Raw genomic sequence first — 72,089 nt, 5'->3', positions numbered from 1 at the left:
AAGGCATGACCATTGGACAGTGAAATGCTCAGTGAGTCAGCAGGGTCAGACAAAAACAGGTGATGAAGAAAAGACATGTTAACTGTAAAAGAATTAAGGTGAAGAATTAAGTGTAATACCATCAGAAACCCTTTAGTCTCCAGTGCCACCATTTTCCAGAACTGCAACCTACCTGGAGTCTCCAGAAGTGCACAGTGTCAGGATCTCAGAGACTTATTTTAGCTAAAGAATCCTAAAAAAGAACCACAAGCTGAAATGCAGGTGTTGTGAATACAGACAATTTTTTTTTTTTGCTTTATAGACAGAGGTTGGAGTGACTCTTGAAGGACCAGCACCACATCCTCTTGTACCACGGAATTGGAAGAATTCATCTTCCAGAATCTGGCGGTGAGTTTTGGGAGATTATTTTTAGTCCTTCAGGATAGGAGATGGACTAAAAATTAACTTTAATCACTTATAAATGATTAAATACTAATTGAATTGTAGATATTAAGATGAATGGGGTTTAGGTAAAATATGCCTGGGAAAAAAATAGGATCAGAAAATCAATGTATTCTGCATGCACTGTACCTTTGATGCCATTCTTCTTATGATTTAAGGAATAAATCAGGTGTTGTGGGAAGTGTTCAGTCTTAACAATCATTTTACATGATTTGAAGGATAGAAATACAGCCAAACATGCAATGAATTACATAACTTGTGTGTACGAGTTTGTATTCGTGACAGAGAGTGCAAATCTGTGTTTCTGCCCTGGTACTTTGTTTTTGTTTGCATGTGAACACTATTTATGTACAGTCACTGCACATCAACATTGTAATCTGTATTCAAACTTGGGGTCAAAGTGATGCTTGTGCTTCGGGGCAACAGCTCTTTCAAACTGCTGAGTTATAGTCCTGCTCCATTAGCAGAATCTGGCTAATGCAGTCTTGAAATAATACAGCGAGTCTCCTCTGGGGCAAAATCATTTTTCCTGCTCTCTCTTTTGCGCACACGTGCACAAAAGAGAGAGGTGTACGATTTTCAGTGGGCAAACGGAAACTGTAGCGAGTGCCACTGTCCCACATACTTAGTCAGACGCTAACGTGTTCACCTGGCAAAAAATTTACAGAATCACCTCCATGGCTTCACACATTCTGACACAGATTCACACGCTATCTGATGGGGTTAAAAACCTGGAACGGAGAGGATCTCACAGCCACATTGTCAAATCTGTCATGAAGGAACAGGGTTGAAATAAACCATCAGGACCTGAGGCAAACACACCGCACTGTAATTTATGGCTGCTGAGGCGAATGCTGACTGCCTAGTCAAAGTATAGCGGGAAGGCAAAACACAAGCTGTGAAAAGCATTTATTAACTTTCACTCCCTAGACGCTTGGAGCCTGCACTTGTGACAGTGAAATGTTTTGTTAACCCCTTTTTGAAAACGACACAGTCTGAAACGATTTTTGCGACTTATAATTATATATTTTTACAGATATACACCAGCCATTTTTCCCTGACATGTTGAGAATGTCCCCCATACAAAATATACATTCTGTGCGATTAAATTGGAACCTTCTGGACTATGAAACGGTCCCCTCACGGCAGGCCTGGAAATCCATTTACGTACACAGCTCACTATGTACAATTGCCACACAAGTGGAAAAAAGGTATTTAAGTGCAAGTGCAATGCACGGGGAGACTTTAGGGAAGAAAGAGAGAGAAAGTGAAGAAAAATTAGACAAAACTGACAAAACTAAAGGCATTTCGGAATGCAAACCTAGAGTGCTTCTCACTGCATACTGCCCAGTGGAGGTACTGTATCCTATACTATTTATTTTTAAACACTGTATAAAATATGTAACATTAATGGTTTCAGGCAGAAGTATGCTACATTACTGCCACATCTCATTATGGTTTAATATAACGAGTGGCATCTAGTGCAGTCAAAAAATGTTTTTTGCATTTTTAATCCAGTTTTATGTTAAAATGTCTTTCCTGATTAAAAATGAATTAAAACATGTTTCTCAAAATTATAAGCAAACATTCTTCAAGAAACATTAATATAATGCTTATTCAGAGTTATCTGTTCTTTAATAATGTTCCTAAAATGTTATTTATACATCATTTATCTTTCTGAAACATTGGATGTTAATCTTAAAAAAATGTGTGTGTAATCATGTTAACTTTTTTTTTTTTTTACAGGGAATGTTCTCTTTAGTTTGAAAAAAAAAAAAAAAAAAAAAAAAGAACTTGCAGGGAACATTCCCAGAACATTCTTATTTGGATCCCAAAAAATCAACCAAGTGGGAACAAAATGGGAGCCATATGGGAACGTTCTGTGTTTGCTGGGTTACTACTTGTTTGAGAACGTTCAGAGAACATTAAAAATAAATGTTCTTGTAATGTTTGCAAATTCATCAACTTTTATGTTCCCTGAATGTTCCCATAAAAAAAAAAAAAAAATGAACAAAAAACTAAAATGGGAGTATGGGACCCACTTTATTAGGTGGCCTAACTAAAATATTCTAACGTTTAAATTAATAATTATACAATGCACAATTATTGTACATATATGTTTTTATATTGTACTTACATTTTAAAAATGAACTGCATGTAATCTGTAATTCATTTCGGTAGTTAGGGGCCAAGCACCGAAGGTGCGGAGGCACCTATTGAAATCGTTAGTGTTCCTATTATTATTCTGCTTCTTCTTCTTCTTCTTCCGCCATAGGAGTCTCTGGCAGCCCATAGAACCGTATGGTAAAAAGTTGTGAAATTTGGCACACTCATAGAGGCCAGTCTGAGCTGTCACTATAGCAAATTTGGTGCCTCTAACTCAATCCCTCTAGCGCCACCACCTGTCCAAAGTTTCACTCATATTTATGCTTATAACTTTTGACCCCTAAGGGCTAGAAACAAAATTCTTTTTTCATCGGATTCCTTGGCTCAAGCCGATTCGATTTCACCCTATGATGTCATTTTCCGGTATGCAAATTTTCCCGCCATTTTGAATTTTCTGAAAAACCTACTTTTTCGAACTCCTCCTAGGCCGTTGCTCCGATTTTCACGAAAATTGAAACAGATCATCTTCAGAGCATGTTGACAAAAAGTTATGGAATTCAAGTTGATTCGTCCAATCGTTTCCAATAAACGCACAAACAAATTTTACGTGGAGGTTGCAAAAACACACTAAAGGCTATATCTCCGCAACGCTTTATCGTATTCAAACCAACCTTGGTACATGTCATCACAAGCATGACTTGAAGCAACATGCAGCGTTTCGGCGCAGCGCCACCTACCTGTCCGGAGATACGAAAAATGCCTATTTTGGCTTATAACTTCTGAACCGTTTATCCAAACATCATAAAATTGGTCTCATTAGATTCAGGGCGTCATGCCGAGTCGACTGATATCCAATTTTACCATGTCGGCCATTTTGGATGTCGGCCATTTTGAATTATGTGCAAAAATGCTGTATTTTATGAACGCATGAACAGATTGTTATGAAACTTGGTATGGGTCATCACCACGATGCCCTGAAGTAGCCTGAGAAGTTTCGAAACAGCGCCACCTAGTGGAGAATTTTTTTTTTCAAACGCTTATAACTTTGGGTGTGGTTGACATATTTTGATGGGAGTGTGTTTTTTGGTCTCCTGAATCCTTGCCGACTCCAACGATACCAGACTTGCCAGGTTTCGGCATATGGTTTGCGCAGAGTTGTAATTTAGTGCTTAAAAAACATTTGCTGATATCTTCGAAACCGCTAGTCCGATCGAGACGAAACCAGCCTCAGAAGTTCGGAAACATAGGTCGATAGCTATACGCTAATGCCCAAATCTCAAAATATTGATAGTAAGGGGTAGTAAAATCCAATCAAAGTCAGGTGTCAGTCCTTTTTTACGTGTTTTTTCATATAAATGTCTATAACTCCAAAACAAAATGAAATATTTTCACCAAACTTGACACACATATGTATGGGCTCACTACGAGGACACATAAAAAAATTGGTGGGATTGTGCCTCTTGGTGGCGCTATAATAAAACAAAACATGAAATTCCCATTGACTTCAATGCAGTATTACGGTTTAAAATGCTAATGCTATAATTTAAGAATGCACTAGTGTATCATTACAAAACTCGGTATGTGTCTTCCGCTCTATGTCCCGAAGATATTCAAAAAGTTTCGGGGCAGCGCCACCTTGTGGTCAAAAGTTGTAATAAAATGTACAAAAATGCTAATAACTTTTGATTAAATTAGCCTATTGTAATGAGACTGGTCATAATACATTCATTGGCTCATGCCGAGAAGATAGATACCAATTTTGCCATATTTTGCAAACATATCTGTGCTCCATCTTGTTATTTGTTAAAAATCTACTTTTTCAAACTCATCCTAGACCGTTTGTCCGATTTTCACCAAAATTGATCCGTATCGTCTTCAGACCATGCTGACAAATACTTATGGATTTCGGATTGATAGACAAAACAGTTTTCATATACCACTGCAACAGAGTTGAGCCATGATGCAAAAATTACTCTTGAGGCTGTATCTCTGCAATGCTTTGACATATTGACACCAAACTTTGCATGTGTCATTGTCATCTCAATCTGACTAAACCACATCAGTTTCGTAACAGTGACACCTATTGGTCGAAAGTGATAAACCATTAAACCATTATTATTGACTGTATTTAAAATTTGACTGCTATTTTGCCTAAAATCAACTTAATAGGTCCTTAATGGCTCATTGTTGCAGTTGGCTTGAGACTTCCAGCCATGCTGGCATGTCTTGTCTTCTTCTTTGCGCTTGGCCCCGATAATGGCTGCTTGCAGCTATATTTACATTTATAATTGCACTGTTGATAGTTCCCTTACACCAACCCTTAAATTGTATTTATTTTTTGATGCAAGTATATAGTTAAGGCCATCTAATATAAAATATCACCTTTTTTTTAATCCTTATGTTTTAAGCTTTTAAAGAACATTCATAAATGCGTATAAATAGTACGAGTGTGCAATGTCGTGGAATGTATACGGCAAAACTCATTTTGGCGTGCATATGATACGCTGTTTTTCGCGTGCATATGATACGCACTTTATGGCGTATATATGACACGCGCTTGGGTAGGTTTAGGGTAGTGGGGTGGGGGGTTCGTATGTATAATACGCCATAAAATTCGTATCATATGCACGCGAAAAACAGCGTGCCATAGACACGCCAAAATTTTGACGTATACATTCCACGACATTGCACACTCGTACTATTTATACGCATTTTTGTGAGAATACCCTGGTTTGAATACAATGTTTGAACTTAAAGCTGCTGTCCAAACTTTTTTTGTGTTCAAAATTTACAAAAATTATATAATGAGAATGTACAGCATGAATCCTTTTTCCGAGCCATTTTTTGTCTTACCCTGAATCATTATGGTACACTTAATAAGTGTTTATTGGGACTATTTCAGAGCGGGTAGGAACCGCTGCGGAGGAGCACAGTCCCTGTGTGACTTGCCATGGAGAGAAGTAGCTTCGGCTGCAATGTTCTTCCGCAAGACGCATGTAAAAAGTACTGCAAGCTTTAATGGTAATGTAGTAAAACGTTCTTTAGAACATATTTTTTTGTTGGGCCTCCCTAATGGAGATCCCTATTTTTTATACCAGATAGTCAGACAGACATCATATTTTTCAGCGTTTTTGTTGTTGATATGAATATGGTAATGGTATCGCTTTCAAAACCTTTCCCTTTGAAACCCGTTTTCAAAAGCTTGCATTTTCAGGCCCCCAAAACGCTGTTGTTGTGTAAATGAGTTGCCAAAATGCATAAAGGTTTCCATTTTTAGTTGAAAATGCTATCATGTAAATACACCCTTAAAGTAACTTCTCAACACTGACGTGTATGCATTAGTGAGTTGTATAGTAAGAGTACCTCTGCCGTGACATGATGTCAGCCTTGGTACAATGACTCTTCCCTTCCCCCGCATTGGAAAAGCCAGTCACAGGAAATTGTTTTTTTAAACAGAATATTTTCCAGGCTCTTTCTCTTTGTTTCTTTTTCCTTCTATGTCTTTTTCCCTCTCTGATTTTCTCTTTACTTCTCTAATTTCACTCTCACTTTCATTCACACATGACTTGTCTTTTGCAGTGACCGCGTGTTTGCTGGTATTCGCAGGGTGCATGGGTTGCACCATATAGTAGACGCTATAGGCTGTGACTCGTTTAGTAGATATATTTTAGCGTTATGCTGTTAGATAGTTTAGCCAGCTCTGTTATTTTAAAGCCTCTCCAGTACAAGCGCTACTGCTGGGTCTCCACATATTAGCTGTGTGTTTTCCAGCCTCAGACAGGGGATCTTGGAGCAGCAGTGGGCCCCAGAAATGAGCCCATGCAGGTCCACTGTTGCGTGGACACACCCTGCCAGCAATCGACCTTTGCCCCACTGCCTTCTGGGTAAGTATAGGCGAACAAAGGCTATGGGAGCACACACACATACTGAAAAAAATTTTTTTTTGGGTGATCCAGTATTGTGGATGGCCTCAGTTTGGAGAATCGTAAGATTTGGTGGATAAAGCATGGAAAAAAGGCCAAAAGAAGCAGGAAGCATTATTGATTTGATGGTCAAAGATGGATGGAAAAAAACCATGTCATAGTTTATTTATGGATTTGTGGTAGTAAACTTAATGTTTAATGAACATATCCATGATACTTGAGTAGATATCAGATACATACCTGAGCCTGTATCGCAGTAACTGGTGCAGGATGTTCATGTAAAGTGCGCTATATGTGGCATGACTGTGGTTTTCTGTGATTTATGGGTTCCTTAGAAACAACAGTAGTGGTCTCTTTTTCAAAACAAACACAGAAGTTAAACAAAGTAAAGATGGTGGTTGTGGCTCAGTTGGAAAAATACTGTGGCTTTAAATGTTTGCCCAAGCTTGGCCAGCAAGGTGATGGATCGAAAGAGAAGAGGAATATTGACAAACAAAACAAACAAACAAACAAAAAATTCTTATTTGAATTTTTTTTTTCAGTAATGACTTTTGAATTAATAATCATGAAAGACACAAACTTAAACATAAAAAGTGTCTGAAAATAATAATAATAATGCTTTTTATAATGCTTAACGGTTTGTTTGATTTACTGTGGCCAACATATTTGAATTACTTTTTCTACATTAAATCAAATTTGACTCTATTTACTTTCTTAGTACACATTACTGGTCTTATTGTGAATGATTAATCAGCACAAGTTATTCCAGAGAGAAAAAAATGTTTGTCTTTGTAATCCTTCATCCTCCAACCACCTGTCATACAGAGTCAACTTTTCACCATTTAATCAATCTGCTAGAAGAAGAAAAAATATCCAAATTCTGTCCTACTTTCTTTTTTCTTTATCTTAGAAGTATGTCATGTTATCATAAAATGGGCTGCTGATGCCATTTCACGGTGATTACCTTGATATTTAAATGCGACTAATGTAGCAATATAGTTCACAGCACAATTACTTCATGTTTACTTATGACTGATTTTAAAAGCTTGCAGATCTACATTAGTGTATTATTGAGATGAACAGATTAACTTGTTTTTCATTTCACATTTTTAGCAGGTTGTTTGGTTGAAAGAAATATAGGTACATTAAATTGACCAAATGTGAAAAATTCTCACAGTTAATTAACATTTTTATAATCTGTTTATTGAAAAAGATGAACATTTAGGACACACTGACTGACTGGATTTTACAAAGGTACACCCATATTTGGGAATAAACTAATTCACTAATGAGAATATGAGTAAGAGAGGACTGTTTTAAGATGAGACGAAAGAATAGAATGAGTCAGCGCTATGAGAGAGAGCCGGCAGTGTGGTTGTTTACGTGTAAGGCAATAAAAATGTAACAATAAAAACTGCTGGTGCTCTAATACACCACTAATTGTTGAGTTTTTCCTCAAAGCTACTTAAGTTATATTTGTGGTCGGAGTGTCACCGGCGTCATAGTGGTGCGTCTAAGATGGTAAAAAGTACCCCACATGCTGTTTCTTTTACGTTGGCTTAAAGTTAGCATGAAACGGCTGTTGCGATAGTCTTTTCTTCCCTATTGGGATGTAGTTCCAAGTGAAGCAGCTTCTTGAACAAAGAAAAAAATGTTGGGTGGGACTTCATTTTGTCAATCTGCAATTGATTGGATGGTTGTTGTATCCTATTGGCTGACCTCATGTGAGTGACAGGTTGTCCTGCCCTCACACCAGTAAACACACCAGAGAAGAGATGAGAGGGAGGGGAAGTTATTTTGATTATGAGGGCACATGACATACAAAAAGCAGATCAATCCTAATAAATACAAAATTCCATACAAAACAAGATTTGTTCATGTTAATTTTGAATGGTGACTAATTTATTTGAGACCATCTGTAGAAACTGAAGACTATGTGGTTGTTACTGTGTAGGAAAATGAATCACTTTGAAAGTGAGAACAGAACACAAGAAAATATAATTATCTGCTTGTATAATGTTGCATACAAATACTAGTTGCAAATTATGCAGATGTGTTTACACATGCATGATGTTGCATTATATGAATTTTCAATAATGCACTTTACAAATTATGTATACACAACAGATATGATTAGTTGGAAGTTTCATTTTGTTTCCAGACCATTAGCAGGCCTTATTCTTGCTAGTGACCAGAAGACGTATTGATAATTGTTCATAATTTATCTAACCCCTGGATGTGACGCTCATTAAACACTCTTCATACAATTTGAGGCAACATGTAATGAAAAAAAAAAAAGACGTAATAATGGAAGTAATAATTGGGAAAATTGTCATAAGAATATCTGATATTTCATAAAAAATATAGATTTAGACATTTATTTCCCTATTCATTTGTTGTCTCTAAAATCCCTGACATGCCATGATTTAAGTCCTGGTGTTCTCTACAGAGGTCATGTATGAAATCAATTCCCTATTTCATAACATATTCTCATTTAAACCCCCATAACATTTTCCTGATACGTTTATTTCTGTCAAACAATTTGAGTCATATTTAAATGATAATTACAAAAGATCAACATATTTCCATAAGAGGTGCTAAATTTGATTATTCAGTCCCTTTAAAGACCAAGGAGAAGTGAAACCTCCAAACATTTGGTATCTCTTAGTGTTGGTTGTGATATTTACAGTACATCCAGAATTGTCAGAGAAATTTGCTAAAATAATGTCCTCTACAGAGGCAAAACACCTATTCCTTGGTCTCAGGAGGTTATGCCTCGGACAATCTTACTCATCATTGTTCTTTATATGCAGAATATCAAAAGGTCCTCTCCAGAGATCCTCATTCCAGCTATAACAACCTACAATAGATTGTCTCCGTTTGAATGCCAAAGCTGCTTTTATTTATATATTTTTTTTATCATGACTATAAAGCTAAATATTAAAAATGTAATCCAGACTAGCTAAATCCTGCAGCAGTCCAAATCCATCATGTTCCGCTGAAACCTTGTAATCCCTCTGTGCAGTCCATCCTCACCTACTCAGGATGGATTTCGTCGTTTGTTTAAATTATTCATCGTCGTGTCTTGCCGTGCTGAATCTCTGGAGATGGCAGGAGCTGGAATGATCACTCTGGTGTCAAGCAAATGTGGAACGGATGCTCTGATGTTTCCTGGAAGCCGTGTGTGTGTGTACCGTAGCGTTAACGCGCTCTCCTCTCTTCTCTAGCCCGCTTCCCAGGGTGCACACAGAGACTTCGTCAGACTGTAGCGTGTGGCAGATTGGGTGGACTAATTCAGGATTAATTGCATGCTTGTTACAACAGGGCGCCCATATGGCCTCAAGCTCACTGGAGTGGCACTTTTGTGTCAAATCACACATTTGCTTGAGGAACGGGAGGATGGGGAGGTTGCTGGTGGACTGAGTCGTGTTTCACAATTCTGTCGAATCGGCAGAAACATCCAAAATCCTGCTGGCATGTTGCACAGATCTTCCTGAATTGCCAGCGGCAGTTCCGCAAGATTGAAAAGGACGTGATTGAACATTATTCTCGGGCAAAGAATTGCTCACAATGGAGAGTGATAGGTTATATTGTGCATTCAATCAGAAATCGAAGACGTTCGAGATGAGGGAATTCATGTGTATGTGAAAGGCCCGGTGGAAGGCATTTAAGCCTGTTTAGAGTCAATGTCACACAGATGTTCGGATCCGTTCCTCAGCAGTAGAAAGCCATTAGAATCAAAAGCTCCCTAAATTCTTGTTAACTCCGCAGTCGTAAATCCATGATCCAATTCAAATTTTAAGGAACAATGCCGTTGTGATCTATATTTCACTCAAAAGGCCACTTTTGTATCAAAATGCCACAATGATGTTAGGCTTTGGCTTTAAGCAAGAGAACAAACTAAGAAAATCGTTCTCGTGACTGCTATGCAGTTCTTTTGCTCAATGCAACCTGTTCAGCATTTTGTAATTGCCTGCAAATGATCCGAGTTTCATTTTACTCATTGTTTTGACAATTCTTTACTTGCATGGTGATATTTTGGTCATTGAATATTGGATGTGACATTCAGCCATGTTGGCTGAAGGTGCATGCAACAGAGACAATAAAGTCATTACTTAGCAGTGACATATAAGAGGAAGCATGCTCCAGATGAAAACCTTTCCATTCCTTCCACTTTTACCTGTCACAACAATCTCAACTCAGAATGGAAACTGGTAAAATACTCACTTGTAAAAATGGTGATCATTTGCAACAGATGTTTGTATAGCAGATTCCATCTGCTAGTTTTTTTTCATTAAACGTACAAGACAACCTTAGCAGGCTCTCTGATTCAATTACAAAGTGGCCAACAAAAGGTTTGCAGTGTTGTAAGAACAAATGTTCAAAGGTGTTATCTTCCTTTGTGGTCCACACATTACCAATTAGAGCTGCTTCTATCCGGGTGTGAAATCTACTAGCAAGAGCGATTTACCGAGCAAGTGACAGCAGACAAACCAGTTGGCTGCGAGGACAGAAATGAAGGTGGCAGGCGGGCTGTTTGTGGTGTGCCGTAAGGCTCTCACAGCAGGTTTGGCTCTCACCTGTTTCCCTGCAAACATTTCACACTTCTCTACAAAACTAGTCCCTCTACTGAGGTTTGATCTAGAGGCTTTGTTCCTTCTGTCTCAGCTGTTTATATTTAATCAATGTTTTTTTTTATTTTTATGAAGAGTTCTTTTTTGCGCAAAACTCACCTACCACACAGTTGAATTTGGTCTGACACATTTCTAATTTTATTTAGCTGCAAAGGTGTTCTGAATAGTTTCTAGGGCATTCTGGTGGTTTCTAGGGTTTTCTGAGGGTGTCTCCCTCGCTTAAAAAAATGGTACATGGTTCCTTTTTCAGTATCCTGGCTCCGGCCTCCTAAGTACTTTTGCTCAGTTTTTTTTATTTTCCTTCAGTACTCTGTCTGGGAATGCGATATTCTTTGTTTTTCTCCTATCAAATTGTAATCCCTTACGAAACAAAAATATATTGCAATATACTAGAATTTATATTGCAATACATTAGAAAATATATTTCAATGTATCAGAAACTTCCTCATATAAATATATAGCAATATATGGATGGACAACCTATTGCTATATATTGATTCATATATTAAAATACATTGATATACAAACAAAACTGAATTATTTCATGTATGTTTATTGAAACAAAGTATTTTTTGTGAGTTAAGCAAGCTACTGCATATGTTTACAGAGGTTGATTAACAATAGCCCAAATCAGATGGTGCATGACATTCAATATATTTTCTATATTTAGAAAATATGATGGTGCATGACATTCAATATATTTTCTATATTTAGAAAATATTTCTATTAGGGCCGGGACTTTAACGTTAATTACGTGACTTTAACGCGTTAATTAATTACGCAATAAAAAATTTTTTTTTACCACACTTATTTTTGCACCGCGGAACGTTTTTCAATGAATGAGTTTCGACGGACCAATTATACTGGAACACCAACTAGCGCTCCGGAGTCACGACAACAACGAACCATGTGAACATGAACGAAGCTATGGAACGAAGAAGCTGATGAGACCGCTTTGCTTGGCCCCGTGGATGGGAAATTTTGTTTTAAAAAAACGAAAGGATGGAAGCGTCGTCAAGAGCATGGTTGTGTGCAAGCTATACAACAAGGAATTCGCGTATCACCGCAGCACATTGAGCCTCAAATATCACAAAAATGCTTTTGCTAAACTGGCAAACATGCACTGGTCTGCTGGACTGAAATAAATAAACAATATTTTGTTGATTAAGCTTATGTATTCAGTCATTATTCAATGGTATACTAAAAATACATGTGAAAAATTACTTCTCATTGTTCTCAGGTCAAATATTTATATGCAATTAAAATGCGATTAATTAATTACAAAGCCTTTAATTAATTAGATTAATTTTTTAATCGAGTCACGGCCCTAATTTCTATATTATATTTTAATCTGTTATATTTTAAAATATATGACAGACAGTGTACATTAGATTATTTCATATTTACCATGTATACAATATATATGATAATTATATACTATGTAATATAAATCAATATATTTAAGACATATGTTCCCATATAAATCTGATTATATTATCCAGTACATTGAGGTATATTATCTCATATAATTTTACATATATATTTACATATATATACAATGACTCTTCCAATATATAATTTCATATATTGTAGGATATATTTCAATATACATAGCAATATATTGAATAGTATAATGATATGTATTTAGTCAATATATGAAAACGGCAATAATTGCAGTATTGTCCCATATATTGCAATATATAACTTGCATATATAATATATTATTATATAATATATTATATGATATATTACCATGTAAATTTCACAATATATGGAGACACATGAAATATATTGTCAACTAATATATTGAGAAATATATTGTCAACTAATATATTGAGAAATATATTTTTGTTGCGTAAGGGATGGGTCTAATCAGCGAACAGATGGAGTGGCTGAGAAGGATGACGTTGATGTTGTGCGCTACAGTCTATGGTTTGAGATGGCATACGTCACGACCAAACGTTAGCGATTGGTTATGGCAGATCCAGAGTGGCTCTGGGCAGATCCAATAGTTTTAACCTTCAACAGAGTACCCGTCTTCAAGGAAGTTAACACTTGTCAATGGAGACAGGCAGGACTTTCTGTACAAATGAAATATACGAGAGTCAGGTAGGACCAGGCTACTTTTGCAGTGCATGTATAAGAACATTTTTCAACCTAAGTTCCTGTGGTAAAATTTCCACAAAATGATGTTACATTGATTCTTGTACATTTCCGACTCTTTCAAAGGCTTCGTTCAGACTGCAGGTAAATGTGGCCCATTACTCATATGTGACCAAAGACTTTATTTATAAGAAGGAGGGTGCACTCGGATTACTTATGAATGGGAGAAACTGCAATGCCTAATATGGCGAATAAGCCCTGCCTTCTAAATGAAAGAGCCAATCGTAGATTAGTAAAGTCATCATCTGCGGTGCCATTAGAAGCTCCAGTTGCTATAGAAACAGACGCACATTTAGGATTGCGCATACACATTAGCTTTGTCCAGGCTGAAAAATGCAGTTTTTTTTTTTGTCATGAGTCAAGCATTTAGAGACCAAATTTATGAATTTATGTTGTCAGATTTCCTTGGTGAGTTCTAATATTAAATTTAATTGTAAGCTTGGTGAACAGCTTTGGAAAATTTGAGGTTTCCTCATTCAAAGAGATAAGAGCTGCACTTGCATGCCCGAGATGCGTTTCAAAGATGGCCGCCAAGTGAAATGACTTGTCTTAAAGGGATTTTATGTGGTCCTAAATCCGGTCTATATAGGTCTCGTTTCGGAATGCGACCTCACTCTAAAGAGTAAAATTAATGCAACTTTTATGTCACTCTAGATCAACATTCGTCACAATTCTGCGCTCATGGGAGTCACTTCAAAGATTTTATATTACCAAAGTTGTCAAGAGAGTTACGAAAGGTAGTCAGTGAAGGAGAGCGATATGTCAGAGCTCCCAAGTTTTACACGTTTACACGTTTTACAAGTTTTTAAAACATCATAAATGTTATCTTTATTGCATCCATGTCTTTATTTTTAATATTGCCTGTGCATAAATTAATTGGATTCTGCGGAAGATCAGACTATAAATAAACACAGTCACTTAGTTTAATGTCCTCTGTGTTTACTTCCATATGACGGCGTGCTGCGTGGCTCCTTTTAATCGTTCTTTTCCCCATGCGGATCGGTTCACGCCCATGATCTGTTCGCACTGGAATCTGATACTGACCATATTTACAGTGAGTGGCGCTAAAAGGGAGTTCAGTTTTATCCATAAACGCATATCTCACAATGTTTTGGTACGTTACTTATTTGAACTAAAAATGTTACACTTTTAATTTGTGCTTGATGTTTATTTACATGACACCGTCGTTTTGGGGGACTAAAAGTGCAAACTTCGAAAATGGGATTCTAAGTACAGGTTCCATGTGAATGCAAATTTGTGAAAACTCTGATGTTATGTTTAGACGTATTATTCTCTTTAGTCACGTGTTTCTTTTCAACGGTACATCGCCAGCTACTGGCATGTCACTATAATACAGCGTTTTTCTCATGAATCTGTGTGAATGCGGATCATTTTGACAATGTTTTTGTCTGTACGAAAGAAGAAAAAAAATGCAAAGGAGAACATTTTCAGTGCATCGCTGCTTAATCATACCCTTATTGAACATATCATGACAGTTCGGAAATAAAATATCCGGTGAGTGGCATTACATTTCATGTTTTAAATAATATACCACTTACACTAAATACTACATTAAACCTAACCCTTAACTAAACCAAACGCAAAGAGGAAAACGCATTTACCGAAGCAGCATGGCCTTTTTAGCTTGCTTACCCAAGCCAGATGAACTACCAAGTTCCCTTATCGAGTCGGTTCCTCGACATTACGTATGGGGAAACCCTTTTCCTCGAAATGCTGAAGCCTGATTGAATCACTCTATTGCTTTGCAATAGCCAATGGCGTCCTGGCAATCGCCTGATTGGCTGGCCCAGCCACTATAAAAGCGATGTCAGGCGCCAAAAAACCTCAGAATCTTTCTTCTTCACCTGGAGCCTGGTTTCGTCGTTGATTTACGCTACGAGAGTGGACCACGCGGATTGCGAATCCCCTCTTGCGTTCCGGCGGATTACTAACTTCAAGATGTCTCTTTGTCGCGAGTGTGGCGGGCCCGTCGATTTTCCGGACGCACACGAGGATTGTGTGCTGTGTCTGGGCCTAGCCCATGCTGAGGCGGCATTGGAAGGATCAGATTGCCGAGCCTGTGAGGAATTGCCAATCAGGATCCTTCGTGCGCGGCTAGCCGTCGTTCGCGGCGACGACCCGCTGCCTCCTGCATCTCCTCAGCCCGCCGCCGTCGAGCCGCGGGCCGGAAGATCGCAGGTAACCCCTTCAAGGGGCTCTGCGGGGGGTTTGACGTCGGCCCATCCCCCACGTTGCCCTCGCGTGTCAGAACCCCCACTCACCTATGTTGAGGATAGTTCCCGCCCTCCGGCCGAAGCGCGGGAAATGGTCTCATTCGGATACGGAGAGGACGACGCCATGTCCACGAGTGCTTCCGATCCGGGTGCCTGGTCGGAAGTTCCTTCAGAGGCTGGCTGTACCTCAACCTCTCTGGATACGGAACTGATGAATATTCTTTCAGAGGCAGTGGCGGTTATGGAGCTGGACTGGGCGGCACCTGAACAGCCGTCCAAACGCTGGATGGACGGGTCCTTCCTCGGCGCTAGCCACCAGGCGGACGTCGCGCAGAGGCCCGCCCCCTTCTTTCCCGAGCTCCACGAGGAGCTCACTCGTTCATGGCGCTCCCCTCACTCAGCTCGGGCCCATGCTCAAGGGACTCAACTGCTCACGACAGTTGAAGGGGCGGAGAAAAAAGGATACGCCAGACCGCCTCCCGTCGAGGACGCCGTCGCGGCTCACTTATGCCCGTCCCGCGGTTGGAAAGCCGCCTCACTGCCTTCTAAGCCATGCCGAGCCACTGCTCACATCGCTGAAAAGGCATATATTTCAGCAGGACATGCAGCATCTGCCCTCCACACGATGGCAATCCTGCAGGTCTTCCAAACGCGACTCCTGCGGTCCCTGGACGAGGAAGGCCCGGACCCAGAATCAGTCCGTAAGCTGCGCATAGCAGCGGACCTCGGATTGGCCGCTTCTAAGAAGGTGGCCCAGGGAATCGGCCGCAACATGGGCAGTCTCGTTGTCCTGCATCGACATCTGTGGCTGACACTCACGGAGATGCGGGACGCGGAGAAGAAGCAACTCCTCGACGCGCCGGTAAGCCCACAGGGCCTCTTTGGCGTCGCGGTGGAGGCGTTTTCAGAGAAGTACACGGAGGCATTGAAGCAATCTAAGATGCTGCCGCATCTTCTCCCCAAACGATCGAATGCGCCTCCCAGAGCGAGGTCCAGATCGTCATCGGCTCAACGTCAGGCAGGTTACGCTGGGCGCGCGCCTGTCCAGGGCGGGAATCCGCGCCGCGAGCCGGAACCGCCACTCCGTCAGAGGCAGTTCAGGAAACCCCGTTTCGGGGCGAAGTCGGCCCCTCATCATCAGGGTCGGCAGGCGGAGAAAAAGGAGCAGCGCTCCTGATGTTCCTGTGAGGAGGAAAAGAGCGCGGCCCGCGCACGACAGCGGACCGGCGGCCAAAAGAGCGCGTTCCCGCTCAGAGTTCTTTCAGCAGCCAACAAAGAATCCCTATGTGCATTCAAATGTTGTGCCAAATACAATGTATTGTGTTGCAATAAAACGTTACATGACTCACCAAAAGAGCTCTTTTCCTCCATTAACTACTGTCCGCGACATAAGCGAAACCTCTCCCTCGGGAGATGTTTGGCGGAGCGGAAGCTCGGCGCAACCCGAGTTTTTAAATGTCTCCGTGGGTCAGACCACAGACACACCACCTGCCGTCATTGTAAGCAGCGATGCTCTGCCGGCGACTGGCACGACGCCCTCGCCGCAGCGAACACCGCCGTCACTATTGTCGAACCACCTAAGCGCGTGGGCACAGCTACCGGCGGCGTCAGAGTGGGTGATCAACACTGTAAAGCGCGGCTACACGCTACAGTTCACTCGCAGACCACCCCGCTTCAACGGTGTGATTATGACAGAAGTGTCGGAAGAGAGCGCCCCACTGTTACGGGCAGAAATCTCCTCCCTCATAGCGAAGCAAGCGATAGAGATGGTACCCGAGGAACAGAGGGAGTGCGGGCTGTACAGCCGCTACTTCCTTGTTCCGAAAAAGGACGGGGGCATGCGCCCCATTTTAGATCTAAGACCGCTGAACAAAGCGCTCGCGAAACGATCGTTCAAAATGATTACAGTGAAGCAGATCCTGGCGCACATTCAGCCCGGGGATCATTTCATTGCGGTGGATCTGAAAGACGCTTATTTTCACATCCAGGTAGCCCCTCATCACAGGCGTTTTCTGCGATTTGCGTTCGAAGGTGTTGCATTCCAGTTCAAAGTGTTACCCTTCGGCCTAGCACTGGCCCCCCGTACATTTACGATGTGCATGAATGCGGCGCTTTCTCCCCTGAGACTCAGTGGAATGCGCGTGCTAAACTATCTCGACGACTGGCTGATCCTTGCTCAATCGAAAAGTGTGCTCGAGGAACACAAACAGATGCTCCTCGCTCATTTAGCGCGCCTAGGTTTGTCTGTGAACATGCAGAAGAGCACGCTTCAGCCCTGCCAATCCATTACCTTTCTGGGTATGGTTTTGGACTCGCGCACGATGATCGCGCGCTTATCGACACAGAGAATCCAGTCCATTCACAATACACTGGCCTCGTTTGTGCGAGACAGGGCAGTCACTTTAAAAACGTTCCAGAGACTACTGGGTCTAATGGCGGCTGCAGCCTCCGTCTGTCGGCTGGGCTTACTGCATATGAGACCGCTGCAGCTCTGGCTACAGAACAGAGCCCCATCACACGCGTGGAGGGCAGGGACAGAACGCCTTGTCATAACGCGAGCATGTCTCGAGACCTTGACGCCCTGGTTCGGCACAGCTATGTTCGAACAGGGTGCTGCTATGGGCAGGGTGGTCAGGAGGATAGTGGTGACCACAGACGCATCGCTGTCAGGCTGGGGAGCCCTCTGCGATGGCAGACCAGCGTTCGGTACGTGGACGGGAGACCAAAAGCGCTGGCATATAAACTGCTTGGAGATGGAGGCTGTTCGTCTGGCGCTGCAGGTTTTTCTTCCGTTTCTGAAGGACCGTCATGTTCTGATCAGAACAGACAACACGGCGGTGATCGCGTATATCAATCGCCAGGGAGGAATGCGCTCCCGCGCCCTACACGGCTTGGCGAGACGCCTGCTGTTGTGGACGGATCGGGCACTTCTCTCGATCCGGGCAGTACATATACCGGGCAGCTTGAACCGCGGAGCCGACATGCTGTCCAGGGAGGGCATTGTTCATGGGGAGTGGAGACTGCATCCCCAAACAGTAAAGATGATCTGGAGCATCTTTGGCGAAGCGGAAATAGACCTCTTTGCGTCGGAAGAGAACACTCACTGCCCTCTATACTTCTCGCTGACGACCGCTCCCCTGAAAGGGGACGCGCTGTCGAGCCGTTGGCCCACGGGTCAGAAATACGCGTTCCCCCCAGTCAAAATAATGCCGCTAGTGCTGCAAAAGATCAGGGAGGAGAGGGACGCTCTGCTTTTGGTAGCGCCAAAGTGGCCCAACCAACCGTGGTTCCCGGAGTTGATGAACATGTCGTCAACTCCTCCGTGGCGAATTCCACTGAGGAGGGATCTGTTGTCCCAGGCGAGGGGCTCCATATGGCACCCCAGGCCGGAATTGTGGGACCTACACGTGTGGAAAATCAGTGTGGAGTGAACCAGTTGGATGCTTCACACCGAGTCTGGCTCACGCTAGCAGAGTCCAGAGCACCGTCAACGAGGCGCTTATACGCACTGAAATGGGGAGTGTTTGCGCACTGGTGTGATAGCAAAAATGAAGACCCTGTGGTTTGTGCTATTCCCGTAGTTTTAACCTTCCTACAGGAACGTCTGGATAATGGCAGCTCTCCCTCTACGTTGAAGGTCTATGTGGCCGCTATCGCAGCCTCTCATAGTATACTGGATGGCCGTTCAGTGGGTAAACACCCCTTAATAACGAGCTTTCTTCGGGGAGCGAGGCGACTGAATCCCCCCCGCCCTCGCCAAATGCCAGTATGGGACCTAGCCTTAGTGCTCAGAGCGCTATCTGACACACCGTTCGAACCAGCTGAGTCTATCGAACTGAAAGTGCTCTCATTTAAGACGGCGCTGTTGCTCGCGCTGGCGTGTGGGAAGCGGGTAGGTGATCTACATGCCCTCTCAGTTAGTAATGCTTGTATGCAGTTTGGTCCAGACGATTGTATGGTCAGACTCACGCCCAGACACGGCTACACGCCTAAAGTGCTCTCAACCCCGTTCAGGGCCCAGGTTGTCACGATACAAGCTTTTTGTTCCACAGAGCCAACCTCAGATTCAGCGTCACAGAAGTGCGCCTTGTGCCCCGTGCGTGCGCTGCGTGCTTATGTAGACAGAACTAGTCAGATTCGAAGTTCAGAACAGCTCTTCGTCTGCTACGCTGGCGCCAGGAAAGGTGGCCCGCTGTCGAAGCAGAGACTGTCGCACTGGATTGTGGAGGCTGTGCGCCTAGCTTATCATTCCCAGGGACTTGACTGCCCGATAGGAGTGCGTGCCCACTCTACTAGGAGTCTGGCATCTTCATGGGCCTGGGCTAAAGGTATGTCTATTCAAGACATTTGCCTTGCGGCAGGCTGGTCATCTCACAACACTTTTGCGAAATTTTATAACTTAGATATTCCCTCCTTTGCACCACACGTTCTGTCAGTGCAGGAGGAGAAGGCTGAACAGCCATTGGACGACTGAGTCACCTGAAGACACGCCCCAACCCAGCGCGTGTTTCAGACGTGGTTTCAACTAGGTCGTCTAAGCAGCACGGGACAATACAGAGTCAAGTTAACTCTATAGCGCCTTTAAGTCATAACCACATTTTCAGTGTTATCCCCATTATCTATGCCCGCTTATCCACGCCGGCTATATATTCGAGCACCAACATCTTGTTGCCTTATTCACCCCCTGTAATTCACTAGTCCAACGTAGTTCGACTGTATACAAGGGAGACGCTGACAGTGTCAACGCAGAGTTGGCTCTCTGCCAGGGTTTTCAACCAGGTCCGATACCTGACCTGAAGGGGGAGGGGCGAACGCGCTGATACCAGTGGTTACAGCCGAAAGCGCCATTGGCTCTGTTGTACCGGGCCGACTCTATTTTCTTTTCACACGGCGGGGTTTTATACGTTCCCCATACGTAATGTCGAGGAACCGACTCGATAAGGGAACGTCTCTGGTTACTCAACGTAACCTTAGTTCCCTGAGAGGAGGGAACGAGACATTACGTAAACTGCCGTGTGAAACGCCTCCTCATTGCCTCAATAGCTCTCGTTCAGTCGAAAGATTCTGAGGTTTTTTGGCGCCTGACATCGCTTTTATAGTGGCTGGGCCAGCCAATCAGGCGATTGCCAGGACGCCATTGGCTATTGCAAAGCAATAGAGTGATTCAATCAGGCTTCAGCATTTCGAGGAAAAGGGTTTCCCCATACGTAATGTCTCGTTCCCTCCTCTCAGGGAACTAAGGTTACGTTGAGTAACCAGAGACGTTAGTCTATGTAAGAAAAGTAATACAGAGCTGGGTTTCTGATAAAAAACCTTAAAATGTTTACAATGTTAAAACAATTTTGGCATCATAGTAAACTGCATTGAAATAAGTATACTAATCAGAATCATCATTTTTGTAAAAAAGAATAAAGGTTGTTGTTGTTTTACTGCCATTAGAGTTCATTTCAGTTGGAAACTGCTGTGAATTGTATGTGTGGGGTATGTTTTGAAACAAAAATGTGGGTAGATTCTGTTTTTTAATGAACTTATGTTGGTTTGCGAGAAAAATAGAGAAAAAGCAGATAGAGAGACTGGTAGATAGATACATAGAATATACATAGATTGTTTCCCTGGCGGTCTGATTAAATATTCATCCCCTTCTGCCTCTCATTCTCCAATAATGATCTGTAACAAAATGCAATCAGATGGCTTTCTAATCCCTGTTTTCTGAAAGGCCTGTGCGGGTTAAGAGGTCAAGGTTCAGCTACGAGGGGTGGAACTCAACTAATTGTTTCCCTAGAATGAGGTCTACATCTCTTTCAAACTGCTTTCATTGAGTCACGTTTTGAATTCGGTGCTTTGACTAACTTTACAAAGACTAAATTACAGACACCGTGAATGAAAGCGCCAGATACTTAAAATGTAAAAAAAGGCCTCCAGACAGGGATGTCACATCACAGATTGAACAGAAGGGGAACTCCACACCCTTGGGCCAAAGTCTTTCTAGTGCCAAATAAACGACAGACAGCACATCTGGCTGTCAACGTGCGTTCCTTTCAGCTGAATGTGGGTTTGCTTTTACTGGGTGGTGGAACAAATGTAGAAGCATTTGCAATTTTAACACTGGTTGCGGTGCTGCATTATAACCTGCATACGTAAGGCTCCTTGAAAGAAGACCAATTTTTTGACCTTGAATCCACTGGCGTGACATGCCGGAAAGGCAACCAGGTTTAATCGAGCTATTAACCCCGTGCCCTGTGCATTAAGTGTAGCTGAGGTAGAAAATGGACGTGTTTTTTAAATGTTTTCACACAGTTTATTAAAACTCAGTGTTGCGGGATGCACCGAGCCATGGCAGCAATGACACTAGGCACTAGAAAGTGAGAAATGAGATGAAGGCACAATCAAAAAGGTGACGCTGGGGCTCGGTGGGACTGTTAGTCATCTGCTTGGGTGAGGATGGTGGGGGCGACAGACAGAGGAGGCGTTCCGCTTTTTTCTTCTCCATTACTTTAATTGTTTCCAAACCATTTGGCCTTGAACGTGCGCTAGTCTATACTCAGCACACATGCTTCAACCACACTTAACATTCCTCGGTGTGCAAGCCCTTAATCTTTCCTCCACTTTCCCTGTCAATTGAACGTAAGGAGGGTGATATATGGCGCTGAGAGACACACTGAAATTTCGGGTAACTTTGAAGGCTTCATCCGCAGGCAGTTTGTCTGCAGGTCTGAGTGATTGCTTTTTGTCTTTCGTGTTCGCCATTTATTCACAGCTTATTGCTTCCAATGTAATAGTGGAATATTGCATCTTGCGTGGCACTTCATAAAGAGTCTGGACATTTTTCAGCGTATGTCATGCAGAAAAAATAGATATATGGCCATGAATTAAGAATGTGTTTTTATGATTCGTGACCATGTTTTATTAATTAGTTCTCTTGGTTAAGGTCAGTTGTGGCAACTTTGTACGAATTCATCGCCTTTTACTTTTTTTTACTAGTATTACAACCTGGCTATAATTTACCTAAAACAAATTAATAAGTTGTGGGAGCCAAACTGTCTTCGGACACTGCAACGGTCATGATGTTACACTCTGCAGAGCCTTTTTTATAAACATGAATTCAGCACATAAGAAATAGTAATACACTCAAAATGTTAATAAAAAAAAATTAAGTATACTCAATTTTACTGCACAAATATAGTTTATTTAATTCAGCCAAAAGATCACGCCATGATAAATCCATCTTCTACTGGTCAAACATTGTCACGTGATCTCAAAGTTGGAACCACCAAACTTGGAACACAGCTAAATGCAACACTTTTTGAATAAGCTTGTGTTTCCGGTTTGATGCATTCGCATGCATTTGAATGGAAGTCAATAGAACGAAAATTGCAGTGTGACCGCCTCTCTTTTTGAATATCCAAAAACTCTACTAATGCTACAGGAAGTAGAAAAATCAGTTATTAAACACTGTGTTTATATTGTGGCATTAAATGTGGTTAGGCACTTGCATATGCCATTAAATTAGTAACATTTTTACCAAAATCAGCCTCAATTGGACATTCTTTTTGAGGAGCAGAATTTTGGAGAAACTCATCATTAGAATGGGCTCATCTCAGTAAGTGCATTGCATTACGTTTTCACTAACTCACATGTTATAAAGTTATATTGCTACAATAAATGCTAGCCTAAGACACTCTTTACCACTCCTTAAATACATAAAACATTAGCATATATATGCTAACAAACATTCAGATCTTTATTTACCCTTGCAATGCAAACAAGGAGCGGCAAGCCAAACTGTGTGCAACACTTCACAGGCGGGTGGAGTTATGAGGTTTGACCAACCTGATTTCACGGCAATTCGTACATATTTTACGAGGTGGCTAATTCGTATGACCTCATTCATATGAATTTGTCCGGATTTTGCTTAATTGAGTTGTCAAATTCGTATGAATTCGTACGAATGACCTACTTCAAACCCCACCCCTAAACCTACCCATCACTGGGGTTTATACAAAACATACACAATGGAGTAACCAAACTTAGTCTGAAACTTAAAGTTGTTTTAATCGATTTCATTGGTTATATATTTGCAAACCCCACAGACCCGATATAAAGGGTGACCAATAGTAAGGGCGTATGAAAAGAAAATAAACTAAATATGGATAGTCTGCTAGAGAGCATTGAATTGATTTGCCCAGCAAAATGGTTACCTTGGACATGATGTGCACTGAATCAATATGAACCAGCTCAAGTTAAAGTTTGCTTTCTGTCTTTCGTGTTTGCCATTTATTCGCAGCTTTTTGCTTCCAATGTAATAGTGGAATATTTCATCTGGGTGGCACTTCATAAAGAGTCTGGACGTTTTTCAGCGTGTCATGCAGAAGAAAAAAATATATACGGCCATGAATTCTGTTATCATTTACTCACACTCATTCTAAACCTGTACCACATTTGGTAAAATTACACATAAAAAGATAGCATCCTTCATTTATGAATTACCGATATCTTCTGATAATAAAAATACTATACAAGTATGTTTCCGTAGCTCAATGTTATAACAGAGGCCTGCTAGACATTTAGTGGAGCACCTCTATTTAGTCTAAAACAGGTTAAGCGAACTCATGTCGTTTAAGGAATTTAAACGTGTGTACAGTAGTGTATTCACACAGAGCCTCAGTGACAGGTCTCAAATGATCTATGGCTCTGCTTCAGAGTAAAAACATACTTGAGGCCTTTCCTCCCTTTTCTTTTCTCACCCTGCATGACAGATGTGTCTCCCTTCCCCCACTACCCCCCTCCAGCACCCTTATTTTTCCTCACTGGTCCTTTATTTCATCCTACACGCTTTGGTGGGGAGGAAACGTGCCTGCCACATGATGATATCTTGATTTTCCCCAAAAGTTTCCCATTTCCTGTGAGTTCTGACTCACAGACATTAACAAAAAGGCGCACAATCAACCACGTCTCCAAAAGTTATTCAATTTGGCATAAGGCATTGTGGTCTCTGAGTAATTGTTCCTGATTTTTAACCAGCTGTAAATGTTTGGGGCAACCAAAAAAGGTCTTTTGTAATTTCTAGTCCAGATGTGCGCTTTCTTCCGGATATGCGACTTCAGCTGTTCTCTCTGATTTAGTGAAGCATTGTGTGTTGCGGATGATGTATTTCAGTCATTGTAAGTAGTTTTTAGGTAATGAGTGTGGAAAAAAACTCTTAAGATATCCATACTTTGCAGAATATTGGACCTTTTCAAACGGCTAGGATCAATTTCCTCACAGGTTCTTCAGAATGAAAAAAGAAAGACTGCTACAAATTATTGCTTGATTGATATGGGTTATTAAAGTGATAGTTCACCCAAAAATGATTTACTCACCCTCATATTGTTCCAAAACCCATAAGACATCCATTCAACTTCGAAAGACTAACTTAAATCTGTAACGATCATGTGTCTTTAGAAGACTGCTCAATTCATATGGATTTCTTTTATGAGCTCTTTATGAACTTTTTGAAGTGCCAAAGTTTTGGGCAAATGAACTTTCAATGGAGGAACAGAATGCTCTCAGGTTTCATTAATAATATCTTCACTTGTGCTTGGAATATAAATAAAGGTCTAGTCGGCTTAGAATGACATGAGCGTGAGCTAATGATGATAGAATTGTGATTTTGGGGTGAACTATTCCTTTAAATGGCAAATCATACAATGCAATGTTTTCCTAAACTTGTTTTACAGAGTATTTGAAATCAGAAAACTTTCTGAAAATGACACAAGCAGAAACTAACAAACGGAGGTGCATCAGATGATAATGCTTCTCTCAACTTGAACTAACATAAGCATATTAACCAGCTTCGCTGATATAGCGGCCTATCAGTACTACAAACCATAACCTCCAGACCTTGTCAGCATTTCACAGTTCTGAACATAAGAATTTGAGGTTCGGATTTGAGTGATTGTGGAGATGAGAAAAGTTTTTGTGCAAAAAAACATCATAAATGAGTACATTCCAGGATGCAGGTTTTAATAAAATGACAGAAGTGTTTCTTTTGGCCGTCTGTGACAGGCAGCTGGCTTGACTTGTAGATTTACCACCCCATTGTTCTGTCCCTCCATAACAAAAACACACTGTTTCCTGTTCTGTTCTACCCATGCTTAGTATTCAGGGTGGAATATTGTTTGTAACGTAAGAGGGGAGAGGAAAGGCCACAGATAATGTGCAGTGGAAGGTCAGAGGTCCTTATCTGAGTCTGTAAGAAAAAGCGCAAACGCAGTGTGAGAACATTATGTGTGTAGCTGGGATTGTGTGAGGCGGTTAAGTGTGTCTGAGGTCATGAGGTGTGAGTGCTTCTTTTGAAATGCATCACACTGCACTCCCAACCGTGGGAGAGCTCTGAGTGTCCTGTGACCCAATGCGTCAGTTGGAAATCAAGCCAAATGGTATGTGCTTCCTATGTAGTCACCAGGGACAACAATTGGACAGTCTTATTTCTGATTTTTGCTCTGAAGTTGGTTGAAACTTGTTGGTTATCGATGCATATGAGGGCAAATCTCAATAGGCTAAATGTCACTGTTCGATAAATAAAGTCACTGTTTGGATTTAAACAGGTAAATACTTAAGAGTCTATGACAGGATCATTTTTGCAGTGATAATTATGTTTATATCATGTTATATGTTTGGCAACAATTCTTCTAACATTTCGTAAGATATTAACCAGAAATTACTACACCTCTTTTTGCTCAAATTTTGGTCAAGATCTTGTATTGACAATGCAAGAGTCCAGCACTCGGTAAAGTCTCCTCCAGCACATCCCAAAGACTTTAAATGAATGTAAGGTGTGGACTCAGAGGTGCCAATTCATGTGAGAAAGTGATTCTTCATTCTCCCTCACAACCATTCCTTCACAGTTTGAGCCAGATGAATCTTGACATTGTCATCCTGGAATATGGCCACGATGAGTCTTCCTACATGGTTGTTTAAGAGATACACAATCAATCAATCAATCAATCAATCAATCAATCTATCTATCTATCTATCTATCTATCTATCTATCTATCTATCTATCTATCTATCTATCTATCTATCTATCTATCTATCTATCTATCTATCTATCTATCTATCTATCTATCTGATTTTCCATCAGTGATGCATTCAGATATTGAGTCAAGTTTTTGTGTTTTGAGTAAGAGGCCACTTATTTTATTTAAACAAAAAGAAAACATTTTGTGAACTATTCATTCATTCATAGAGAGAGAGAGAGAGAGAGAGAGAGAGAGAGAGAGAGAGAGAGAGAGAGAGAGAGAGAGAGAGAGAGAGAGAGAGAGAGAGAGAGAGAGAGAGAAGAGCAGCACAAGTGACTATGGCGAATCATTTCATTCAACCTTGTCAGACATCTGGAATTTGAAATTTCCTCAACACACTATTGGCTAGAACAAGTTCAACAAATAAGTCCATTATATCCAACATGTCGCTTCTCGTTTGCTCAAGTAAACCCCTGAAGTATTTTAACAAAATTGACCGAACCTTCAATGATGAAACGTAATGCTCAGATTCGTAGAACGCATAACTTGGAGCGTAATTTCAATGCTTGGCTATTGTATTTACATTACCAAGTCAACAAAGGATCTTTCTGTATGTTGTTCTTTACTTTTGTTTGTTTGCTGTTTGAATAAATGTTTGAAAAGTTATAAGCAAATGGGGATAAAAGAACCACATGCATTTGGACCACACTGGCTTGCACATCAACAGCATAAGGGCTACAAATGTCTGAACTGGTATGTAATATGCATCCATCAGGCCAGCTTTGGGATGCAGGCAGCCTAAATTACATTGGATGGACTCAAAACACATTGAAGAACTGCAAAGTACAAGGCCTCTTCTCGTGCATGAAAGTATGATTTTTCAAGATCTAGGAATTGAAAGAAAAAACAAAAAAAACATTCAAAAACCAATAAATTAAAACAAAAAAATAGTCTTTTTTTCCTGACACAACCAGTTGGTTGGTAGAGTATTCTCAGATTCTTCACATGAGATGTTCATTCAGCATGATTTTGCAGCACTTCTTTGCTGCTTGTTCGTTTGTTCTATGCTTTGTAAGTCATCCCGTTTTCCTTGTTATAAACAGTAGAGCAAATGCCCATGGGCACCAGCATCTAATCCAGAATCAGGCCTCAAAGAGTTCTTCTGAAGACAACACTTCGGCCCTTCTAGCATCCAACAGGGCGAAATCAACTGCAACATGCGACTGATCTGAGTGGCATCAAAACACTGATGTCCATCATTAAAAACAATGCCCGTCGGCTCTTCATTTTCCGTAGCTTATCCATGCTTTGTCAAACTTTATAGTAAATGTTTGCAGGATTTTGTGGTGGCATTTCTTGAACGATGTAGACAGGGTGTCCGTAGTCACCACTAACCTTCTCGTAGTGTGGACAGTACATGCTTCCTGAGGTCCGCAGTGGAAAGATGATGTCACTTGGCTCAGAGCCATTATTGTTGCTACCGCCACTGGCGGCACTTCCGCGTTTGGGCAGCGTGTTTAATGGCAACTGGGCGGAGCACTGTGCGGAGTGTTTCTGATGACGGCGATGCAGCAGTGCTACGAGAGCGATGATGATGATGATGAAGATGACAGCACCAGAGGCAACACCAGCAAAGAGGGCTACTTCGGATCCAGCAGATCCAACAGACTCTCCGCTCTTCCCTCCGGCATCACCATTCTGTGTAGAGTCTGGGGAAGGAGAATGAGTTTATGACAAAGTGAAGCAGAAATCATTTAACAGCATAGGAACAAGTTAGGATGTGCAAGCCCATATAGCAACATAGTGTCGGCCCAGATCCGGGCCACATCTGGTACGCGTTGAATCTACATGTACCAGACGTGGGCAAACACTCTGTTGGATCTGGGAGTCCACATTCGCAATCTGTCGTGGATTGTCATACAAAAAAAGGTTGAAACTGGTCAGACACCTCAAACTTTACTCTAAACTAATTAACTAAAGTTGAGGAAAAGTCTATTATTAAAGGGATAGTTCACCCAAAAATTAAAATGTGATGTTTATCTGCTTACCCTTTCCAAAATGTAGGTGTGTTTGTTTCTTCAGTCAAACACAAATTAAGATTTTAACTCAACTTTTGCTCGTATAATGCATGTCAATGGGGTGTTTTCTATGAGAGTCACTATGAGAGTAAAAAAAACATAGATACACGAAATCCATATTAAACCCTGTGGCTTACACATTGTGGCAAAAAACGATCAGTTATATATATATATATATATATATATATATATATATATATATATATATATATATATATATATATATATATATATACTCGCACAGTGACTCTCATAGAAAACACTCCATTGACATGCATTATACGAGCAACGGTTGGAGTTAAAATCTTCATTTGTGTTCTACTAAAGAAACAAACACACCTACATCTTGGATGCCCTGGGGGTAAGCAGATAAACATCACATTTTCGGGTGAATTATCCCTTTAACATTTAGCACATTGTACAACTGTCATATTTCAATCTAAAATCAAAAGAAAGATAGAATATGACCTTATTATATATGGTCCAATATATGAGCATTTTAGGACAAATTTTATTAAGACTTTTTGCATTGTTTCATTAATCCAATAATTATTTATATTTATTTGTATTTTATTTTACCAAGTATAATATTTAATATTATTATTAATTTATATTATTCCTATTATTTTAGGCACAATGTCATTTTATTTTGATTAAAGTTGATTTAAATAGCATAATTTATGATTTAGTGAGATTTGCCCTCGTATACATGAATACCTACCAGTTTTGCTGACAACGTCATTCTCTTTGCTGAAGGTGCTTTGATCCTTATTGTCAGGATATTTTGGAGGATATCTTGTGGGAGGATTTTTTGCTGAGAATGAATCTGTAGGACCTAAAAACAAAATAGAAAATAAAATATTTACAGCCAGAAACTAAAATTTACTAGTGGAGCTGAAGCAGTACGAAATGTTCATCGAACTGAAAAACTGATCTGAACATAATACCGGACCACCCTTACATCTTTTTGGCTTCAAGGCAATATGCCCCAGGTTTTGAGAGAGAATTTAATGAATTGGCGTAAAGCTGCAAGTATCTCCCCACAAGCCTAAAGAAGGGACAGCTGGCATAGCCATAGGAAACAAGCTCACATGACATTTCAATTACACGCTGAGGCACACTAGCATGGACACCCACTACAAGACCGGTGACATGGAAGATGGTTATGGAAGCAGTGATCTTCATCGTTGCAGGTGCAGGTATGGAGAGAAAGGTTGTGGGTGGTACTCACTCTGTCCAACTCTCAGAACCAGCTTCATGGATTTGGTCCTACAAACACCGCCATCATGGTTGTCCAAACCTTCAAACGTGCTGTTGGATGTGGCTGAAAAAGGGAAGAAAGAAAAATGAATTAGCCATTGTTATAATTGTGTTAATCAAACACACACACAAATATCACATAACATGTCTGGATCTTATTTTTCCTATAATTTTGTATTGTGGCATTACTTTCATGACAATTAAGCACGTTCAGCAATCAATAGGCTACTCATTATGATGCATTAAAAATAATAATATATTCAGTATTAGAGCCGGACGATTAATCGTTACGAGATCGCAATCTAGATTCAAAGACCCACGTGATTTTTTTAAACTGCCGCTGGCCCAGAGAGAGCAGTTATCATATTAAGTATAACATCATAAAGTCTTTTTTTTTTTTTTTTTTTACCACACAGTGTTATTATTTCTGTTGCAATGATTTAACTGACCCTGGATGACAAAACCAGTCATTATGGTATTTTTTTATTTGAGATTCATACATCATCAGCTTTCCATTGATGCATGTTTGTTAGTATATGACAACATTTGGCCAAGATACAACTATTTAAAAATATGGAATATGAGGGTGCAAAAAAAAAAAAAAAAAACTAAAATCGCCTTTAAAGTTATCCGCATTAAGTCAATGCACATTAATACTACTAATAATATATTTTTTATATATATTTTTACCATAGGAAAATTACATAACATCTTTAATATCATACTTAATATCATAAGGAATTTTGGCTTAAAAGAAAAATCTATAATTTTGACTCATACAATGTATTGTTGGCTATTGCCCCAAATATACCTGTGCGACTTATGACTGGTTTTATGGTCCAGGGTCACAAATGATCACAGAAGTTCAGATATAAACACTGATGTCTACAGTAGCTAACAAATTAGGGTAAATCACCTTTAGAAAGTAACGTGAAGCTTCAAATAAAGATTGTATCAATTACATCGTTAAAAGTGACTCTTAAAAAAGTATTTGTCATTGAATCATGATTTCTTAAAAATGCTGATTCATCCACTAATGAAGGAAGTTTAAGGCTTGTTCGACTTGCACAGACTGATCGGTGTATGACAGAGTACCACAAGAGTGATTGGAGAGCTTTTGAACCGTATGCTTTTGAATCACTCTTGCGGTAGTGTCATACACTGATCGGTTTGTGCAGTGTCTTACATCTTTATGAGTGAGTCACTGAATCATTCATTCAAGAGATTTGTTGCAAAATGTTGATTCTTCCAGTAATGAAGTCTGAAGTGAGTTCAAGTGAAGTCTTTGAGTGAGTCATTGAATCATTCATTCAAAACAGTACAAATATTTTTTAAATAGACTGCGGTAATTAGAATTTTGTCAGACTCTATAGTTTTTTACGTTATTTTGTTTAGTTGTCTTTTCAGAATTTGGGGGAATCATGATCTGTATTTGAAAAAAAAGAAGTATGATTCTCAATTTATACAGAATTGCGAAGCTCCATTCAGTGTGCAATTATAACTACATTTCTGTATTGATGTTGTGATAAAGTACAAATTGCTGTAATACATTTTTTAAAAATTTTTTTTTATTATTGCTGATTATAATGTGAATCTAATAAGAATCAACATTACTGACATTTTTTTAAAAATAATTCTCATTATTCTTTAAAGTTACAATAAAAGTTAAAGTAATGAAAATGTTTAAAATGTCTAATGCAATAGAAATTCTGAGGGTTTTTTTTTGGTAACCCATCCAACATTTATAGCATACATTTCTGTTGCTGAATATTTAAAGCCCACCATCCATTTTAAAAACGTTTACATGGCACCAAATTATTCTTTCCTCTCGTGGCCCATTTCTCTTACAGTCTCAGGGATGAATTTGGCCATATAAGCACTAAGTGAGCTAGTTTATGACCGGGTCAACTTTCCACATGTGTCCTCGCAGGTGCTTTAAAACCTTTAAAGTGTTCCTTGAGGACATGTGAGTCACATGTTCATCAGTCACCGTGTATGTGAATGCAGAAGGTGAAGGTTCAACTTGCTCGTACAAAGAGAAAATCACAATTTTGCAGCACGGCAAAGCTTCTTAAAAGCTTGCGTTTGTTTGCTAGTAAATCCTTACGAAAAGCATTGAGAGCGGCGTGCACGCACTCACGTGCACGCTAATTTAGAAAACTCTCATACTGTGAGTAATAAACCCAGTGTAATCACACAGGTTTGAACTTTACAGATCCTAAGCATATTACCAAAGCCTTTTCACATCATTATCACAGAATATCAAGGATTTGCTTTGCCCGTCAATCCACGGCTAGTGGAGTGGCTTGGTCGAACGATTTAAACACCATTGTGCCTGGGCACCCATGCTGTGTCTTCTGATAGCAGAGCTAAAGAATTCCATTGGGCCGTAATCTCTCTTTCACTGCGAGGATTAAGACCAATCCCACATGAACAAATGGACTTCCCCTCCAAACTGCTTAGAGCACAGAAAGAACTGAGTGACCAGCAAGTGAAAGGGCAAGAGAGTGGGGGGGTGGGCAGAGAAAGCAAACGAGAGAGAGCTAAGAGGGAAAAACAGAGGGGGAGAGAGAGAGAGAGAGAGAGAGAGAGAGAGAGAGAGAGAGAGAGAGAGAGAGAGAGAGAGAGAGAGAGAGAGAGAGAGATTTTACCCAACATGTCCCAGTTCCCTTCAGCCTTTCCCACATTCATCTGCAGAGGCCGCTCTAGATGTGACCCAACTCTTCGGCTTGAATGAAGCCCGCTCATTTCCTAACCACAACAAGCACATTCAGCGCCTCGGGCCAGCGCAGCTCAGCCAGTCACCAAGCCAGAGACCGAGCAACAAAGTGGAGGTGGAAAATTGAAGTTGCACGCGCACAATACAAAAAGTACATCCAAGCAGATGTTCTGGTTTCAGTAGGTTGTTTTTAGCATTTAGCAGACATTTAGAAATTCAACTATCCTAGAGATCATATTTTAACCACATATCCGCAGTGAAACATATCCTGTCTGTCTGTCTGTATGTCTAGAAAAAATGCTAATTATTTGTCGTAAGTTGCAGCAGTTGTCTTTGCTCAAGTTAAAACTACTCTGTAAAAAGTAGAAATTATTTTATTTTAGCTAAACTTAACATAGTCAGGTTTATTCAGTCATATAAGATATTATTTAAGCCTTATGAACAAATGACCTTATGACTTACCAATTCCACATGAAGTAAATGTACATTTCTTAACTTACCGCACCAAAAGTCAATTAAAGGAAATACTCACTGTTATAAAACTTTAATGTCTCTCTAGAAACTAAAATTAATGAGAAACTAATAGTTTAATAGATAAATAATAACTAATAGTAGCAAGTACATCCAATATATATATATATATATATATATATATATATATATATATATATATATATATATATATATATATATATATATATATATTCAACTTAAGTTTGAATGTTTTGGGTTCAGTATGATTATTTAACATTTTTAAAGAAGTCTCTTTTGTTCACCAACTTTCTATTTTCATTTATATTAAAATGCAATTTATTCCTGTGATGTAAGCTTGAATTTTCAGCATCATCACTCCAGTCTTCAGTTCACACGATCCTTCAGAATGCATCCTAATATGCTGATTTGCTGCTCAAGTAACATTTTCAATTATTATTATCAATGTTGAAAACGCTTGTTCTACTCAATTTTTTTTTGTGCTAACGTTATACTTTTTCATGATTCTCCTATGAATAGAAAGTTCAAAAGAACAGCAATTATTTGTGACACAAATCTTTTGTAACATTATAAATGTCTTTACTGTCACTTTAATCAATTTCATAGAACAAATGTACTGACCCCAAACGGTACTGCACGTCAAGACTTTCCAACAAGTCTAAAAACTAAAAAAGATCTTTCTGTCATTTTGTCAACTCCCACTCACATCACAGTAACATTCACACATTCTGACATTTGCATGCTCACAAGACACACACACTCAGACACAGAGGTAAGTCTCTTTAGAATCATTTAGGTCAGATATCCATGTCCCTCGGGCTGCAGGCCAAGCTGCCTTAAAAAATCACATCAAACCGATCCGTCTCATACTGGCAAAGGATTGAGGGATTTAGAGCGTGCAAATCTTAAAATCACATAAACGGCCATTAAGGAATGTGCCAACTGAAAAGAGGCTGAATCAACACACGCTAAACTGAACGATAACCCCTTTCTGAAGTGGCTGAATGATACTAATAACATCCATGTAAAGGGCCATCATCAAGACGCGAGACTTTTCCAAAAGAGACCAAAAATAGTCTTGGCAAAACTACATTATTCAAAAACAAAGAATTGATGTGTGCAAGCTAAACAATAAAATGATTAATGAGCATAAATTAATGACAAAGACATCTCGTGCTGTAAATAAACTTGACTTGCCAACGGATTTTACACATTTCCATTAACTATAAACTTGATTTGTTCGTTATTTTTGGAGGGCTACAGTAGTCAGTCGCCTTCCCAGACGAAAACACCAAAAATATATCTTGGGAGACAATGCTGGAGGCTGAAATTCCCATGGGTGGGATCAGGTCTGCATTTGGCTCCTTCTACACAATGTTCCAGCTGGCAACGGAGGTGAAAAACGATCATGAATCAGCACCTGAGGTAAATTCTTGAGTAAGCATGGAAATAAACTTACAGATGATGTGATAGTCCTTTCCTTTGAAGAACTCCAGGCCCCACAGGTTGGGACTGAACTCTTGAAACTTGAAGGTGAACTTCACGTCCTGGTCCGGCTTGTCACAGTTGAGCAGTAACATGTCGCTTTTAGTAACACTACAGGTCTCCAATTGTTCCTTGGGAACAAGATAGACCCGGAAGTATTCAATGTTCATCTGCTCAGTGGAGCCTGGCTTGATTCTTGGACACACAATGTCCATTTTGTCTCCAATCTGAGGGTATAGTACTACACCCCTTCCTGGAACAAACCTGTAGGGAACAAGGGATGTTAAACATCCTATAGAGTTACAGAAATGTAAAATAGGCTTAGCATGCATAATAATGCATTAGTTATTAATCAATTCAGCATGGGCACTGTAGGATTATTGTAAAATACATCAGGTCTAACAAATTAATCCTCAAGGCAAATGCATCTATATGTGGTGGTTTATTCAGTTAACCAAAGGGTTTAATAAGATATTTTAAGGGTCAATTCTACTAGATGGGGATAGTTAAACCAGAGTAGGATTTGAAACAACATAGGAACCCATTGGCTTTCACTTAGAGGTGTAACAATATTTCATGCCACAATATATCGAAATACAAAAATGCAACAATCTGTATTGCGTATAGCTCCCCCAAATTGAAAATGACTGATAATTTTTTTTTTTTTCAGTTTTTAGTGTCAGTACTACATTAAACTACACTGTAAAAAATTATTTAGAAAAAAAGTTACCTGGTTGCCTTAAAATTTTGAGTTCATTGAAATTAAATTTTTGAGTTAATACAATGAACATTTTTTGAGATTTGACAACCTTTATTAAAATATTATTAAACAATTTTGTAAGCATATTGGGTAATTGTGTGTTTTATTTCTGATGACGCAGTGAAACATGCCAAATAGTGCTATTTTCATGATTTTTTTTTATTTTTATGTGGTTTAGATACAATAATATTTTGAGTTTCTATTTATTAAATAAGTGTCCTTCATTGTATCAACTCATATCTTTAATTTCAATAAACTCAAAATTAAGGCAACCAGTTTACTTTCTTTTTTAAGTTAAACCAACAAAAACCAACAATAATTTTTTACAGTGTACTATATAGTGTTGAGTACAATGTATAAGAATGCAACTGGGGATTAGTGCAAGCATATTCATCTAATATAATTCTGTATTTTCAGCTTCAGAATCATGAATATTCTGGTGTCTCCATTGCACCAAGCCTATTAATTTTCACACCCAATGCAATACCGAATTTAGCATTTTAATCAACAGTACATTTCTTGTTAAGTTTCTATTATGCCTCATAGAATCGCAATAATACCGTATCGTGAGTTCAGTCTCATAATATGTATCGAACCGTATCATGAGGGTATCGTTACACCAATATTGCAAAAAAGAAAAGAAAAGAAAGACATTTATTTAAATATCTTTTGGTAAATTACACAAAGAAGCCATTTATTTTAAAACGAGCAACTGACTGAAATGGATTGAGACAAGCAATTTCCTTTGGCTAATTTTCAGAGTTAGGTCTTGAAGCAGAATGCTAATACGGGACCTTGGCGTATGTTCAAATTTTTTGACTAATGTCTGCAACGTTCTAATCTTCCTTATTTTTTCCCCCCCATTACATATTCCTTTATTCTGTAATGCATTTGCACAATTAACAATTGCTCACTCCTGACCGCTCGCTGGCAATCGTTTCTCTGCCATCAATGTTTATTACAACCTCACTATAGTTCCTATTACATTGTTCACTGGTTGTAAAAGCGTTCTGAAAATGACCTTTCAGTTATTTGCAGAGTCTCAGATTAAGTTGATTTCTCATTAAACACACAAATTCCATTGTAAACAGACTTGTGTGCATTGGATTTATCCCTTTATATTTTAAATCTACCATGACAGAGTTAGACATTCTCACTCATGCTTCCCTAAACACCATAAGGCAGAATAAAAGAGTCACTTTCTAAGACTAGCTTCCATCCTCATAAAGTCATTAAGAAAGGCACCCTCGAGGATCTGCTGGGGGTCCTGAGTAGACAGGAAGCTTTAGTGCCCCTCCTCCACCCCCTGCCGTACCAACTTCTGTGCGGACCTTGCGGAGAACAAACCGAGATGGGGGTTGAACAGTGCCTTCATCCCAGCGCACCTTTTGTCTCCAAAGCTCTGTGACAAAGATGACCCACTGAGCTACTGGAACTCATGAAAACCGATTACAACCTGCAGCAAAGCTCTGCCGCACTACAGCTTAGCATCTTAAAAGAACGTTATCCTGCATCTAAACAAAACCGATCTATTTGAATACAGGTTTACCACTGTGAAGAAACAGCCACCATGCTACCAAGGCAACTGGTTTCACCTGAGTGATCAGATGGTGGAATAAAACATAAAAAGACTTATAGTGTGAAATCTAAGTGCATTTTTGGTGAAATGTTTGCCCAAATGTCCAAACATGCTTCAGGTAAGTTGAGCAATTGACAAGACCTCCCAATGGCAGGAAGAGAGTAGGTGGACTACTTTGGCAGCTGAGAAAACAACAGGCTGGGCGTTTCAATCTCAAAAAGTAGTACTTGTCATAGTTAAACGCATTTCCCTTTCTTTGAACAGTGTACTGAGACTATTTGTCCTGACGCAGAAAGGTGTGTTGAGGAAAAGCATAATCATCATAAGACTTTTGAGACACTTCACAGAGGAAAAAAAGGAGCTCAGGCAACAGATCTCTCTGTGGCAATCAGTGAGAGGCTGTAATCAACTCTTCAATTTAACATTTCTCAGCTTATAATCAGTCCTAAATTTAGGCTGTGGTTCAGCACTCTTACACGATATTGACCATGATGCAAGGTCTCCACAAGTTTGATTGCTCTAAGTGCAGATTCATTCTGCAGCTTTTCCTGACCAAATACCAGGTTGCATGGAGTTTGCGAGAAGTTACAATTTCACCATATCATTTCTACAAAACATTGCATTTACCTGACAGGGCGCACACAGGCTAATTGCTTAAATTACATACATATAAGTTAACATTTACAAATAGTAGCAACGTCTACAAGGTGGAAGTTCACCAAGGATAACCCAACTGATCTGTTTTCGGAGTTTATAAGGTGATCTCCTTTCAGTCTGATTCTGCAAATGAAAGTACTTGCATCTCAATGTTACTGCCAATAAAGCATCATTGTAACTAATACCAAAGGGTGGGTGGTCCTCCAACAAAATGCCACAGATTACGAATATGTTTAGTGGGCTGTTTTGTGTTTAAATGACTATGGTAATACACATCAATGGAGAAATCATCAAGTTAAAACTATAAATGAAAATGAAATCACATATACACTTTTAAACTGAAAGATTTGTCAATGGCCTTATATACCCAGATTTTAACATTATTATTTTTTTGTTTATGGTTCTTTTTGCTGTATATTTTGGCTTTGGAGACTTGGGAGAATATTTTTTTTATGTATTTGTTACATTATAGGTTATTTAACCAGCTATTGATTATTTAAAGTTCCTGTGCATTTTTTTGCCTTTGAATTATATGGGGAGCTATGGTTCAGTTCAACTTCCAACTGAGTACTAGTGTACACACACACACACACACACACACACACACATCAATAGATAATAGATAATATATTACTAGTAATATTTTTAATCTTGCATGAAAACATTAATGCAACTAGAGATAATTATAAATAGCAGCAACTGAATTAAAAACAAAACATTTATTAAATAAAAAATAAATAAAAATAGCAGCAACTGGACTTGACAGTAGTACTTTCAGAAATATGTTTTTGTAAAGTACTTCTGGGAAAATTAATTAATTGTACAGTTATGCAGAACCCCAAGATCCGCAAATAATTCAAAGGCAAATAATTTGCAATTTATAGGCTACCAGTAACAATGGAATAGTTACTATATATTAACCTAAAGTAGGCTACTAGAGAATTACAAGTGGATGGTTTAATAGATACTCACGTTGAAATATTGAGTTATAAACTATTCACCATTATGGTTGCGTATAAAAATTAAAAATACTAATAACCACCAGTAGCAAAATAGATTGTAGTTTGTTTAGAACAATAAATGTTAAAGCTGCTTGCCATACAACGGTTTAAGGGGGTTATATCTGGAGCTTTTATTTTAAGTACTTACTTGGTGTTCGAAGTATTCCAATATATTGATTCTAACACTGTTGATCGAGCCAGTTTTACTCGAAAAGCAACCACGAAAAGACCAAATATATAAGTCCACATAGTTGTATCCATTGCGATGTGAAAAGAGTTCACCAGTCCAAATCTGATTATAACAAGTGAGAGATCCACATGCACTAATGCGAGAAGAATCCGATGTCGTTGGGCGCTCTCTTCTGCTGAAAACGCGTTTTATTTCGAAACGAAAAAAGAAAACAATTTGCTAAGACCTCCTAAAATAACAGATCCTTCGCAACTGGTAGTTCTATTTAACAAAATAGCCGGACAACTGGAGATAATCCATGTAATAGGGTTTTTAGACATTAAAACGTCTTAATATGCATCCTTTGGGGACCAGTGATGGACATTCCTATGATAGTACAGAAAACGGTCAAATAGAGCAGGTTACGTGGAATATCAGCACAGCTCTAAAATTCGGATGCTATTGAGCTCAAGTCTGAAGACGGCATCAGTGCTTCTCCTGTTCTTCGTCTTTGCATTCAACTCTGCCAGTCTTGGAGTGCCCTCAAGACGTGCTCAGAGACTTCTTAGGACAACCCAGTGTTGCCGTTAGACCCCGCCTACATCCCTCTCGATTGGATGACGCTAAATGAGTGACAACTAGTCGAATTGAAGGAGACTAAACAGAAGTCTGGAAACTGTACTGCTTTATTAATCATTAGGCTATTGAGCACAAAGTTTACCTGCTGAATTGTATTGTTTTCAACCGGGAGGACACGACCCATAGGGGGCCTATTTTTTTTTTTTTTTTTTTTTACCAGACTTTGTTTAAAAATTATTTTCAACTAAGTTATGAAATATATCGCCTTCCGGAATTGATATAACATTTGACTTTATGCAATATGGGTAAAAATGGCCATACATGTTTCCCCATTATATAGCTATCTAATTTGCATACTAATGTTTTCTTGGAGGAACACGTCATGATAAAAGAAGTGTAGTAATTAGCAACATTTTTATAATTATATCTAATATTTCATAGGAATATTGATATGTAATTTCTTTCCCTATTAATTTTAAAATGCCTGATAAACATGATTTAAGTCCACAGTGGACATGTAGGCCTATGAAACCAATGCCCTGCTTTGTAACAAAGTCATATTTTGATTAGAAACCCCATAACATTTTCCTGAGATGTTGATTTATAAGAAACTATTTGAAAATTAATCCGATTTAAAGGGATAATTCACTTTAAAAGGAAAATCTGGTCATTTACTCACCCTCAAGTTGTTTCTAACCCTCAAGTTGTTTCTAACCTGTATGAATTTATTTCTTCAACTGAACACATGGGAAGATATTTTGAAGAATGTCAGTAGCCTAACCAAACAGTTAACTGGAACCATTGACTTGCATAGTATTTTTTTTTCCTACTATGCAAGTCAATGGTTCCATGCAGGTACTGATTGGTTACTGACATTCTTCAAAAAATCTTCCCTTGTGTTCAGCTGAAGAAATTCCTACAGGTTTGAAACAACTTGAGGGTGAGTAAATGAGGACAGAATTTATTTTAAAGCAAACGTATCCCTTTACATTTGATTTACAAAATAGTATGCTATAAAAGGTGTTAATTGATTCATTTTTAGTCCTTTTTAAACACTGAGGAGACGTTGTCCTAGTGATCTCAGAAAAGCCCACGTGCTCTTTGTAGAACAGACTTAAAACTGGTGTCAAAATAATATTATATCCATGGACGAAAGTATAGAGTATACACTGGGTTCTATACAAACAAGATGCAGAGTAGGCCTACACTGAAAATAATAGTGTAAACGCGCGGAATGATTTGTCGTCATATTCTAAATGGAATTTTCTTTTATTTTAATTTGAACCGCTGGAAGCTTGTACTAAAGGCATTTCCCACGCATTTAATCCGCTTAGTCACCTAAACCTCACAAATCTGAAAATCTGTATTACTCACTGTGTGAGCTATTTCGTCATCCGTAACGTTCAGAGCAACAAAAAACAGAAGGATATCTTAAATATTCGATGCCGGAAAGAAAACAAAACATTTGTTCAATGGCTCGGACAACTTTTGTTTATTGCCCTTCGCGTGTTTGGACAATAATCAAAAGGAAAAACTTAACAGGTAAGAGGTAATTGGATGTCGAGCTGTGTTAAGGTGTGACGCGTTTGCACTTCCCTCGTCTGGCCTGCGCCCGAGCGTGAATCAATTGTGTATTTGCACATTGGGCTTGTGCCGAAATAACAGAGGTGTCAAACAAACTATTAATTAGGCTGCGGATTGAAAGCATTTGGTGATGTTGACATCCTGAGGTCAAAACGTTAACCCACTTAGTACGGCTGATCCCATGCCTTCCTAATTCTTCCAGAAAAAATATGTCATTAATGGAATGCTTTTTTCTTTTTCGCGTTGATGGGATTGTACATTCATCACAATTCTGCCTTTATTTACTCATCCTCACCTGTATGATTTTCTTCTTCTGCTGAACACAAAAGAAGAAGAGCATGGGTAACAGAGCAGTTTATGGGCCCCAATGAAAAAAATAACTGTTTAGTCACCAACATCTTTTGTTTGGAAAAATTGTAGGACAAGTAAATGAGATTTTCATTTTTTGGGTTACCTATATCCTATTTGATATTAGACATTTGCTATTTGTTGGTATAGTTGCATCTAATCTAATCTTGATAAACTACACAAGTTAATACAAACATGCAAATAGATATCAGAAACACGACACATTCATGAATTTATTGGAGATTGTTGACATATTCCTTGATAACTGTGTCAAATATTTAACAAGACCACAAACACAAATTCTGGCCAATCGGCAATCTTTCACTCAATCACCTCTAAAAGCTTCTCATCACTAACATATACGCAGCTCACGGACATGCAACGACCAGGTACCCTTTATTACAGCTTCACTTTACCTCTTGAATGTACAATTATTAATGTGTAAGTAAAAATGATAAAAGGAGGTTACTCGTTTTATGATGCGTCTCGGTTGGACTGGTTACTATTTAAATCATAGTGGTCTGTGCCATTCAAAATAGAGGGATGGACGTCCATTTCAAGCAATTTCCCAGCCAATCTTTCAATCTAATTTCTTTATACTACGAATAAACTATTAAAAAAATAAAAATACTTCAATCGAATCAGCCAGGAAAATATGTTGAGGTCTTGAATTAGTGACACCGGAAACCATAACGCGTATTTGGATAAGAGAGCAGGTCAGGCCGGTCCGTTTTTACCCTACCCGTGCAATGCACCAAATGTGTTTGCAGATACTACATGGAGGACAAGTGGAGGTTATCTATACAAGAGTCAGTAATACAAAACAGACAGGTAAAACAGGGGGAAAACTGAAGGAGAATTGACAAACTGATTGTTCCCGTTGTTCTGAGAATCTGAAGCACACCACACGAGACCTATGAAGAAGAACTTGTGCTGCAGCACAAATGCCTCACACGGAGAGGTGGTCTGCAGAAAGTCTGGAGAAATCCTCGCCACATTGTTTTCATCACTCAGAGGCCTTGAAAGAGAAAGACAGTTTAGGCCTCGATTTCCCTTTCCCCAAAATGATCTTCTGTTCTTCTTTCTGCTGTTTCTGTCGCTCTTGCTCCAACTTCATACGCTCCTCGTGTATTTTTCTCTGCTCTTCAACTATCCGTAGTTGCTCCTCTGCCTGTAGGACAGAAAAAGGTGTTTATGAGGAGAGAAATCTTAACATGCGAATTAGGGGTGTTGCACTACACTGGTATTGAAGATAACTATAATAATTCAAATGAATAGTACACATATGAAAACATAAATAATCCAGTGCCAGTATCTGGTTGATATCCCAACATACAGCAGGTGGCGGTATTGCACTTTACCGCGGGTGGCCATCTGTCATAAAACACAAGCAGACAGTGTGCAGCTGCTAATGCTATGTAAAACCATGTCTTGTATATGAGACACTCTACCTGCACTACAAGAAAGCTAGCTTGTTAGTTAGCCAGCCTGAAAGACTTGGCGATTACTCACCTCCGCTTCCATTATCTTGCAGATTTGACCACTGTACAGACTATTTTGTACAGTTATTTTGCTAGTCCTTAAATGGGTAATGTTACATTAACTGCTCACACCTTTCTGTGTTTTATAATATTCACATACCTCTGGGATAAAATCTAAAAACGTATGGATTATCACATTTACTTCAAATATCTTTAAAAATACGTTTTCATTTTATTTATTTTAACCCAAAATAGGACGATGCGAGCATTATGGAGAGCTAAACGCTTACATGTAATTTATGTTGCATTCATATTCGACAAAGTTCGATAAAGTTCACAAGTGAGGCTTAGTAATAAAACCCTAATATGGACAAATACATCCAGATATCTTACGCTGTAGCTGAATAAAACACAGACATTACGACTGATTAAAGTTGAACTGAGTAAATTTGATCGGCATCTAGTGGTGCGGTTGCAAATTGCAAATGCCCACCCCTCCCTTTAGAAGCACATAGAGAAGCTACAGTGGCCGAGGACAGGACAAAGGTGTCGTTGTCTGAGACAGCATAGAATAGCTAGCGCTCTGTTGAGAAGTTTGACCGTTTAGGGCTACTATAGAAACATGGTGGTGTAAAATGGTGATTTCACTGAAAGGAGACCCGCCGTGTATGTAGAAATCTCTCATCATAAAGTACTAAAAACATAACAGTTCATTATATTTAAGGTCTTTATATACCACTGAAAACAGTTATGTAAATGATATTGCATTTCTGTCAATAGATCCTCATAAATACTAGACACTCCATCTTTAAACATGAAGAGAATTAAAGGTATCTCGGATAATTTCATAAGGATAATGTATTTTTATAATGCAATGCCAATCGACACAGCCTTTATCACTGTACAGAATACTATGAAATATAACTTCTGCCTTGTTCTGTAAGAAGCCACATCAGTTCACAGAAAGAAGTCATTTCAAACTGGTTGTCTTTAAGTGTAATTGTTCCTTTTGAATGCAATGGTGTGTTCCTCCAACAAAAAAAAACTAAATAAAATAAAGATGAATTGGACTGATTTTTTTCTTCAAGATTTCTATATCTATCGTGATATCATTATTGTGAATTCTCAATAATTCAATGCAATAATCTTTTTGCAGTTATATTTATTAAAAAAATAAATGTATATAAAATACAAAACATTCAAACCTACTCATGCATAAGCATGAATTGGCATAATATATATAAAACGCATTTATGATCACGCTTTAATTAAAAGCTTTAGGCCATCTTAAAGTCTGTGCTCTGTGACGTTCAACATAATGTACAAAAGTGCTTTATCAATAGCCCGGTTTTTGCAATATGTAGAATAGCCGTTTATGACAAACCGGACAGTTGCAAGATTGCAAGACCACATCTGTCAGTTCGCTTTTACGTGTTGACAGGTGCATCTTGACCTTTATGGCTTGGAACTGAGAGGATCCCTTATTTAAGCTTTGTTTTGTAACTAAATTCATCAGGACCAAAACTAAATTGTGATCTAATTTTTTCTAAAAGACTGCTCTATTGAGGAAGACAACTACAGAACACAAAACATGTCAAGTAGTGCTTATAAAACATTAATGTTCCACATGGCCACAGTGCGGGGGACATTCATTCTATATGAGAAGACAGCAAGGCCAATAGAGTGCTAGTTAGAAAGGATTCTAGGTGCTTGACACAGGAACAGCGTTTATTGCTTTATATGAAAATTATGAACATCAAACTAAAATGGCTCCTTGATCACACGCTATTTCGTAAAAGTTTGAAGTCAGTAAGATTTTAAAAAGTTTAAAATGAAGTCTCTTATGCTCACCAAGTTTGCATTTATTTGATTAAAAATACACTAAAAACATCAATACTGTGAAATATATTATGATGTTTTCTTTTTTCATATATTTTAAAATATATTGTATTTCTGTGATAAAAAGCTTACAGCATCAGTACTCCAGTCTCCAGTCACATGATCCTTCAGAAAACATTCTAATTATTATATATGTTGAAAACAGTTGTGCTTCTCCACAATATTTTTATGGAAACTGATACTTTTTATCTTTAATGAATGGAAGTTATTGGAATTAGAATTTTACTGACCGCCAGATTTTTCAATGAATTGTTATGCAACTCTAGCCTAGAAATTTAGACGCACACTAGCGGCAGCAAATTTAATTTGCCCGCAAGTGTCGTCTAGGCACTCTCAATACCATTCTGAGCTGTGTTCCTCAAAATCTGGACGGCCCAATAACATTGTGTATAGAGTCGGCGGGCGGGGCCATAATGACGACGGCTGAGTTGCGTTTGCGTGCTTCTAGTTAACACAGAAACTGGCGAACGGCTGCGGTCTTTCGAATCAGCTCTGACCGCGACTCTGGAAGACTTGGAGTTAAGCTTTTCTCTGAGAAAAGAACGGCACTGAAGTCATTCTTAAAAAGGGAAGATGTGGTCGGAGTTTCGCCGACCGGATACGGCGAATGTTTAATCTATCAGCGAGCTCTGTTTAACCTTCATTGCTCTGGTTGGTGTAGCGCTATCCTATCGCGTGCAGAGGGAGTTTGAAAGACAACCGTTTATCCCGCCCCTCGGATTGAGATTGTCTAGGGTGAGTTTCCAGACCAAACATCTTGATGTGGGTCTGGCTTGTCAGGCTAATGCAACTCAACTTTTACATGAAATGAAACACAACAGAACCACACGTACCAGTTTAGCTTGAGCATCGGCTATCTTGCGATTGTTCTCCACCAGAATTTTCTCCAGTTCTTCACGCTTCGATTTCTCTTCCTCCTGCAAATTCAAACCACTTTAATGTGAGTTGCAGTGATAGAAATCATAAATATTCACAAACATAAGTGGCATATCATGAGCAAACACATTAATGAGTAGATAATAAAGATACATTCAGCTCACCAGACATGGATAACCCTACAGTAAACTTGTCCTTCACTCACGAATAAAGTTCCTAGAGGAGTCAGGGTCATATTGGGAATACGTTTTTTTTTTTTTTAAAGTACATTGTTCCACCAATCAGCAAGGGAGGTTCTTTCAAACCACTGACCTGAGTTCTCGGTACTTCTCTACTTACATCTCACTCTCAAAAAAGGCCACACAACAGTGAAGTGACGTCTGAGGAGCAGTCAGCTCAAATGGTGTATAGGAGCAACAGAAGCGTGAACAAATCGCTTCTATTCATAAACAACTGAGAGGGATAGTGAAGTTCAGGGGAATAGCATAGAATAGAGTTCTGCACGAGCCGTTTTGTTCAAGAAAACTGTGAAACATGAAATTTAAAGAGAGCAGAATGGTTGAACTTTCAAACTCAGTGCTACTATATGATGTGTGTAAGATTAGAGGTAAAACAAATTCAATTTCACTTTTAATTTTGAGAGGAATTAGGCTAAAGGCCCTGACATACTTCAAGCGAAACCAAAGAACGAACTGAACCTATTTAGAACAAAATCAGGCCAAAACAAGTTTGGAGTTTAAAGAGCTTTAAACGGCTGGCCGAAGCAAACTCTCTCCAACTGGTCAACGCCTTAAAACTAGTCTGTGGTGATTACGTAATAGGTACTATGAGTACGTATAAGTGTACTATGACGCTCCTCCCTAGAAGTGGAAAATTGAGGTTAGACATCCATGAGAACACACTGGAGAGCCGCTTTTGAGGAAAAAAAAATGAAGTTTTACTTCTAATTAGAAACGACACATAGTTTTTTTCATGTTTGCAATCTATTGTATAAAGATAAATAAACGTGACGTGACTTTACTGGAGTCCCGCGGAGCTGGTGCAAACATATCCTGGTCACAAAGATCACATGCTTTCTTAATTACAGCTGTGTTCTCCCCGCTGTCATTTTTGTTGTGTGTTTATTTTGTTATTGCAAGGAAAGTGCGCAGCATATATTTACATATTATATGTAAGCGTCGCTCTCAGCAGTGCGGGCAGTGTCGGGATGTTCGCTAGCACTGCAGCGGTATTTCAAACTTCTTTTTAGCCCTAAACGAAGGATGAAAGAGAACTCCGCTGTGAGTATATCAGAGCCTTGAGGTCTGTTTTACACCACACACTCATACAGTATGCAAAAAAAAAAGCAAGAGCAGGCTTGTGTCGTGCTTTCCCACAAATTAACTGCAGCTCCAAACCAAAAATAATGTGATTTCTGGGTTACTATATTGAATATTTTCAGTGATCCTATTGCACAATTAAAGGGATAGTTCACCCAAAGATGAAAATTAATTACTCAGCCTCATGTTACAAACCTTTCTAAATCTTTTGTTCATCTTCGTTAAACAAATGAAGATCTTTTCATCAAATCTAAGAGCTTTCTGTCCCTCCACTGACAGCTACGCAACTACAACTTTTGACGCTTTGAGCGGTTTAGTCCACATTTTGTGAGATGACAGTCGCTTTATATGATAAACAGATTAAATTTAAGTGCGAGAACCAATGGGGTTAATTTTCGTGTGTCAAAGCAGGCTTGGATGAGCTTCAGTTTATGTCCTCTGATCAATTTTCGAACGTGATTAAAGCCTTAAGTTTATCATATAAAGCTAGCAAGTCTCTTCAGAAAATTTGGAAAAATCTGCTTAATTTATATGGATTAGTTTTGCAATCTCTTTATGAACTTTTTGAAGCATCAAAGTGCTAGTTGTGTAGCTGTAAATGAAATGACAGAAATAACTCAGATTTCATCAAAAATACCTTCATTTGTGTTTTGAAGATGACAGGCGACATAAGGGTGAGTAATTCCTTTTTTAGTGCCCTATAATATGAATGCCAAAATATTTGTTGCTTTTGTGTGCATGCGTGTGGTGTGAAACAGGTCCAATTCCAACAAAACTACAGGAACCTACCAATTTAATCAGCATTCATAAGCACATACATTCTGTGCTGCCTGTTCACATGCAAGTTACCTCCCGAGCTTTCTGAGCAGCCAGCTCCGCATGTCTCTGTTTCTCCAGCTCCTCCAGCAACTGCTTCTCCATGATGCGCTTGGCCTCCTCCACCCGTCGCAATACTTCTCTTTCAATCTCATCCTTTCGCTTTTCCAGTTCCTCCTCCACACGCTTCGCTACCAGTTCCTCTACGCGCCGCGCCGTCTCCTCCTCAATCAGCCGCTCCTCTATCTCCTGCTGTCGACTAATGAACAAGAGATTACAATCAGTTGGTAACATAAAAAGAAAATGTACTTAATGCTAAGTATGAAATTAATAATAAACGATGTGAAATGCAATGCACATGGAAAATCCACAACTTCAAAGTGTCAGCTTATCAGAAGTGGTCCATTTATATAGACTTTTTAAAGTCTAAAATGTATGAATGATTGGGGAAACATTTATGCATAGAAAATAATTAAAAATTTACAATTACTCTCTGTACATAAATGTTCCCCAATCATATTTTTAATTACTATGGTAACTGCTCTTTTTTTTTTTTTTTTTTTTTTTTTAATGAAATTGATAATGAAGATAGCATTGGTTATTAACACTTCCCTCGTGGATACAAAATTCTAATTCAGTCAATTATTTATGTATATATGTATGTATGTATGTATGTATGTATGTATGTATGTATGTATGTATAAACTATTTGGCCAAAGTTCCTTTCATATGCATTGATGTACGATTACATATTAGAGGTAATGTAATTCACAACTAAGATTTTGTGAATCCAGTCACTACACAGCCCTAAAATACAATGTATTATGGATGAATTTTGGACATGGTTCAATAATGTGTCGTTGTATACATGCACCTCAGAACTACCACGGTATACTTTGCAGAAGCTTGGTGTACTAAAGAAAATATCTTTCTAACAATGTAATAACAGTATCATGACACAGCTGATAATACTATGAAATGTGGACTAAACCAGCATGCAAATATTGTAGCCTACTAAAATTGGTGTATTTGCATGGTAATCGATGACTCCTCAGAATATGATAATACGTATACAAAAAAACATGGTAGCACCATGGCACCGCCACAGCACTTTCGAATAGGTCTTACAACATCAGTGACAGGTTTTGTCTTGGAAAGTGTGCGTACTCACATTCTCCTCTGTCTTTCCATTTCGACTCTCTTCTCTTCGTCCTCTTTCTTCTGCTTTTCGTCTACAGCACTCCTCTTACTTATCGCCCTGCCGAAAATGTCGATTCTCTCCGGCGGCGAGGCGGCTCTCTCCCTATCCCGGCGAGACGCGGCCGTGTTTGATTTGGAACGAGAGCGCGACTCTCTCTTCCGACTCCTTTTGGACTCTCGAGACTTCGAGCGCCTCTTCCTCTCTTTATCCCGGGACCTTGATCGAGAGCGGCTTCGCTTTTTACTGTGCTTACTATTTTTGGAGTGCTTGGAGCGGGAAGAGCTGCGGCTCCGCGAACGACCCATTTCAAACGCCGTTAGAGTTCAGTACTAATCAGGACACTGAACACCTCTAAAGCATCGGATAGACGAGTACAAGCACCCGATCGTCTTTCAAACAAGCCCCAAATTACACACTTAAAGAATCAATACCGACAGCATGACAATAATCTTGAAGACGAAACTCTTATTTGGAAATAAATTGTTTAATAACAACGTGATTTAACTGAACGGTACCATTTATCTTGTATGGTTAAAAAGCAAGATGGAGGATTGCTGTCCCGAGATCCCAGAATGCAATTTCTTATTTTTTCCTACGTTGTGACGATCGACACTTCGTTACATCGATTACTGCCATCAACTGGCGTGGAGCGTAAACGAGACGGCCGTTTCATTTTAGAGAATCATTTGGACGGTTCGTTCACTGAACCGAGTCATCACTCCAGGTTCATTATTTTGTGTCCTACATTTTTTCACTCTCACATACGTATACATACATACATACATACATACATACATACATACATACATACATACATACATACATACATACATAGCCTATACATATATAGTGCTAATTATATTAGATCATAAAAAAGAAGAAAAAAATACAGTATCAACATTTTAGGTTTTACAGATTGAAGTTGCATAGCCTAGGCCTAACTGTATTTCATTAAATGTTATAATGTTAATATACCAAACTATTGAAATTGGTAATTGGTAAATTGGTATTGGTTTTGTACATTTTGTAACTAGGCCTACTGACAACCACCAATCACAGTGCTCAGAGTCACTTGGTGAATCAATGCTCATCACAAGCAGCTTTTCCACAAGTTGAGAAAGACAGCCTACTGTATATAGAATATGGAATACATGTTAAAAATGCAACAAACATTAAATTAACAACATTAGCTGTAACAGAAAACCATAATGTGCATGACTGATTAGAAAATAAATAAATAAGAAAAACTAAAAAGAAGTTCTTTTTCACTTCCAAAAACTGTGAATGTGGTATTTTAACTACTGTAAAAAATTACATTAAATGTATGGTTAAATATATTACAGGTATTCACCTTATATAGTACGAAAGCTATCTGTTGACCAATTAACTGTTTTTCACTGTTTCAGTGTTACAGTGTTATACCATTAAAATCACAATCTTTTTTCTTTTTTTTTAGGACGGCATTACATAAAAAATAAACTTAAAATCTTCTTTCGAAAACATCCAAAATCTAACTGACCCCATGTAAAAATATAACTAGGCCTATAACAACAGAAAAATATGGATTCAATTTGGCTGTGTTTAGGCAGTGCATGTTTACTCCTATATCAACCATATCAGATTTATGATGAGCCACCATAATTATATTATAATATGTGCTCCAAAATGTTTCACAAAATACCCAAAACATTAGGGTGAGAACTAGGCTTTTATTGGTAAGAAGTGCAAAATCTTGATGCAATCTGATATATGCTTTTTCTGCATTAGACATATCCATTAATTATGAATGACAACAGCAGAATATTTAATTAATCTACTCAAGTGCCTAAATTAAAAGGCTGTAGTAACATCTGCAGTATGCAGATGGAAAATAGTAATATATAATAATCATATTGAGAAAATAATATCATGTATTATTATTAGTAGTGGTATTTTTTTGTATTATTATTACTACTATCACCACCTTAGTTTAGTTATGTTTACTTTGTTTAATGCTTTGCTTGCTTCTCAAGTTACAACATTTTTAGTTGGTGTAAAAAGACTCATTTTTATGTGTAATATGACTGCTAGAATGAGATGCTAAAACTTATACTACATCCATGTCAAAAGGCATTTTTCAAATAGTATCATACATGCAGGTTTTCTAAGTTCAAATTAGCCTAATAATAATAATACAACATACCAATATATTTAAAAAAGTGAACTAGTTAAGGGAAATGTGTTAAAACTAAAATCATAATTACCATGATTTCCCTTCTTACACTTTTCCTTATAGGCACATTCACTGGATCATTGTATAATGTTGGCAGAGCTTGATTTTTGTAAAAGACTATCTTCATATCACTTTTATGGATATCAGTATAACCCAATGTAGCAGCTCCTTTTAACATTTTCACTTCCTTAACATGAGCTTGGTCTTTGTCAAAAACATCCTAAAACAACACTACCCTGACACCTGCTGGTCAAATAAAGCAACTTCTTCAAGATGAGACTCAACCCCTCCCACAAGCTCAGCATATGAGTTTGGGAGACCAGCAATGAATGGGATTCATAGATGGATCAAGTGGAACCCAAATGTTAAAGGGTTACTCCAGCGATTAGCATATGGCTTTGTATCAGTAGAAACCCTGGAGTATATTCAAATGATTGTGCTTTCCCCCCTCTATCCCCCTGAGACAAAAGATTTATGCATTTTATTTCTGGAAAAATTCCTCCTATGATGCAAATTTACGAGATTTGCATCATAGGAGGAATGTTTGGCCAGCGGCTAAAGATTACAGCCAGCAGAGGGAGCCATTTCTGCATGTTTTGAATCCGCACATGGGGGATGGAGATCACACTCACAGCTCAGCTCAGGCACTCATTTAAATGGAGCTATGGTGAGCAATGTAAGTGTTTTAACTTCTCAAATTAATTTCTATGAAAGTTAAGCTTGCAAAGGCATGAACTGAAACGCGCCAGACTGAACTCGTGTTGTGAATGTATGCCGCGAGTGTAGTCGCGATTACCTCAGCTCTCATCACGAGAGCTCATCAACTCATTATCTCACTCCTGCAGTTAGTGCTCAGTGCTGTGATACTCGCGCGGTGACTCACTCATTATATTGAACAGACACGTTCAGTTTTTAATAGTGTCTTCTCCAACTCAGTCACAGTAACCAAGTAGGTGACTTTGGGAATGGCCTCACAGGGCAGTGAAGCATTCTGGGAATTGTAGTCTTTCATCCCCATGAGACAAAAATGCATTTTCTGTCTTTTCTCAATCTAGAAGGCACCAAATTCAAAAATAATTTCACATTTCTACTACATTGATGACCCAGTTTAAATAAAGATTTATCTTCCCAGCGCTGAAGTATCCCTTTAAGGTCCACATGTGAACAAGTGTAAGATGGTAGATAATGGCCTAGTTTCACAGACAGGGCTTAGATTAAGGGAGGATTGGGACACCCCTCCAAATCATTGAATTCAGGTGTTCCAATCATGGCACGTGTATAAAATCAAGCACCATGCAGACGCTTCTACAAACATTTGTGAAAGAATGGGTTGCTCTCAGGAGCTCAGTGAATTCAAGCGTGGTGCTGTCATAGGTTACCACATGTGCAATAAGTCCATTTGTGAAATTTCCTCACTAAATGTTCCATGGTCAACTGTTAGTGGTATTATAACAAACTGAAAGCAATTGGGAACAACAGCAACTCAGCCACAAAGTGGTAGGCCACATAAAATCACAGAGCTGAGCAATCATGCAATCATAAGCAATCATGCTGAGACGCACAGTGTGCAGAAGTCGCAAACTTTCTGCAGAGTTAGCAGCAGTGCTCCAAACTTTTGTGAAGCTGAAGAACAGTGCATAGCTGCTGCATCCAAGCCTTACATCACCAAGTGCAATGCAAAGCGTTGGATGCAGTGGTGTAAAGCACACCACCACTGGACTCTAGAGACATGTTCAGAGTGACCATTCATGCTTCTCTGTCTGGTAATTTGATGGACGAGTCTGGGTTTGGCAGTTGCCAGGAGAACGGTATACTTGCCTGACTGCATAGTGCAAAGTGTAGCGTTTGGTGGAGGAGGGGTTATGGTGTGGGGCTGTTTTTCAGGGGTTGAGCTTGGCCCCTTAGTTCAAGTGAAAGGAACTCTTTATGCTTCAGCATACCAAGACATTTTGGACAATTTCATATTCCCAACTTTGTGGGAACAGTTTGGGGATGGCCCCTTCCTGTTCCAACATGACTGCGCACCAGTGCATGAAGCAAGGTCCATAACGACATGGATGAGTGAGTTTGGTGTGGAGGAACTTGACTGACCTGCACAGAGTCATGACCTCAACCTGACAGAACACATTTGGGAGGGCCTTCTCGTCCAACATCATTGCCTGACCTCACAAATATGTCTAAAAGAATAGTCAAAAAAAAATCCTATAAACACACTCCTAAACCTTGTGGAGAGCCTTCCCAGAAGAGTTGAAGCTGTTATAGCTGCAAACAGTCAGCCAACTCCTTATTAAACCCTACCGATTAAGAATGGGATGCCATTAATGTTCATGTCCATGTAATGGCTGGAGTCTCAACATTTTGGCAATATAGTGTGCATATTATGCTTATTAGATTTCATATGTTTTAGACTCTGATATTGATATTAATTTGGCATGAAGTGTGTGTACAATAAGTATGCAGGTATGCTATATTCACACCATTTTTATAGGCTATAAAGTCAGCGGACTGGCCACACTCTTCATGTGGACTTTAATCCTTTGGCCACAAGATGTCAGCCAAGGTTCGCAAACTGCCATTATTAATGGACGGATATCACGGCTTCTCGGACATTAATGTTGGAGATTGAGAACTGTTGTTTATATTGTTGTGTGCCAGTCAGCCTTCTTCTAGCCTGATACATTTGTCGCAGTGGACTGTTTATAGCTCGAAACCGTCTTGCGAACGAAATCTCTAATTGTTTTTTTTTTTTTTAATGTAGGCCATACTCTTTAATGAATGTTCTTGAAATTAATGCATAAGCCTATGCTGAATCTACATGTCATTAAAATAAAGAAATAAGTGACTAAAACATTCAGCCCAAAGAACTTGTTGCTTTTTGGCATATGCTTTAATAACGTATCTACTCAATTTAAAGTAGGCTATACTGCATATCCTTGAGCATTGACCATTTCTTTTCTTTTCTTTTCTTTTCTTTTTTATTTCAACGGATCTTTTCATGTCATACACAGAACATCCATTGGGGGGCGTTCTCGTAATTGCAAATTATAAACGGCTTGATGAAAAAAACGACAGCTTTCTGCTCACATGCAGCTAGCCCTCGTTTGTTCAATGGATTAACTCTGTTTTTATTCATAGGCCTACACAGTACATTATACGGCTAGATTAAAATGAATGTATTGAAATGACCCTAAAAAAAGAAAATAAGAATTAACAAAAAGAACAACAGGCTACATCACTTTAATGTAGATCGATTGTGATCAAGTCATGCCAATATAATATTTAAATTAGTCTAGAATAATTAAAGTAGCCTAATGAAAATAGTTTCACCTACCCCAGATGGCAACGTCATGTAAACTTCGTATGCAACATTAATAAAAGCGGCATATTTGATGATGACCTTAAATCTAAATTTTTAAATGTATTTCGTTTTACATCTATTGTGAACCGGTGCCTAAACTGCACATCTTGAAACTTAGCCTTTTACTTTTATGAAAAAGCAGTGCAAACAACCTGTTTTGCAATACTGAAACAATGAAAATAAATGAATGTCTGATACAGTAAAATCTTTGCAAATGTGTTATGCAATGTTGAAGCAGAACGAATAACAAAAGAAGATGAAGCACCATCTTTCTTCAAGAAACTCTCACCTAGTAGGCTATTTCGTATGTGAACGTCGTATCGTTCCAACATCCAATAGGAATACTCAGAATTACTTGGAGATATTTTAGCCATACAAACAACTGAAAAGACAAGTTTAGACTTTTAGCCCCCAGCCTTTTCTTCGATTTGACAGGTGTAAGTTGCGTATTACGTCCTGTTCAAATGACCACAGTATGCTGGCTACAAAAAAAAAGTGAATAAAGTTTTTTTTTTTTTTTTTTTTTTAAACGAAAGCGTGCATATTTTCTTTTCGGAAAACATGTCACATTAAGTAGCTAAAGCAATCCTCTTAGCGGTTTCTACATGTTAATTTGAAAGTAAATGCGACTGGCAGCGTTCCACATTGATTTATTTTACACGACAAGGTGTAGGCTAGTTATTCTTGTAGGCAGCAGTGGAGTTTTCTTTAATTAAGGCAATTATGCTGTTAGCTAATTGGCTGCAACAATTCTGAAAAGCACAACTAAAGCAATCCATAAACCATGTGCACCTGTAATGTATTTTTTATTTTTATTTTTTGCAGTTTCAGGTGCGTTTGTCGTTCGGTTTCACAGTTTTTATAGCCTAGGCTACAGCCTATGGAAAGCGGTTTTTGATTATTTTTTATCCACGAATACCCTATTGTGTTGTCAGGTTCTCGTTATGAGCGCCTATTTTATGTAGAGTAATTAAATATCACTGCAACAGAGCTATTCAAGACCGGACAATATTTCAAACTGTCCATGATGAAATTAAAATAGTTACAACTTCGATTTTTACATGATTTTCGAGACATTTAGAGAAGGGCGTGTGTGTTACATTCAATAATACGAGGTGCGGCCCGTTGCCACATTCATCATCCCATTACTGTACCCAATCCAGGTCCGATACATGAAGGGTAAAATGAATTACCGACGTTAAGTCGTCAATAAAGTCATTTCAGTAAATGGTGTCTCAGATGACTCCGGCATTATTCAACGGGCTTTATCAGCACTGGGGAAATTACGTCGCCTCTACACCTCATGTAATACGGCCCTGCTTACCTTGATAAAGCGCCCTGCCAGCGGGTAGTGACAGTGCTTTTGACCGGCTTTTATTCACTCGCTAGTGATGAACGCCAAGCTGATCAGGCGGAATGGGCGCTAATTAAAACCTATAAATTATCTTTTGCAGCCCCTCTCAAGACGTCGCATGCAGCCGAGATAAGGGCTGGAGTGCTAATTTACCGCCTGAAAAGGAGCGTGCCTCACAATGGCTACTTGGCTCAAATAGCATATTGATAGTGTCCTAATTAGAAATTTATTAAGTACCCACTCGAGCTTTTCGAATAAAGATTTCAACCCAACCTGTTTTATAAATGCTGCATGCACTAAAATTCCATGTTTGCGCTAATGATTATTCTAAATGTTTCGTGTGAGGTCGTGCTTAATCATTTATTTTTAGGGTATTGTTTTGCATAGCCTAATTGGTGAAACTGAGTTTTTAAAACCATTTAGCTTGTTATTAACACGTCCTGCTTTTTTGTTGTGATTTAGGCAATTTTTTCTTTCTTTTTTTGCTGCCACATTTTCTTGATGCGATCATCCATTTGCGAATCGTTTTAGGATGAATGTGTCGTTTCAAGTGAAGGGCTTGGTAAAACAGTAAATTGTCCATTGTTTTATACACTACGAAAATGTAACATGAATGTGATTTATTCATCCAAATCAACACGCATTTATTCAAACCAGAATATAGCCTAATTTAATACGGCTGCATTAACACGATCGGGCTATACACTAGCAAAAGTGTGTTTGATTATGGGTTAGGTCAGGTAGAAATAATCTTGAAGTTATAGGTTAACAATTGCAATTGAATTACCACTTTTGACAGTGGTTGGTTGAAACGTTTCGAATGCCGCAAATAATACGGCCTAGTCTTATTATTATTAGGTAAATTATAGCCTGTCCAATATGATATTAGGCTATGGCTACTTTAAATAGGCTATTTAATATAGGCCCTACATATTGCGGCATTTAGGTTACTTAAAAAAGTCGAACTTTATTTATTATTAATTGGCATGGTCTTTTCTTTTTCTTAACCATAATTTCTTTCCTTTCTAACCTTGACTGAAAGAATAATAATCTTGCTCAAACGATGAAAGCTCACCCCTGTTTTCTTTCCCCGGCTCCGTCTATCGCTAGACTAACGATCTCAGAAAACAGCTATTCGCGATGTCATTAGGCTATAGTGTCTAGTTTTGACAACAAAACAAAAGCAAACAAACAAACAAACAAAAAATACAACGAGCAACTAAAATGATGAATTATCTGGCAGCAGTATCAGATATTTTCTGTCAAAAGCCAATGCCGATCCAGAAACATCCAGTCCTCATTAGAGTGGATTTCCCGTTCGCCAGCTTATTTGGTCTTGGAAATCCATCCATTTGCATAAGATTGTAAAATTCTATTGGACATTCTCCTCTTGTGACACCAAGGATGTTGGTACCCCATTGGTCCATTGCACGTGTGTCTCGCTCACGTGCTTCCGGTTAAGGGAAAAAAGTATGTGAGGGGCACAGTGATTTTAGAAAGAGTTTGTTAAGCGCGAGCTGTCACACGGGGCAGCGAGTCGGGGACTGCGGAGCAGCGCGCGATGTATTGTCTGACATGAATAACGGGTGTGTTTTGACACTTGAAACGCCTTGATCGCGGAAAGCATTCCGATGCTATGACAGTCGCTTCTCTTAAGGTATTTCGTATACCTTTATTTTAACAGTATAGACTGTATTCTTGTTTGTTGTTATCCGGATACCGCTCTTTGCAACAAGTGGAATTTTGGAGTGCATACCACGATCCAGCTGTCATGGAGGAGCAAAAGGATCAAAACAGTCGTGATTCGACTGAATCTGAGAGCGTCTCGCTCTCACCCAATATACCATCTCCTCCGATTTTACCTCACCAGGCTGCGCAGCAAGCCCACAGAACCACGAACTTTTTCATCGACAATATTCTAAGGCCAGATTTCGGCTGCAAGAAAGATCTTGGGAGCAGGGACCGGGCGCAAACCTCGGGTAGGGAGAATGTTAACCCTATGGTAATAAGGCCGTCGCATAATAGCAGCCTTTGCCAGGATTCAAACTGCAGTAGTGACAGCACTTCTTCGTCCTCTTCGTCTTCGCCATCCTCAAAGCAGACCTCGGCAAAGCTTGTCGAGGGAAATGGAACTACCACAGCAAGGTACGGGGAGAATACGCCGTCGATAATGGTGGTGAACGCTAACGGGGGAACTCCGCCAGCTAAAGAATCGCAGCCTTTACTATGGCCTGCGTGGGTGTACTGCACCAGGTACTCGGACAGACCTTCATCTGGTAAGGCGCTAGTTTCTTAATTGCACCGTATGATTCACAAACAGCGATTGACGCTCCACGCGAAAAACTTTTTTTTATTTTATTTTTGTTCCTTTATTTTTTTTTTATTTTTTTATTTTGGAGTGCGCATCATTTTTAATGATTTGGTAGCGCGTTTTAATTTCTCTAGTTTTACGCAGCGTCTGAAGCTGCCACTATAATATGTATCTGTCTTGGATTGTTTTGAGGCATGAGTGTAATAGTCACAATAGTCGTTTATAGGCCGCAAACCTCTAAATGTCTAAGCTTTTCTGTACAAAATAATTGTAGCATGCTATAAAACAATCTACTATAAAGGGAATAGTAAGGATACGCCACTGCCACTAATGTGGAATAGATAAGTTTAATTTTTAGATAATAGTAATCCTTTTGAAATTATTCGGTCTAACCACAGTTTCTAAACATGTTGTTAAACAGCAATAACGAGCATCATTTAATAGCATTAATTCTTAGTCAATGATGGTATGTGTAAATATGAAAGTATATTATCAGCACAAACATCTTTGTGTTAATGAAGGGAACTATAAGACGAGGAAAGTGCCGAGATTTAGTCAATGTTTTGCGGCGTTCGTTAAAATCCACGTCCTTTTGCTGCTGGCTAGCCTAGCCTATTTGTAATGCATTTGTTATTTTATGATATTCGATTTGCATAGCCTAAGTAGGGTATGCTATTTTGTTTTAGGGCCAAAACAGTCAAGGGTCATTTGAATTAATGGATTTTGTCTGTTATGAATCTCCTTAACGTTAATCACGCTGTAAAATGTGTTTAGTTCCTAGCTACCTTGAAGTAGGCTACTTTTTAGACCTGCTCTTAAAACCAGTGTAATCACATTTCAGTAATTATAAATTAGTTTGACTTAGCCTAAACAATACAAATAAAAAACTCGGATCGTTTAGATGTTACCACAAGAAGTAGGCCTACATATAGGTTAACTGACAAAATATTTTTACACTGCATACCTGACACAAAGTCAGCTGGGCTGTTGGAAAAGATGCTTTGATTGACTTCGCTGATTGACTTACTGATTGAGCTATCAGGCACTGGACTTTCGCAGAAGGCAAGCAGAATTTCGATCATATGAGAGCAGTTTCCTGAAGGAAAGGCTTTGGGTTCTGTTCAGTTGTTGATTGATAAAGCAGAAAATTGTTTTCTTGACGTGCGTGTAATATCATGCACACATGCGTGGTGATATTTGCTTTGCATAATATGCAGGTCGTTTGCTTTTCTTATTTTTATTTGCAAATACTGTGCATCAATAATTTTGGATATGAGCTGCATTATTCATAGACATAGCCTGTAAAATGTATTAAACTACTTGTAGGACAATAACAGGTCAGTTGTTGCAACGGAAAAACCGTTTTTAATTTTAAAAATATCTGCTCCTTCTCAGTAATGTTATCTTTAGCAATTAACACAGCTCATCTGCAGAGGTTAGGCCTAGTGCATTCTTTTTTTTTAATGTGCATAATTTAGCTCGGTTTGAAATTTAACTCTGTTTTATTTGTTTGAAATATAGCTATTATTTAGGCTACATGAAAATATAGTTTATAATATACCAAATCGCGAGAGGCCACAGAACAACAAAACCTGATTAACCTATCTATTTTATTTCCTATTTGACTGACAATAACGAGGTGATTTCCTACTTCGACCTTCTATTGTTGTGGAAAACGGGGCGAATATCCTACAGATGTGTCGACATGTTGTCATTTTGTCTGATATGCTGATAGTACTAGTAATAATATACTATGTACATTTAATGCAACCTAACAAAAAAAATTAAATTAAAAAAAATCCGAAAAAGAGCTTCTTTTGTAAGAATAAGCAGACCCACACAAAGACTCATTCGGCTTTCCCGCCATGTTCGCTGGGTGTAAGCTCAAGTGACAGTCGAGGACTGAGGCCTACAAGCAAGCTTTCATTGCAGGTCTTCATATGAATTGCTTATGATTCAATATCTTGTTCATTTAAAAATGCATTTAAATGTTACAATTATTATAGCTAGTTTGTAGTTTAGAAATATAACTGACTTCAGCTTTTTCTGCAGACTTTTTTTCTGGCCTTTTTAGCACATGTCAGCTGAGGACATTCGTACACCCAAACACTCATTATGTTTCATTGCAAAGATCTATTGTTTATTCAGCAATTGAAGACAAAGGGCTGCATAATGACCTGCAGTATGAATTCTTTATCGACGTTTCTAAAGAGAGCGCAGCTGAAATAGCTTGTCCAATACGGAAGTGTCAGGTAGGCCCTCATGTTAACACCGCATCAATCGTTTCACTCACCTGCCAAAGGCATTCTCTGTCAGGTGTGGGTATGTAGCTAGTATTTATACTGCTTTATGATATTTATGTCTTCGTTTTATTGTTGTTTCTACACTAGGCCCAAGGACACGAAAATTGAAAAAGAAGAAAAGCGAGAAGGAAGACAAGCGACCGAGAACCGCTTTCACGGCTGAACAGCTGCAGAGACTTAAATCCGAGTTTCAGGCGAATCGGTACATTACGGAGCAGCGGAGACAGTCACTGGCCCAGGAACTCAACCTCAATGAGTCACAAATAAAAATCTGGTTCCAGAATAAGAGGGCCAAAATCAAAAAGGCCTCTGGCTATAAGAACGGCCTCGCTCTTCAGCTCATGGCTCAAGGACTTTACAACCATTCCACAACCACAGTTCAAGATGAAAAAGAAGATAGCGAATAAAATGGCCCGACTTCTCTCCTAAAAAGGCCATGGACGCTGATCCCAACAAAAGTGATTTTTCATATTTTTTATGAATCAAATGAAAAGGAGAAGTCTTCGAATTCAGCGAAGCGAAGATACGATATTTAAACAAATTTCTGTTTATCATACAGTATATGGACATGCATCTAAATACGAACACTATGAAAATTTATATATAGCCAAAACTGTAAGATGTGTATATTTAATTCCAGGTAAGGGGATGTCTATATTGCTCCTTACTTGATGAATATTTCTAACGTTTCTTCTCCTTTCCCAATGTGGTTGCTCACCGTTTCAGTAGGCCTAAGTGTCAGGCTTTGTTAGAGTTTTTGTGATAGCCCTGTCTCTTAAATCCCTTATCTCACAGTTCTTCAAATGCGTGACTGAACCAACGCTTCAAGCCAAAGATTTTAATATGTTCAGATGATGTTGTCTGAAATAAAAAAGGTAGAATGTGCCATTGCTCTTTTTTTCTTTACTTTTTTCCCCCTGTCTACGAACCCTTAACATAATTACACGATCTGTAGCCATTTAAACGCTACGATGACTTAAACCCCTGATATATTTTTGTTTAATAAATGTATCACAAAACGATGCTTTTCTACGCTACTCTAATTTGTTTGAATGAGGCATCATATAGGCTAGTGTAATTATGATGGGGAGATCACGATATTGTTTTTTTTTTTTTTTTAAGGGTACTACGTATGATTATTAAATTTCACTTAATTTAATTGTAATATGTGCCATTTTGATAGCCTATATAATTAAGTATAAAACATGTAAGGGCAGCTAATATAATAGGCTACGAAATATATAACGATATTTGATTCTGGCTGACAGTATTGTGTAGGCTAGTTCAATTCCACACAAAAAATATAAAGGCTAATAAAAACTTATACTATTTTTCTAAATAAAATTTAAATTAAATCTTGGAGCACACTTTTTATTTATTTTAATTTAGACAAGATGGGCATTCATTCTTTATAACGCCGACGATGAAACTATTGATTTAAAAATTCTGCGCATTAAAATGGTAGACTATATTTCAAAATAATTGTGCTCTGCAAATGTCCTAGACTTAATTAAATGTGAGACGATTTAATAGCTGATTAATCTTCCTTATGCAACGGCATCTTTTAGACACAATTTCTTCATGCCTAAAGGCCTATTGCATTAATCTCGGCAGCATTTGTTGATCTCGGTTAGCATGATATCAGAATTTGCATCAGCGTATATCATGTGTTTGACCGCACATACTTTTAATGAACTGTTTGAAAGTAGATTACCAACCATAAAAATAGTTTTCTTATGTTGCCGTCACACATCTGACTACTTGCGATGACAGCGGCGCAGAGAGCGCTCGGCGTTTGGCTGCCGATAGAAGGGTCTTTGCGAGGCAGTGTGCAGGAGTCTGTGTCTAGTAGGGATCAAAGAACAGATCCAGGATAACTCTCCCAGCGAGGTTAAAAGGTCAAGTTGAGCAGTCAAAACAAAATCACGGATGTCTAAAAACACCGCATTCTCTCTGAACAGTCCGCGTATTGTTAAGGCAAAGCACATTGAACACGTGCGTTGCAAAGTAGCATATTAAACGTTTTGAGGCCAATAAAGAATATGTTGTGACAATTTTGTTTGGGGGGCCTGAGAGCCGGGAACAGTAGGCTATTATAAAATGATTTGGGTGAATAATGTTATTTCAAGTCAAACTGGGCCTATGTTAAACGTGCAGAAAGATCTTATAATACGTGCAGAAATTTGAAGCATCTTAATTGTTTACATTTTCATAATAATTTAAACTGAGGGATCTTGCAGTGCCAATAACATAAAATGTTATAAGACTAATCGTCTAAAGCCTCTCATAATGCATTACGTCTAATGTACGTATTTTCCACACAAGTGAGTCAAGACTTAAGCAATACAAGAAGGGGCGAGTATACAATGAGTCTTAATGTAAAATGCGCTGTCCTGTCAGATAATGTTTGGGACAAAACTTCATAAGCCCGTTTAATTATGGTTTATTCCCACAGATATCGGAAGGATTGCGTAATACTGAAATATATTAGGCTATAAACAAGACTTAAAAGCAATAATCAACCGTCTAAATTTACAGCTACGCTCCGGATTTATGTTTTATTTGTGTTAGTCCAGCAGGCCTCGACTTTCTAGAATGTTTTCACTCAGAGATATGCCTATAAACAGAGGGAGCCACATCAGAAGTTAATAATCATTTATTAGTTAAAATGAATTGTTTTGAAATATTCAGTGTTGTCAGCGTTTCGCAAAAAAATGATTTACATTTGTCTCCATGTTCAGATTATATGGCGCTGTTTGCATTTTTCGGACGATTGTTCCACAAATTGATTGTTGTTTAATTCCGTTAATTTTTCTAAAACAATTTCTTGACAATTGTTATTGCATGCACGACTAGGTTATCAAATTTGAATCTTTCAGTTCATGACGCATTTATTGTGAGAGGGGACCTGAGATAGAAAGCTAAGAGCTAGGCTACTTCTTGTCATAAATATGTTATTATATGTGACAATATTGAAATGAGCAGGGAGTAAGAGTGTAGCTACAAGCCTAATGTTACAGGATTTCTCGTTTTATTATTTATTATAATATTTAGAGTTCTGAAAATGTTTAGCTATAGCCTTCGTAATTGTTTTAAATTACAGAGAAAAAAAGGGAATTACTATTTTAAATCTACTTTCTTTCACTCTTACTAGAATAATTCCTGCTATTCTTTAACGTAAACGTAAAAAAGTATTGAATTAATAAATATTTTGCCTTCCCCGTGGAATAGGCTAGGGTTTTGCCATCACAGGAGGCCGCAGGCGGCTTTTATTTTTAATTATTTTAGCTGCTAATAAACTGCTGCATAATATTCAGCGGATTTAATTAACACATAGCACTAAGACCCATTTTAAAAGCACCTGTACATTAAATATTAATTGCCATAAGCCGATTGAGATTACTTATTTAAACAGGTAGGCTATAGGTAGAACGATTATTAATTTGCTTTCGTATATGGACGAGTCATCCCCTTGTGTTTTGTAATAAAATGTTAGGCTATATGAAGGTGCTTATTATTCATTTTAAGTTGTGCAATAAAGAGCAAACGAATCCCGAATCCCATGTCTGACAAATTAAATAATAGTGAGATTTTGAATGTGTAATTTACATTTTATTTACAAAACATCTCAATAAAAAACTTCGCAAGGCCCGGCTATATTAATCATGCTACAATAGTTCCCCCATTCATTTATGTTTAATGCGTTTACCCCACAATCTGCTGTTTGATAAAAAGAAAAAATCAATCCTAATTTATATACAATGTTATAGGCTAATGTGGAGTAAGCTAATTGTTCGCACATAATTAAATGGGCAAAATATCATTTAGTCAATCAAATAAAATACTTGGGTCAACATTTTGGTGCTCAAAATCAAAAGGCTATGAAGTTTTTTTTTTTTTTTTTTTTTTTTTTTTTCATTGTTAGGTTGGTTTTACTGATCGTTTATTTAGGCTACGTCTATATGTTTTTTTAAGTTTTGTGCAATTTTGTTCTTGCCCATTTTATCAAAAGCCATTATATTGTGGGCCAAATAAATGGTCAATCCACATATCCACTGCAAGGACCATAATCACCGATCACCTTGCTAAATATATATCACTTATTTAAAAAACGTCACAAAACCGCCTGTCTTCGTTCAGCAGGTGCATCGATAAAACAAAAGGCAACTGATCGGCGCGTGCTCACTACACTCTGCCCTACAGCCACCATACAACATGTATTTAATATATATGCAAATGAAAGCAATAAAAGACGAAACTATGGAGATTATTTAGCAGAGTAGGCTAGCTGCAAACGAAACACTAGAAAGCTTCAGCCAAAGGTAAGAGAACGTCAGCCTGTTTTCACAGAAAAATAGGAGAGGAGGACATAGGCTAATGTTTGGCGAAATGGCAAGTGGTGGACCTCAGAGAAAGCAAGCGAAAAGGCGAAGGCCATAGGGGTTGAGGACAGGGAAATCTTGCTCCATCGACGGCACAAATTTCACAGTCTCGGTTTGTGCCCTCGTTGACCAGAGGCAAACGTGCACCATTGATCAAAGAACAGCGGAAGAGGCCAGTGACCCTGAATAGGACTAAAGGATGCAAATATAGGAGCTAAGTGATTGGTAATCCTATTAGAAAACACCGTGGGTGGGGAGCAGCGGTTCAGGAGCTATTCGCGTCACAACACTACCAGCTCTTGATGCTTACAAACGGCGGTGCTCTTGTACACACACAGCTAACATGTGTTTCTGTTGTGCGCACGCGCGCACGCATGCACAGGCATCATCGCTTCGATCACAAACCAGCACGGCCCCACTTAACTCGAATATAATCCCCCACGGAATTACTGAGCAGAATGTGTGGTAAAAAGGATCAAATCAGTGGGACATGCATTGGAAAGAGGATGTCTTTCTGTCACAAACTTCTAAAATAAAGCACCAACAGTTAATTTAATTCACACATCTGGCAAATCTATACACACTCCATTCTTTCATGCATTATATCACAAAACGATTTAGTTTAAAAGCTGCTCTAAGGTCAAATGTCTATTCTCTCGTTTTTAGAATAGATACGCCTTCCCAAATGCACTGTCCTATTCTAAACCTGCCCCCTTCCTTCAAGGTCCACATCACTTCAGTTTTTGCTGTTGAAATGTGTGACAAATGTATACAGAGGCAATACTGGTGGGGTGATTCAACAAAGGATGGCATTGAATGTTAACCTCCCAATGCGCCAGTGTAGGCATTAGGAGCACTGGGAGAGCAGCCACAAACGTGGGAGCAGATAAATGAACATTACATGGTGGATACAACCAAGTACCTTCATTCCCCCTTAACCCACCCCAATCTGGTCAGCTGCACAGAGCCAGACACAAACGCACTGCTGCAAAGGCTTTGTAAAAGAAGAGTACGGTGAGATACACATATATCAATTGAGAGATAATCTGCACAACATTGTTTCTGGCTGGCTGATTTTAGATACATCTAAACAAATTTGTTATTAAGTTATTACTGTTTTTTTTTTTTTTTTTACATTATTTACATATAAATAAGAGCATTACAAACAGAGTATATTTGTGAAATTATTTAAAATCACGTACTGAGGCAATAAAACCAGTCGGTCAAAAAAAAAAAAAAAAAACTTGCAATGTAGGCTATATTGTTTATGTATTTTCCGTTTTAACTTAGTCAATTAAATGTGTCTGTCAAATGTGCAAATGTCATAGGCCTATATATATATATATATATATATATATATATATATATATATATATATATATATATATATATATATATATATATATATATATATAGGCCTAGCCTATGGCCTAATTCACTTTTTTCTTTTGTAGCTTGCTACCGTTTTTCAAATAGCTGGCCGGTGTCTTACCACAGTCACGCGGTTTAGATGCATGATGTTGATAAAACATCTGGATATTCAGTTTTATAGTTATAGTTTATATTTCCAGTTCTCGTTGCATGAAAGGTAGCCTAGGCTACTGCAGTGGTGCCGTAAAAAACATTTCGTCACGTTTTGTCGCAGCTCCACGTATAGCCTGATCAACGACAAATAGCCTACCTATAGCCTATCTGGAAGATAAAAACGTGCAAGCTCTTTTAATCTATTTTAAAACAATTTTCTTAGGGCTAATCCATTTTCATAAAGGTCAAAATGTGATTTAAAAAAACGTATACATGGGCCTAATGACATTGACAGTAACATCAAAATAGGCCTAATATTTAAATTAATAATATTATAAACATTTGAACTAAATAAAATATTCAGGCTAAACACAGATCAGGCACAGGCACAACGCTATCAATATTCATTTTAATTAAGAAACAAGATTTAATGTAGGCTAATTGTTAACTTAATAGATTCGGACAAAAATAAATGTCATAATATATGAAAGGAAGAAGAGTTGACAAGAATTCTAATTACAAACAGAAGGGGTCCTATCGCGGGACAGCGGTGGGTGTTCACCCAGTTCACAATGGCATCTGCTGTACAGATTTTTCAGGGCCCATCCTGTCAGGGCGCTTTTTTATATAATGAAGGTACACGCACAAAGAGAACAAAGCGCGGGACACCTGGTATCATAATATGCGATGGGTGGTCAAGAGGCTCTTCACTCCGCGTGCCTCTCACATGTGGTATTACTTTACCGTCTCCAGCAGACGCAGACAGACAGACAGGGCCTTCCACGATGCGCGCTAGCATTAGCGGCTAGGTTTTCACCGTCGGCCTTGCACTTCAAAAGGCGGGGGAATCGCGAAGTCTCCTCTTCTCGGTCTCTCATCGCTGGCTGCGCAGTCCCGAGGTGGCGAGAGGTGAGCCGGGGAACAGTTCGTCATATTCAATTAGCACACGGCTGTCACAGGCCGTGATGTCATTCCCCGCGAGAGAATATGAGCGATTGTCCCACTTTTGAGAAGACATGATCTGAGAAACAAGCACCATCTCAGAGCATCAGCAGGATATGTTAAAAATAGAATATTAGAACATGAGCTTCTGAATTCTATTCTGTCCCCTTGCGGTTTTAACATTTACAAAAAAAACAACAATCCTTAAAGCACAGATTGGCTATCTAAACATTTTAAGCATATTTTGGGCTTGGGCTTTAGCTTACCCTCCTAAATCCCTTTTTTGAAAAGCATTAGGGTTTCCCAAATTATAATTGTTTTTCTCTTCAGAAAGAGCCACATGTCATCACTGAAAGCTGATGGAGCCCATGATGACATGTGAGGCACATGCAATGCAGATGAAATAGGCCTGTTTTAAAATCTGATCTGAAGTAGCCTCAAAAGTGATTTTAATTGAAGAATTGCCCAAAAATAGCCTACTTGTCTAAAGACATACACATTTTAGACATACATGCATTTGAATAGCCTACTATAGCCACCTCTTTATGCTATTTGGGGTTACACTTTATTTAAAGGTGTCATTTTTACAGTGTAATTATACAATTAAGTAGCCTAAGTAATAGTAATTAACTGCATGTACTTATATAATTAAGATTATAATTATATATTGGATTATGGTTATGGTTACAATATACGGTCAAAAGTTACCTATCTGGTCCAAATGGACTTGTATTGGTGCCCATGTAGTGCATAAATTGTGGTTCAATCGTAATCATTTTTTACATGTATTTAGCCTAAATAAAGGCAGTTTATTTAGATGTTACCACAAATAACATTTTTATGTTAGTTTGACCAAATTGTAGGCCTATCTAAATTTATCTGAGCAATAAGAGCATAACACCCCCCCCCCCCCCCCCCCTTCATGAGATGCCTAATATCAAATCTAATTTTAACCAAGTCTAAATCTTATAGCCACTTTAATTCCTATTCAAATACGACAAGTGTCATCTCGCCATCTTTTCAATTTTCAACAAAACCGATTTAAAGTATAGGCCTGTTAATGTATGTTGTGTGGGTGTCAGTGGTGAAAACACACCTGTCAACGCATATGCATATGCCTGTATCATTACCCAAATAAGGTCCTGTTCTGGGACTACTTTAACCTCACCTAAAATCCATATGATAATCTGTTATGGCACCAGCTCGCTCCCCAGCTCCGTGATTTACGGTTTTGTGACAGCCCCTAGCCCTCCTGCACAGCAAAGTTAAATGACCCGAAAATAACATTAATATGTACCAAGGTCTGATGGAGTACCGTACAGGAGGGGTGGTCTGCGGCGTCGGCTTTCACCCGCAGGAATATAAACTCAAGGGTCAGTATGGGTCAAGGGGCGGCATCAACGATACAGCTGAAGTGCAAAGCCGACAGAAGAGAAGAGAAGTGGAAAGTTATCTTCAGGCTGAAGATGATTTCATTTGACGTGAACACAAGATTAATGTTGAATGAAATATCTGATGATAATAAAATAACTGACAAACACATCAGAATGCAATTTCTGTTCATAACTGCCTTTTGGGGGCTTACATTTTATTAACAGAGAGAGGTTTCATTTCTTGGCTAAATTATTTGTGTAAATATTTTATAAAATAGAGAACATGCTTGCTTTCCTTGCTGGATCAGAGTTCACTAGTTTTGGATGAGTGTCAGAAACTATTAAACTATAACTATAAACTATAACAGTAGACAGTTGTTTACCATCATAAATTAAGTGAAATTGAGACAAAGATAAAAAATAAAATGAAAAAAAAAAAAACCTGAAAAAATAGTCAGAAGTAATAAACTCAAACAAACCATTTTCTTTTTTTCTTTATAGTCGCTGTTAGTTAATGCGTAGGTATCAGCATTCCTGTATGTAAAAGTTTTGGTTTTGTAAAAATTAAATAAATAAATAAAAATGTGAAATAAATTAATATTTGTATTCAACAAGGGTGCATTAAATTAATTAAAAATGTCAGTAAAGACAAAAATATTCCAATTTCAAATAATTGTTGTTCATCAAAGTCCACACAATTATTAGGCAGGACAAATCTTTTCAACATTAATAATAATAATAATAATAATAATAATAATAACAACAACAATAATACTGTTTCTTTAGCATCAAATGTAATAACTGCTAAAAAAAAATCCTGCTAGAAAAATATTTCATAATATTACTTTTTATTTTTTATCAAATAAATGTAGCCTTAGTGAACAAGAGACTTCTTCCGAAAACATAAAAATAGCGTATACCCATGCATGCACCCCAAACTATCGAATGGTATAGTATACTGTATTTATGTATATTTATCTTTCGTGCTCTCCTCTATACTGACCTGGTATCTTGCTTAAGGGCAAATTTAGATTTTCTCAAACCAGTTACGAGCCCTTGAGCTTTAACCAGTACACCCCATCACCCCCACTCCTTCGCTCACTAACTCACTCGGCCTTTCAGATGACAGAACCAGCTCAAGATACCGAGAGATTTCTGGGGCAGCCGCACAGCATTGAGCGTGAAGAAGTCCTTTTACGCAGCCTGCGAGATGTGTGGTCCGAAGGGCGCTATTCCATTCCTCTCTCTTTGTCTTGTGTGTGTGAGCTCACTGTGTGTCTGCCCAGACAAGAAAAAAAACACACACACATATTACAGCAACAACTGTTCCATGTGAGTAAATCATTTTATGGATGTTCAGGAAGTTTGTGTTGGGATCAGGGTGGGATGGCTGGGCTGTAGCGTAAAGACGGTAATACGCCGGAATGCATCAGGGTTTATCGGAATTGCAGGCTGATCTGTCCCGTGACGACAGGTGCCAGTGTCCGAGACACCTGTAGTCCTGACACAAATTTTTACTAAAAAAAAGGTACAAGAGCTGTCACTGGGGTGATACCCTTTTTTTAAAAGCTATATACCAGTTAGGTATTAATATGTATACTTTAGGTATATGCACCGTTTAGGGGTAAATGAGGTTCAGTATAAAGGGTGCTGCCCCAGTGACAGCTTTTGTACCTTTTTTTCAAAGAGTGTAAAAGTGGAACAATTATCCTACATCTGCAATTTTGTCTTTTGAAAGAGGCCAAATCTGCTTACAAACAATTTCCAGTCATAAAACAATTTAAAAACAATAAAAGTCAACCCAAATATTCATATTTTGTCCTGTCTTCCCGTGCTTTTGTATTTGTTGATTTTTGTCTGACATACTAAGTTTAGCGATGCACTTGTGGTGAAGAATCAGGCAAAATCTACTGCGGCGTGTTTAAGAAGCCGAGACGACTGCTTAAAAACACGTTTCCATCTAGCAGTCGCAGATGTCTATGAAAAAAAGAGATCCTGACACACAGCTGCTGCCCAAATCTGCCTTGAATCAACGGACGAACTGTGTCACACACTTCGCACATTCCTTTCAAAGTCACTTTTATGCATGTAAACACAGTTTGAGCTGAACAAAATTACCACTAAGTACGTAATTGATTAAAAAACACATAAATATATTTTATTTATGTTTTCTATATCGCTGTAGGACACGAGCATGGAAATACTTACGGAGGAGGCCCGGATGTCAGTTCCCCCTCATGCCCTCAACAGAATGGACCTCCAAGCAGCGTGACATTACTCCATCAATCTGTGTTTAAAGAGCAGTGTGTGTCCGCAGTGCAGCATGTTAACAGGCATCTCTCTCTTTCTCTTCACGTCCATTTTCAGACACACACAAAATCCCACATGCTCATCTATTCCATTTCCATCACACTTATACATATAAACACACACTCTTGAATATGTGGTTTACGAGGACTCTCCATAGGCATGATACGGTACAAATCATATATTCTATCCCCTTACACTAACCCTACCCATTACAATGCATTTTTACATTTTCAAAAAATATTCTTCATGGGGACCTCAATTTAGGACCCCACAGTGACACAAGTCCCCCTGAGTCAGTGTGCATTCAGGTTGAAGCCGCAACCGTGATAGAAAAACCTGAACACACACAAACACACACACATTCTAGTATATCGGAGGACATTCATTGGCACAATGTAATCTAACTTCTTACAACTAGGTACCTAACCTGAAGCCTTACCCCAAACCTTGCCGTAACCTAATTATAACCTTATACTTAAAGCCAAGTCTTGACCCTCAAACAGGCCTTTTAAAGGGGTCACTAAAAAAGCGAGAACGGGCTAACATGTCCTCACCTTACTCTCTTTGTCCTCCCTCCACTCGTTTAAAACTCAAACCAGTCCTCACAAAGATTGTTGTACAAGTACACACACATCTCGCCCGCTGTGCTATATTTTTACCTGAAGCCCAAAGAACAAGAGCACTTGTCAGCCAGACTAAACCAAACCAAACATTTGGCTGCTGTCACTCAAAAGAACAGTATCTATCTGTTCATTGCAATTAGATCTACTTGTAGCTTTCACATAACATCTCCATTCTACATCTGTTTCAAAGGTCACTGCGGTTCGAGCCATGACAGTGTAAGTTTACTGGGATGCAATTTCAAATTGATGATGAAGCAACCCTGATCCCTGATTCCTTTCCTGACTTTACTTTCCAGTCTTCAGTTATAGGTTTATTAGCAATTCTGTTCAAAATAAAGATATGTTTTGGGACACATTTTGTCTGTCATACATTAAGAGCTGAACATAAGTAATAAAACTTCATAAATTACACTTGTGGATGCCTGTCCTAGAGTACATTAAGTTAACTTAAGATTAAGTCCATTGGTGAGAATTTGAGCTCAAACATAATTGCAAAAGTGGCTTATAAACATTACCATCCAAAAGTGTAGGGCCTGAGTATATTTTTTATATTTATCAAATAATGTATATTCTTTTGAGCTTTTACCCATTAT

At 38.7% G+C, this 72,089-nt stretch overlaps 3 protein-coding genes across 4 annotated transcripts; 1 reads left to right on the top strand and 2 right to left on the bottom strand.

The window, feature by feature from the left end:
• Positions 1-26,669: 26,669 nt before the first annotated feature.
• Positions 26,670-67,729, bottom strand: efnb2b (ephrin-B2b). Of its 2 annotated transcripts, none has more exons than XM_067442165.1 (5): positions 66,993-67,729; positions 34,510-34,799; positions 29,811-29,903; positions 29,301-29,414; positions 26,670-28,210 (listed from the first exon to the last, which is right to left on the bottom strand). In XM_067442165.1, exons 1-5 carry the CDS (start codon positions 67,124-67,126, stop codon positions 27,813-27,815), a joined length of 1,029 nt encoding a protein of 342 aa, XP_067298266.1. In that variant the 5' UTR covers positions 67,127-67,729; the 3' UTR covers positions 26,670-27,812. The 2 variants fall into 2 exon arrangements, with proteins under 2 accessions (XP_067298266.1, XP_067298267.1); XM_067442166.1 differs by lacking the exon at positions 66,993-67,729 and adding an exon at positions 38,681-39,281.
• On the bottom strand, positions 41,419-49,385 carry arglu1b (arginine and glutamate rich 1b). The gene is made up of 4 exons (XM_067442167.1): positions 48,775-49,385; positions 47,637-47,862; positions 45,426-45,509; positions 41,419-42,383 (listed from the first exon to the last, which is right to left on the bottom strand). Exons 1-4 carry the CDS (start codon positions 49,107-49,109, stop codon positions 42,219-42,221), a joined length of 810 nt encoding a protein of 269 aa, XP_067298268.1. The 5' UTR covers positions 49,110-49,385; the 3' UTR covers positions 41,419-42,218.
• Positions 57,221-61,364, top strand: en1b (engrailed homeobox 1b). The gene is made up of 2 exons (XM_067442164.1): positions 57,221-58,004; positions 60,430-61,364. Exons 1-2 carry the CDS (start codon positions 57,500-57,502, stop codon positions 60,747-60,749), a joined length of 825 nt encoding a protein of 274 aa, XP_067298265.1. The 5' UTR covers positions 57,221-57,499; the 3' UTR covers positions 60,750-61,364.
• Positions 67,730-72,089: the final 4,360 nt, after the last annotated feature.

Source organism: Pseudorasbora parva, chromosome 4 (assembly GCF_024679245.1).
Source record: "Pseudorasbora parva isolate DD20220531a chromosome 4, ASM2467924v1, whole genome shotgun sequence".
NCBI classification, from domain to species: Eukaryota; Metazoa; Chordata; class Actinopteri; order Cypriniformes; family Gobionidae; genus Pseudorasbora; species Pseudorasbora parva.
Note: the sequence above shows the minus strand (reverse complement) of the source record. Positions and strands in the feature narration are given on the sequence as shown.

Excerpts from the sequence above, each read along its gene's own strand:
- arglu1b (XM_067442167.1), bottom strand. The coding sequence starts at position 49,109 with ATGGGTCGTTCGCGGAGCCGCAGCTCTTCCCGCTCCAAGCACTCCAAA. Across the intron at positions 47,863-48,774 it reads ATGGAAAGACAGAGGAGAAT|TCGACAGCAGGAGATAGAGG; the intron begins GTGAGTACGCAC and ends CTTGTTCATTAG. Across the intron at positions 45,510-47,636 it reads CTGCTCAGAAAGCTCGGGAG|GAGGAAGAGAAATCGAAGCG; the intron begins GTAACTTGCATG and ends TTGAATTTGCAG.
- en1b (XM_067442164.1), top strand. The coding sequence starts at position 57,500 with ATGGAGGAGCAAAAGGATCAAAACAGTCGTGATTCGACTGAATCTGAG. Across the intron at positions 58,005-60,429 it reads CTCGGACAGACCTTCATCTG|GCCCAAGGACACGAAAATTG; the intron begins GTAAGGCGCTAG and ends TTTCTACACTAG.
- efnb2b (XM_067442165.1), bottom strand. The coding sequence starts at position 67,126 with ATGAGAGACCGAGAAGAGGAGACTTCGCGATTCCCCCGCCTTTTGAAG. Across the intron at positions 34,800-66,992 it reads GTCTGCGTCTGCTGGAGACG|GTTTGTTCCAGGAAGGGGTG; the intron begins GTAAAGTAATAC and ends TGTTCCCTACAG. Across the intron at positions 29,904-34,509 it reads AAAGGACTATCACATCATCT|CCACATCCAACAGCACGTTT; the intron begins GTAAGTTTATTT and ends TCCCTTTTTCAG.